The sequence below is a fragment of the Oryctolagus cuniculus genome, chromosome 5, assembly GCF_964237555.1.
Source record: "Oryctolagus cuniculus chromosome 5, mOryCun1.1, whole genome shotgun sequence".
In the NCBI taxonomy this organism is placed as follows: Eukaryota; Metazoa; Chordata; class Mammalia; order Lagomorpha; family Leporidae; genus Oryctolagus; species Oryctolagus cuniculus.
The window spans coordinates 142,999,891-143,071,979 of record NC_091436.1 but is presented as its reverse complement, the minus strand read 5'-3'; the positions used below and the strand labels follow the sequence as shown (position 1 = coordinate 143,071,979).

At 43.1% G+C, this 72,089-nt stretch overlaps 1 long non-coding RNA gene across 1 annotated transcript; it reads left to right on the top strand.

Moving 5' to 3' along the window:
• Positions 1 to 23,740: 23,740 nt before the first annotated feature.
• Positions 23,741 to 62,008, top strand: LOC138849694 (uncharacterized). The gene is made up of 2 exons (XR_011388743.1): positions 23,741 to 24,170; positions 61,626 to 62,008. It is a non-coding gene; the product is annotated as an uncharacterized lncRNA (long non-coding RNA).
• The last annotated feature ends 10,081 nt before the right edge of the window (positions 62,009 to 72,089 follow it).

Here is a 72,089-nt window from a genome sequence, read left to right as displayed (position 1 = left end):
GGTGAGAGAGAGCAAGAGAACAAACTTGCAGTCCAAGCCTTGTTATAATCAGCATTAATCCATTCATGAGGATGGAGCCCTTTTTTTTTTACTTTTTTTTTTTTTTTTTTTTGACAGGCAGAGTTAGACAGTGAGAGAGAGACAGAGAGAAAGGTCTTCCTTTTTCCGTTGGATCACCCCCTGAGTGGCTGCCACGGCCGGCGTGTTGCGGCCGGTGCGCTGCACCAATCCGAAGCCCAGGAGCCAGGTGCTTCCTCCTGGTCTCCCATGCGGGTATGGGGCCCAAGGACCTGGACCAGGGGTTGGAGCCCTTATAATCTAAACACCTCCCTTTAGGCCCCACCTCCCAGTGCTGTTGCCTCAGGAGTTACATTTCCAACACATGCTGTTCAGGGGACACATTCAAATAGCAGCAGTGGCCAAATGTCACATTGTTCTGGTTTCCTTGTAGGATTCAGCTTATTCTTTCCCGACCCACCTCCAGGGCCCCTGCTAGAGGCTGTGCTACCCGCTGTGTGCATCTCTCTCTTTGCACTTGCTGCTGGACAGCATGACTATTGGCCCCTGGCCTGGTTTCTTTCACTAAGTGTGAGCTCATAGAGGGGAAGGGACACAGTGGTATCCCAGCATCCAGCCAAATGTCTGGAGCTTAATAAGTGAGTGACTCAAGGATGAAAAAATACGTACCTATCAATTATCTAATATGCTCAGAAATTGCCCAGGCATTGGCAGGACCTTCAGCTCCTCTTCCTCCTCCCTCCTCCCTCCTCATGCCAACCATCTCCCACTTGTCTTATGCCTCTTTCCTGCGAACTCTGGAAGGTGTCCTCTAACATCACACATGGCGCAATTGCTCAGCAGAGCCCAGACTCTGCATCTTACTCAGCTCAGGGTTTCTCCATCAGAGGAAGAAGTCATTAGTTATTTCCTTTTGCTGAAATGTGTTTTAAAAGTTCTTTGAGACAAGCATTTTGCTCTTAGGTTTTGTTTCTGAAAAGCACAGAGAGAAGGATCTCCCCAAATATAAACAATAGCTGGGGCTGGGCAAGGCCTAAGAAAGGAACCAGGAACTTAATCTGGGTCTCCCACATGAGTGGCAAGAACCCAGATACTTGAGGCATCATCACTGCCTCCCAGGTTGCATATTAGCAGGAAGCTGGAATTGGAAGTGGAGCCAGGACTTGATGCTAGGCACTCTGACGTAGGACGGCAGGCATCCCAAGTAGCATCTTAACCACTGTGTCAAACACCCACCCCATGCCCTTGTTTCAATGTGTGATACACAATAGCTACTTGGAAAGTATGAAGAGACTTCAAAAAGTTCAGGGACAATGGAATTACAAGTTGTTCACTTTTGTGTAAAACATCTAAAAATCCACATTTTTTATAATATACATTTATCATGAACTTTTTGAAGACTCCTCTTATAATAAAACTATTGTAAAAAGATTTTCTTTCTTTCTGTCTTAGAGAGAGAGAGAGAGAGAGAGAGAGAGAGAGAAAGAAAGGTCTTCCATCTATTGGTTCACTTCCTAAATGGCTACAAAAGCCAGGGCTGTGGTGCTGAAGCCAGGAGCCAAGAACTCCATCCTCGTGTCCCACATGGGTAGCAGGAACCCAGGCGTTTGGGCCATCATCTGCTGCCTTTCCACGTGCAGCAGCCAGGACCCAACCCAGCATTCCAACACAGGAAGCTGGCATCGCAAGTGACCACGTAACCCACTGTGGCACAAAAATGGCCCCTGTAAAACTATTTTTTATCAGTGTTCTTTCATCCCACAGCAAAACCCTTCTCTCTCACAGATTGCCTCACAGCAAATTTGGAAAGTTTAGCCTTACGTGTCCTAACGAGTTGATGCCGGCATTTCCATAAAACAAATACACATGGTGTGAATCACCAATTCTGAGCCTAACCTCACAGACCAAGCACTGTACTGACCAAGAAGGGCAGAGAAGGACACCTCAGATGTGTCTAGGAGTGGCTGAGCTACTGGGCTTATGCATGACTCACACCCATTAGGATGTGTTTAGGAACTTTACCCCAAGATTGCCTTGTCTGCTGGTGTCCAGGCACCTTCTCTCAGGTGTTTGGCCAAACATGGATAGAGGTACTGCTGTGAGGGGATTTTGCCAATGTAATTAAGGTGCCAGATCCCTGGATCTCAAGATGGGAAGATTACCTTTGGTGAGGCTGACCTAAATAGGTGAACCCTTAAAAGAGACAAGACTGTTCTTAGCAAGATAGCTCAGCGTCCTGAGGGACATTCTCCTTTTTCTGACTGAAGATGGATGAGGCTGCAAGATAAGGCATGGAAGTGATCACTGGCTGCCATCAACCAGCAAACAGAGCCAAAGTCTTGTAATGGCAAGGAACTGCATTCTTCCAATAACCTGAACGACCTTCAGAACTGGATCCTTCCTTGGTCACCCCTTGGGATGAAACCACAGTCTGGCCAACACCTCAATTTCAGCCTTGTCAAACTCTGAATAGAGTACCCAGACAAGCTGTGGCCAACTTCCCACCCTCAGATCTGTGAATTAATAAGTGGGTGTTGTTTTAAGCTATGAAATGTGTAGTTGTTTGTTAGACAGCAATAAGAGGTGTAAGAGGTGAACACAGGTACTAACAGGTACTTACCCCTACCTTTACCCTAAAGGGTATAAGTCTAGCTACCCTAGCACAAATATGCCCCATATATTCCAACCTTGCCCCTTACCCCCACTGCTACTCTTGACCTCTCCAGAGAAGCTTCCAGAAGTACAATAACTTCAATTATAAAAGAAAGAAAAGACAGATATCAGGAAAAGGCCAGGTTGTTCTGTGATGGGCTGGGTCACCCTATATATCCTGCCTTGCCTGTGAGTGTGACTAGCAAATGCTTTTTGCAAACAACCCATTGTTTTTATGCCTCTCATCATCTAGCATGTAACCTCTCACCCTCACTCCAAGCCTGTCTGTACCCAGAGCCCTGAAATATCACAGATAGTGCCCACAGCCTTGTGACTCGTGCAGATCCCAAGCTGTCTGCTTCTTTTTCTTGGCTATAATCGATAGCCTGGCCTTGCTACAACACAAGATCAAGACAGGCCCAATTCTTCAAAGTCCTCTGCCTGCACGCCGATGGGGAGGGAGAGTCATTTATGGTCTCTGCAGCTGCACTCTCTGTAAATTGCAAGGCTGAATTTATAGGCTGAACCTTAGGCATAAAGATCAAGCTCAAGGCTGAAGAATTTCCCTGCAGGGGTGATTATAGGGGAACTGTGGGTGATGCCTTCTTTTTCGGTCTACTTAGCATTGAATGTGCTGTGTCTTGTGAATCCCTGAGGAAGCTGTCCCCCAGCACGCACTAGCTTAGTAAACTGAACACAGTTGTTCTGCTGATTTAAATTGTAGAATGGTTAACAAATCCAACAATAATGAATCATATCCATTTCATCCTGTCTTGTACAATTTCAGCTTGTCCTTGTCTGAGTCTGTGAGGTAGGGATGAGAACCTGAAACACAAAGGGAAACCTGCTTCTCCCACAGAGAGATCCTAGCCTGTTGGCTCAGGTTGTCTCCTACCTGGGTGCTCGGCCCCAGTACATTGCAGAGAGCAGAAAGGGACAGTGTTCTCTCCTGCACACTCTAACCCAGTGATAAGCCTCATTCACCTGCTTGTGAGAGCCTACACAGCCTACAAAGCAGCTACCAAAATTTGCTGCCCGGTACAATCAGCTGGGTATCTTTTTTAAAAAGATTTATTTATTTTATTTATTTACTTATTTTGACAGGCAGAGTGGACAGTGAGAGAGAGAGACAGAGAGAAAGGTCTTCCTTTGCCGTTGGTTCACCCTTCAATGGCCGCCGCGGCCGGCGCACCGTGCTGATCCGAAGGCAGGAGCCAGGTGCTTCTCCTGGTCTCCCATGGGGCGCAGGGCCCAAGTACTTGAGCCATCCTCCACTGCACTCCTGGGCCACAGCAGAGAGCTGGCCTGGAAGAGGGGCAACCGGGACAGAATCTGGCACCCCGACCGGGACTAGAACCCTGTGTGCCAGCGCTGCAGGTGGAGGATTAGCCTATTGAGCCGCGGCGCCAGCCAGATTTATTTATTTTAAAGTCAGTTACACAGAGAGAAGGAGAGGGAGAGAGGTCTTCCATCTGCTGGATATCCTTAAATAATAAAATGCCTGGCTTCCACCCCACATGTGGATTTAATTTGTGTTGGGTGTAACCTGGCTATGGAGAGCTTTAAAAGCTCTCTGGGAGGGGTGGGGTGGGGAGGAGAGGAGAGGAGAGGAGAGGAGAGGAGAGGAGAGGAGAGGAGAGGAGAGGAGAGGAGAGGAGAGGAGAGGAGAGGAGAGAGGCAGGAGGGTCAACCTAGGAATTGAGACTGCTTGGGATGCCCATACCCCCCTGTAGACTACCTGAGTTCAAGGCCAGACTCCACTATTGACTCCAGCTTCCTGCTAATGCACACCTGAGGAGGCAACAGGTGATGGTTCAAGTGGTTGGGTCCCTGCCACTCATTTGGGAGACCTAGATTGAATTTCTAGCTCCTGGCTTCAACATGGCTCAGAATTTAAAGTCTGCCTCCCAGGAGCAGGGGTCAAGGCCATCAGAGTTCTTTACTGAGCCACAGATCCGAAGGTCAACAGCAATGCTCCACATAGGGGATCCCCTCCTCTTTCTCAAAAGTTCCCTGAGCTCTGTCACCTACTCTTAGGCCTTTCATCAACCAGTATGCTGATAACCCAAACCTTTACCAACCCAGTAACTCCTGGGAGTACCAGAGGTACAGACTCAACCTCTACTCCACTGAGATACTAACGAACCTCAACTCTAACACCTCTACTAATGGAAAATCATCCTCTCCCTTCCTGGTGGCCCATCCTCTCAGCCCCCCATCTCTGCACCATCTCAGGTGTTCTATCAGTGAGTGCTCAGGCCCTCCACTAGATGGAGAGAAGTTTTTTCTTTTGCACTCACCAGAGGGCTTGACACAGGCAATATTGCCTGGGGCTGGGTGGCAAATCAGCCTAATCCTGGGGTTAAGTAGAGAGTCATTTTTTCCTACTCTAAGCTGTACCTTCAGTTGTTGTCTATCAGTAAGTATCAGTAAGAAAAGTAATGTTTTGGCCTCCATCTCTACTTTTTTTTTTTTTTTTTTTTTTTTTTTTTTTTTTTTACTGTTGTGTATTTGAATGGCAGAGTGGCAGTGAGACAGAGGGAGAAGGAGAGCTCTATCTGTTGGTTGAATCCCTAAATGACCACAACAGCCAAGGCTGAGCCAGGCTAAAGCCAGGAGCCTGGAACTCCCTCCACTCTGTTTTAGGATTTATTAAAAATACTCAGAAGACATAAACTTCAGAAGAGTCAAAGCTATGAATTTTCCCAGCTGTCCAGAATCTCTTGCAGGCAAAGCTTAGCCACTTAATGCTTGTGCATGGTTACCGCTTGACACTTCTGTCCCTCTAGCTAAGGGGCTGGATCAGAACTAAAATTACACTTTGACCCTAACTCTGAGGTGTGCATAGCCTGTTCAGTGCCCTGAACCATGAGCTTATCCAGATGGAGAAATATTTAAGAGCGGTTGCTTGACATCACTGTCTTTAATCTCCTGCCTTTCCTGCTGCTAATCCTCATTTATCATTAGAGCTCCATAAACATGAACTGGTTCATTGGCACATGCTAGTGAAAAGTAAATGTACTTCTGAGTTTGGCACATTATGGAATGGAGGTAATATTCTGTTTAATATATATTTAGGTTATAGGTTATGTAAAGGAAGTCTATAACACAGAAAGAGCTTTCTAGAAGTTTTAATTTATAGCATGAAAGATAAGAAGAAATGCCACAGATATTTTAAATAAAAATAAGGGAGAACAAATGCCTTGAGGTTATGGTAGAGCTGCTTTGATGATTCCAGCACTGGCTGTTTGCTCACAGCTGGGGAGAGTGAGTGTCCATCTACAGTGGACCTGGGAGCTCAGCAGTTAGGAAGATGGCCCAGAGGCCTGACTGTGCTGCATGACAAAGGATCAGTATCTCTTGTGCTGAGAAGGGTATGTTCATTTAAACTGTTCCCTGGGGCCTCTACAGGAGTAGTTTGTGAAAGGCCCCTTGCAGAGTTGAGCTTTTTCATCCCCAGTGCCGGAGTCTTCCCTGTCCATAGGTCCCCTGTATTTCTGCATGTCTGTTACACTCTTCTCTTTCTCTGAAATCAGGCCTTCTGCACAAAGTCACGTGTCCCCACCACACTTGCCCCCAGTCCCCTCCATTCCAGTGCTGAAGACCTACCCTACCCTGTATCCTAAAATGTGCCTATATTTGGAGACAGGGCCTTTAAAAAGGGAATTAAGTTAAGACCATTAGGATGGACTCCTAGCTTGATATGATTGGGGTCCTTAAAAGAAGGAGGCATGAGGGATGGATGTGCACAGAGAAAAGGGCAGGGGGGCACAGTAAGAAGGGGGCATCTGCAAGCCAAGGAGAAGGGCCTCAGGAGAAACCATGCCTGCCAACACCTTGACCTTGGACCAGGTCCATGAGGAAATAAATTTCTGTTATTGAGGCAACCAGTCTGGAGTATTTTGTAATAGCAGTCCAGGCAGGCTAGCCTAGCCCCCAACAGCTCTCCACAATGATTTTACAGGTTGCAGAAAGTGAAATTTTTTACTTCTGGTTCTTGAGATACGTTGGGATGATTGGCCTGGCTTAGAGTCAAGTCCACCCTCAAACCAAGGAGGACCCAGGACTGAAAATGCCTGCTGGCCTTTCACACCATAGTCCCCCTCTGTTCATTCCTGCTGATTTACTCAGGGCTCAATCAGAGACATGGGACCAGCATGATGGCCATATGTATATACACACGCACACACACAAATTGTCACAGGGATCTGAACTCACAATTGTAGGCATAGATTAAAACATCTTTCCAAGGCTTTTTCTCTGCATCTAATGCTAGAAGTTGAAAACTGCAAAGTGAGTGTTACAGACTGAATTTTGTGTCCCCTCCCAACAAATTCTGATATCGAAGCATATTCTTCAAAGTAATGGTATTCGGAGGTAGGGTACTTGGGGTGATTGGATTGCAAAGGGTGGAGCCCTCATGAATGGGATTGTTGTCTTTATGAGTAGAGATGCAAGAGAGATGACCTCTGTCCGCCACAAGAAAGCAACCATCTGTAAACCAAGAAGAGGGTCCTCACCAAGAGCCAAACCATGATAGCACCTTGACTTCAAAGTACCAGTCTCCAAAACCATGAGAGGTGAAGGTTTATTGTTTAAGACACCCAAGCTGACTGAGACAGGAGGTCAGCAAAGACAAGCCAGAACCCACAGGGCAATTGAACCCCATTCCCTCACTGCTTCCAGCTGTGAGGATGGAGTGTCCTGCAGGGATCAGATCATGGAGCTAAATACCCACCTGGCCCAAGGTTGAGACAAGCTGAGAGAGGAGTCAAGAGAAAGTAGAGGACCTGTAGGCCAGCTGCTATTCACACATCAGTGACTCAAACCAGCAGGTAAATGTTAACATGCACAGTTGCCACAGCCTCAACTTACTGAATGCAACAACCATGTGATTGCCTTCCAGCCTTGGGCATAATGTCTCCTGTGGCCCACCTTTGCTGGAATTATGCAGGGGAGGATGTTGTGGGAAGCATAGTTCAGCCTAGCCAAGGTAACGAATGTAGTGTATTCATGACATTTGTTTACAGCAGCTCCCATTGCAAGGCTGTGTGAGTCTTCACCAGAGGAGGTGGCCCCTGCCTGTCTCCCTTTTCCAAGTCCCTACTCTTCCCCTTTTTCCTCCTCTGCTCTTCTTTGTTTTCTGCAATATCCATGAAGGCAAAGGTACCAAATGGTTGGGAGTGTTTCAGAAATTGTTAAGATGAGGAAGGGCCCAGAGGGGCTTTGCAGACACCCAGCTGGGCTGTGTACACCATGTCTGCAGGGGGCAGGAAATCCAGGCTAGGAAACCCCAGCCCAGGCTGCCACAACTCCCTATAACAGCTGGAAATGGGCATGAACGGGTTTTTGGGTCTACCTAATGGGACCAGTGAGAATGAAGCAGATAACAATGATAATTTCACTTCATCGTATTTGGGAATCTCTCTACCTAGTATTGAGCAGTATTTTTAGAATTGGCTATTTTTTATTCCCCTCATTCCCAGAAGGGGACAAGGAGCTTATTGCAAATGAAATCCAAACAGATGGAGAGAAAGTATGGAACCATCCCTTAAAAAGAGCCCAAATCCAGGTCCTTCACACCAGATTCCATGGATATAAATCTCAATAATTCACAACCCCTCCTTGATTAAAAGCAAGACAGAGGAGACACATTTCCAACAGGAAGATTGGTCCTTAAGTAGAAATGCCTGTTTCCATGGTGACAGCCCATTAAGTTACAGTTTGGAACAGAGAACTGAAAAAAGTAGTTGACTAGACATTTAGAGTTTTAAATCCATATGATCAGTTGGAGGATTGGGGGGCTTCCAGAAGAGCTTCACATATTGGGAAAGATGAGTCATCAGTCATTTCAGAAGCACCATTCCTCACTTAGGGAGCTAGGGTTGCATCAGGCTTACCAGGAAGAATTGGGTAGATAGAAATAAGTTTATAATAATGACTCTGAATGCAGGAAGCAGAACTTTCCTTGCCAAAGGACCTCAAATTTCTCTGAAGCATGATTTAGGAACTAGCATTCAACATGTGCATTTTCCTCTCTTGGGGTCAGTTAAATTCCCTTTATATTAGTTCACAACCATGGTGGTAAATTAGAATAAACTGTAGAGCCATGTAAAAAAATACCAATAATGGGTGAGATTGTCCTACCTCCTGAGATTTTTCTTTAGTGTGGACTTGGGTCCAGGGGTTGGTATTTTTAAAAAGCTCTCCAGATGAGTCTAAGATGTACCCACAGTTGAGACCCAGACACTAGAACCTTTCTTCAATGTTGTGGATTGTCTTGATAAAAGGTGGGTCTTTACTGCCCATATTTGTATATTTTATTCTGGGACCTTCATTAAATTATCTCCCTTAATGTGTTATCATCCTTCTGGGGTAGATGTTATTATGATCTCCATTTGTGAAGCAAAAACTGAAGTGTACAAAGTTTACACATTTGCCCAAATTTGCAGAGCTAGAACACATGGAACTGGATTCAAATTCCAATCTGATTGGCCTCAAACCCATCCTCTTAACCCTCATTATACTGTAGCCTTCTCTGTCACTGGTAGCCTGTTGGCTACTGAGAAAATGCCCAATGGACTAATTCTCATCCCATTCACAGAAGAGGCAGAAGCAAGCACAGAAGACAAGTGCATCTCATTGGCAGGACTCCAGAAAGCAGATAAAATGTCCATAGAGTCTTAGCACTAGTGGAGACCTTCAAGGACATCTGAGGAAACTACGTCCTTTTATAGATAACTTTTCTGGGGTTCAGTTTTCTTATCTTCCAAATTAGCAACTGGGGAGACTTAAGAGCATCATCTCCTAACTCCAAGTAGAACTTTCCTTTGTACCCCTGAGGTTCCCATTTGTCACCTCAGAGAAGAAAGGGAGCAAGCAGCCCAGTAAAAATAATTCATGAGTGCTGTAAGGTGGGAGCACAGGAGAGGTGGGGCTTGTTTGTGGCTGGTGGGACTGGGGAAAACTCCATGACAGAGGCGACACTTGATTTGAGCTGAAATTAAGTAGGTTTCTGACTTTCTGAACTACAGGAACATTCACTGCAGAGGAGAATCTGCAGGAAAAGGCAAGCACATCTTATTGGCAGGACTCTAGAGTGATAAAATGTCCATAGAGGCACTACCTGGAGACTGACAACTGCAGACAGCAATGAAAGACTGTTGTCTCCAAAGGGCACAACTGCTGTCACCGTTGTGGTGCCATTAGCAGGGATGGGGAAAGAGAAAATCCCCGGACCTCTCTTCGCTCTCCTCTACTCAGCTCCCTTGAGTGACCCTCTCAGAAAGCTGCAGAGCAAGGCAGCAGAGGGGGTGCATTTCTTGATGGCTAGCCATGCCCGTTCCAAAGCAAGGCAGAGAAGGGCAGAGGATGGACAAATGCAGAGGAACAAGGACACCTGGAAAGCAAAAGGCCTTCCATGGCCTTGAGTCTGTCAGAACCACTGCTTCTCCCTGTGTGCCAGTGAGTGATGGGCCAAGATTCCTGGGAGGGAGGAGCTCCTGGCTGGTATAGCTTTGATGCTGCAACCTGTTAGCTTTTTTCACTCCAGTGTCTGATAACTAATGTCTCTGCCATCTTGAGTGTTTTGTTTTGTAAAATGTGTAATCAGATGAGCACCATTCTTCTGTGTGATAGCGAACCATACCCTTTTACACCTACATTTTCCATAATCTAACATGGGTTATGCCATCTGAGCAAGTATTTTTGTCTTCTCTTAGGTGTGAGATGTTGCCAGGTGAGTTGTTGGACTTACCAGGTACTAGAAGGTTTTTTTTTTTTTTTGTAAATTGATGATTTATAATGTAAGAGGATACTTCAAACACTTGTGAAAAATGGAATTTAAAAAGGTAAATTTATTTTGATGCAAATAATTTTGAAATCTTTGCATATTTTTTCATAATCCACATTTCCACAAACTTTTTGAAGTTCATGCATACTGTAATTATGAAACACAAAGCGATACGATAAGAATACAATGTGGAGGCCGGCGCCACAGTTCAGTAGACTGATCCTCCACCTTGCGGCGCCGGCACACTGGGTTCTAGTCCCGGTCAGGGTGCTGGATTCTGTCCCGGTTGCCCCTCTTCCAGGCCAGCTCTTTGCTGTGGCCAGGGAGTGCAGTGGAGGATGGCCCAAGTACTTGGGCCCTGCACCCCATGGGAGACCAGGACAAGCACCTGGTTCCTGCCTTCGGATCAGCGGCAGCGCGCCGGCCGCGGCGGCCATTGGAGGGTGAACCAACGGCAAAGGAAGACCTTTCTCTCTGTCTCTCTCTCTCACTATCCACTCTGCCTGTCAATAAAATAAAATAAAAAAAAAAGAATACAATGTGGAATCATGGAATCAAACCAATTAGAATATCTACTACCTTGAATACTTACCACTTTTTGTAGTGAGAACAGTTAAAATTAACTCTCTTAGCAATTTTTTTATGTAAAACACACTGTTAACTGTATTTTATGCTGTGCAGTAGATTTCTCCTCACGCCCTCAAAACATGTGTTCCTCCTACCTGAGGCTTTGCACCCCTTGACTCTCATCTCCCCATTCCTCCTACCTCCAGCCTCCAATAACCATCATTCTACTCTCTGCTTCTATTGTTTTGGATTCCATATGTAAATGAAAACATATGGTATTTGTCTTTCTGTGCCTGGCTTATTTCATTAGCATATGGTTCTCTAATTCCATCATGTTATTGTGAATGACAAAATTTCCTTCTTTTAAAAGATGGAATAGTATTCTGCTGTGTATATATACCACATTTTCTTTATCCATTTCTCTGTTCTTGGACACCTAGGTTGATTTCATAACTTGGCCACTGTGAGGAGTGCTACAATGAGCATAGGAGTGAAGGCAACTGTTCAACAAACTGATTTCCAATATTTTGGGTAAATACCTAGAAGCAGGTATTAGATTTTTAGAAGAGAACAGAAAAAAAAATCATTACATCACTGAGGCTTTTTGCCACACCAAATACCAGAAAATTCCATGTGTATCATTTTTGGAATGGGAGAAAGGAAAAGAAGGGACCAATTTGTGGCTAAAATGGAAGGTCACAAAAGATTATGCAAGACCCTTACAAATGAGACTATGTATGACAAAATGCAGGAAGATGTGAGATTTTTTGCACAGTAACAGAAGGCTGTGCCTTCCTTCCATGGCCTCACTCACCTCCTCTGCACCCTGGAGACTAGTATGTTCTTGAAGGCCTTTGACCCTCAGCAGGCCCTATTACAACATCTCCAGGCCTAACTCTTCACCCTAATTTGATGGGGTGCCCAAATTCTATCAAATCAGACTTGTATCATCAGTTTAGCAGTAGGTTTACTGAGGAGAAAAAGACACTACTATATAGTATGGACACATCAATTTTCAGAAACACTAGACTAGAAAAACAAATCTTCCATCAAACTTGAAGTTTTATAACATCCAGGGTGCCAGTTAGAATTTATTTCCTTGATTACAGTAATTCTTATGAAAGTGGCAATGGGTCTTAGTTCACCTGGGGGCAAATTTTTTCTTTTGAAACAGTAGCCTACTCTCTGATTTGTAGAGCAGAGAATATACATTGTTTTGATCCAGAAAAGCCATCTTCAGCCATTTAGCATCCTATTTCCAAATATGACTGCCTCCGAACTTTTGTCTCAAGCCCTCAGGGAGTTTCTCAGCATCACACTTTGCTTCCAAGAGCATCAGCTGAAGGCTAGTAGAAAGGGATGGCTATCAATCCCTCTTTCCAACACAGTATCAGTGCAATGGCTGCCAAACTGGCACAGACATTTAAATCCCGAAGCCAGAATTTAATGTACTGAGAGGCTAGGAACCTAATCCAATTCTGGCTTATGGGCGGTGGTCTAATGGGAGGTAACCCTCACCAGAGGGTTGCTGTGAAAGCCTGCAGTGATGCCAGCCTCCCTCGGTTTCCTGGCCTGCCTGTGATCCTGTCTCTGCACAGACTCATCAGACCCCAAACCAATGCGGCAGCTTGGTCTTGGACTTGAACCTCTAAAACTGTGAACTAAATAAACCTTTTATCTTTATAAAGTTAGAGAAGTATTTCATTAAGGTGATGAGAAATGGACTAATACAATCAGCGAGGCCTCTGAAAGTCACCCTAATTACAGGAACTACCCATGACTTTTGGCTAAGTGACATTGATGACAATGAAGTGGGATACATCCTTTCAACATAAAGGTAGACTCTGAAATATTGTAAAACAAGATGAAGGCCAACACGTGACCAACACTAAGAAGGAGAGAGGAGGACAAGGAATGGGGCTGTAGGGACTGAAGGTTCATGTGTTAAAATCCCAGTCTGCCCTGTGATTGGAACGTGGGCTTTGTAGAGGCGATTAGGTCATGAGGGTGGAGACCTCTTGAATAGGACTAGAATATGTATAAAAACAGGTCAGAGGATGAGCCAGAAGACAGTCTGCATCTCAGAGAAGCCCCTCACAGAACCTGATAGTGCTAGTGCCCTGAACTCCAACTTTCAGCCTTTCTCCCTAAGTCCCTTGGTTTGTGGTATTTTGTTACAGCAGCCTGAGTTAGGATAGGAATTTTCTTGATTAGGAAGACTAGGGAAGTCTTGAGCTGAAATCTAAAGAATAAGTAAGACTCAAACAGACGGGGTGGCCATTTTGCATAATGGTTAAGATGTGTGTTGAGACACCTGCATCCTGGATTGCAGTGCCTGTTTTGAGTCTTGGCTACTCTGTCTCTGTGTCAGCTTCCTGCTAATGTGCACCCCGGGAAGCAGTGGTTATGGCTCAAGTGGTTGGATCTCTGTTACCTATGTAGGAGAGCCTAGATTTGAGTTCCAAGTTCTTGGCTTCATCCTGGCCATTGTTGTGGACATTTGAGGGATAAACAAGTATATAAATATCTCTCTGTGTCTGTCTCTCCTTGTGTGTGTGTCTCTCTGCCTTTCAAGTAAAATGAAAATAAATGTTTTAAAAAGGAGAAGTTAACTAGACAAAGAAGGTAGGAGAAATATGTGCAAAAGGCCCTATGGTAGACAGGAACACAGAAGGTAAAAGACATCAAAAGTGGCTATTGTGGTGTGGTGTAGAGAGAGTGGGGGATGGGGAGTGTAGTGAAGGATGAGGCTAGCCCTCTGCAGAGCCAGTCCATGTAGCACGTAGCAGCCAAAGGTTAGAGCTTGTTTTATTTATTTAGGTCTGTCTGCTTGTTTGTTTTCTATTCTTCAAGCAGCAGGAAACTCCTGAAACTCCAGGCCATTAAGTTGGATGATGACATTTGCAGGCTTGCTTTTCAAGATGCTTTGGCTATAGTTTTGACAATGGTGTGTGGATACAAGACTGAGGTGTGTGAGAGAGACCATCGCAATGGCCCAAGTGAAAGTTCATGGTAGTTTAAGTCAGAATGGAAACAGGGCCAGACTTGAGAGATACATATTCAGAAGGAGACACCCTTGGGTGTGGTGACTGGTTAGAGCAGGAAGGCAGTTATGCTCACTGCTAGCTTGTGTAACTGATGGGCCCATTCACCAAGAAGGGAGACACTGGGAGAAAGGCAGGTTAGGGGCAGAAGATGAGTCATGTTGGACACATTGTGTTCAGGATGCTCTTGAGAGGTCCAAGCGGGGCTAACCAGGAGGAAGTGGGAAAACACATTAGTGGTGAGACCAGGATTGGAAATAGAAACCTGGGAGTTATATGCATGAAGTTAGTTAAAACTATGGGTATCAGTAGAGCACTTGTAGAGTTAGAAGAGAAAATGTGTTGATGGAGTTGAATAGTCCTAAAAAGGGGACTGTGTGGTTAGAGAGGTAGGAAGACAAAAAAGGGTCAGAGGGTGCTCCCAGAAACCTGGGCCCTTTCAGAAGGGGAGTGTGGGCCACAGGATCACCCGAGAGGCCAGGAAGGCCAAGACCCAGAAGCAGTGCTTTGAGCTGGTTGACACAGAAACCAGGGAGAACTTGAGGACAACTGGTAAAAAGATGCACAAGCACATTTCTCTGATTTAAAATTCTTTTTGGAGAAAAAAAAAATATATAGCCTGAAAACATTTCCATTTTTCCTGAATGCTGTCACAGGAAAAAAAAATCTGTGTTCCAGGGATCTAAAGTCATTCAGATTGGATACACAAAGGTACCTCCTCTACCTGGATGAGAGAAGAGTCAAATGGAGTCAGACTAGGGAAGAGAGAGGGTGCTATGGTACAGGCTGGCAGAGTCTGACTTCCTGCAGCTTCTGATCCTCTGTGTTAGTTTCTGGCAGTTACCCTAACAAATTACCATAACCTAGATGGCTTCAAACTGCATACATTTATTCTCTCACAGTTTGGAAGTATCCAAGTCTGAGGTCAGGGTGTCAAAAGGGCCATGCTCCCTTCAAAGGCTGTGGGAAACAATCCTTCCTTGCCTTTTCCAGGTTCTGGTAGCTCCCAGTAATCCTTGGCTTGTGGCCACATCACTCCAATCTCTGCCTCTGTTGTCACAGGGCCTTCTCCCCTGGGCCTTCTCCCCTTCTCTTCTATAAAATGGGCTCTTGTCTTGGGATTGGGGGCCCACCTGAATCCAGGATGACTTCACATAATTACATCAACAAAGACCTTTGCTCCAAATAAGGACACATTCATGGGTTTCTAGGGGCATATCTCTTCTTAAGGATTCATTTATTTGAGAAAGAGAGAGTGAGAGAGAGAGAGAGAGAGAGAGATCTTTCATCCACTGGTTGACTCCAAGATGGCTGCAGCAGCCAGAGCTGGGCTAGGCTGAAGCAAGGAGTCAGGAGCTTCATCCAGGTCTCCCATGTGAGTAGCAGGGTCCCAAACATTGGGCCATCTTCTGCTGCTTTTTCCAGGCCTTCAGCAGGGAGTTGAATCAGAAGTGGAGCAGTTGGGACATGAACCAGTGCCCATATGGGATGCCGGCATCACAGGTGGCAACTTTGCTTCCAGCCCCTGTATCTTGACCACCACCATTCAACTCCGCACACCTTCCCATGCCCCCCTCTTGGAGCATCACTTTGTCTTATTTGGAAATCTCTACCTGAAAACTGAAACTCTAAGAATCCTAGGTTTGTCCCTTAACACTCAACCCCAGCCCAACCCAACCAGGTCATAGGAGCCACTGGACTTGATATAAAGCAACGTATCCTCCTCCCGGTCAGCTGGTAAGGCACATGATTCTTTTCCTGGAGGAAAACAGGGGTCAAGACCCCGGTTCTCACTGCAACAAGGGACGTCTTTTTTCTTGGCTAGATGCACTTTCCACAGACACTGCTGAACTTGATCATGAAGGTCTAACACTGTTCTATGTTCAGGACTTCAGGTGTTTGAAGGTAAAATGACATTTCTATGGATGTGGGCTAGACAGTCATTTAATCCAAGTAGTTTTCCAAGTTAAAAGTCCATTTGCCCACCAGGGACTCTTAATTTTCCTGTATGAGCTACTGTATTAGTTCATTTTCTGGTGCTGTGACAAAATAAGCAAGGCAAGATAATGTATAAAGAAAAGAGATTTATTGGGGCTAGCACTGTGGCATAATAGGTTAAGCCTCTGTCTGTGGTGCCAGCATCCCTTATGGGGACTGGTTCAAGTCCTGGCTGCTCCACTTCCGCTCCAGCTCCCTGTTAATGGCCTGGAAAAGCAGTAGAAGATGGTCCAAGTTCTTGGGCTCCTGCACCCACATGAGAGACCAAGAGGAAGCCCCTGGCTCCTGACTTTGGATCAGCCTAAGTTCAGTTGTTGTGGCCATCTGGGGAGTGAACCAGCAGATGAAAGACCTCTCTCTCTCTCTCTCTCTGTAATTTTGCCTCCCAAATAAATAAATAAATCTTTATAACAAGAGATTTATTTAGCTTACAGTTTTAGAGGTGAGAAATCTAAGATCAATCCTCATGGCAGGTGGCATCAAGGCAGGAGAGCAGAAGAGAGAGGAGAGGGAGAAGGAGAGGGGCTGGGGGGAGGGAGAGAGGGAGGGAGGGAGGGAGAGAAGAGAGAGAGAGAGAGAGAGAGAGAGAGAGAGACAGAGACACCACACGTGGTGAGGCAGGAAGCCAGAGAGCAGGGGTCTTTTTAACAACCTCTCCTGAGAACTAACCAAGGTCCCACAAGAATGATCTTCCTCTCTTCTGAGGGCAATGCTGCCCTACTACTGAGTTCTATATCTTAATAGTCCTGCCCCTCTCTCATCGCCATGCCAAGGAAGAGGCTTCCAACATGTGACCTCATGGAAGATCAACTCACACCATAGCAGCAGACTGAGAATGAGAACTCAAGAAAACAGGCCAATAATCAGTGACTGTATCCAGGAACACAGACCCAGGAGGTTGTGTAAGGGGCCTGTGGCTGTGGGGAGAACAGGAGTAGAGAAGGACTCATGGTTGTCACCTTCCCTTCTGAGTATGGGAGCATCGTGCACATGGTCCAAAGTTGTTTTTGCATGCATAATTAAAGAGGCATTTTATGGGCTTCCTAACCTCAGAACTGTATCTTCTTTCTGAGATGATCAAGTACAGAAAGTGGCGCTTCATTTAGCTGCTACAGTAAAGTACTCTTTTAATAAGCAATAACTAGAATTCCCCCTCTGCCAAAGAGCTCATAGATCTCTGTGCATGCATTTGGCTTACGCTCATGAGACTGCAGAAGAGCACTGTCAGACTTCACCCACCGTACATTTGGGGAAACCAAGTCCCAGAGATGATAAATGAGGGCCGTGCCATGTTCTTGCCACCCACAAGGCAACTATCTGTTTGGACCATCGCAAAGACTCTGCAAATCTAAAGTGGTGCCCTGAGATCACTCTGTAGCAAAGAAAGGAATCAGAGGCAGGCCTCAATTTCTAGGGCTACATTTTATCTTGTAAATCAGTAGCTCCCAACCCCAGCAGTGGTAAATGGGCTTGTGAAATGCCTCCCTTTCCATCCTGCCTCAGACCCACTGTGTCACAATCTTTATGGGGTAGGGCCAGGGTAATGCTGAACCATACCCCCACCCACACACATACACCTTTCTGTTACTCAGTCACATGGGAGACTCACCCCTACCCTCTGCTTTGGGCCTCCTGGGAACTTGGTGTGGCTTCCTCTCTGCACACTGGTTCCCCGAGCTGGCAGTCATCATCCCCAGCTCTGTGAGGACATGTTTGGTCTTTGGTTTCCACAAGTTGGACCCATGTTGCCTCCTGGTGGATGAAATTATGCCAAAGAACCATCCTACTGTGGGCTTCCATAAGTCACAGAAATCTGCAGGCAAGCTGACCAAGTGCACTCTCTGTGTACCTGTCTGCAGTTGGTAGAGCAGCTAGGGGATGGAGTCAGATAGCCATGTGGCCCTGGGCAAGCCCATTCTCCTTCCCTGGACCCGAGTCTCAATTTCCTCATCTGTGGAAAGGACACGACTAGGGGGCTGGTGACATAGAAGGAGGGCTATCAAAAGAATCCAGTTAAATAGTGTCTGTCAGATGCCTGGCACGTACTTAGGTTCTCTTCTCTCCTCCCTGGAAGGTCCCCATTTCTGTTACATGAGTTCTGGGAGCCTCTGTTCCCTCTTCCTATAAGAACAAAAGCATGGCAAATCATTCTCTGTGTATATCTGTATGTGTGTGTGTCTTTGAGTTAGAATAATTATTTGATTTTCCTAGGTTGGCTTAACCTATAGTTCCTGGTTAAATAACAGCTCTGTAGCCACTCACCTGGTTCTTACCTAACAGAATTACTCAGCCGGGTTCTAGTCCCGGTCGGGGTGCCAGATTCTGTCCCGGTTGCCCCTCTTCCAGGCCAGCTCTCTGCTGTGGCCAGGGAGTGCAGTGGAGGATGGCCCAAGTGCTTGGGCCCTGCACCCCATGGGAGACCAGAAGAAGCACCTGGCTCCTGCCTTCGGATCAGCACGGTGCGCCGGCCGCAGCACGCCGGCCGCGGTGGCCATTGGAGGGTGAACCAACGGCAAAGGAAGACCTTTCTCTCTGTCTCTCTCTCACTGTCCACTCTGCCTGTCAAAAAAAAAAAAAAAAAAGAATTACTCAGGAGAGCAGTGGTTGGGTTGCAAGTCAACCCCACAACGAGGAACATCAGTCTAGAGCAGGGCTGCAATAAATTGCTCTTATTCATGAGGCCCTAAGCATTGCCTTCCCAACCAGTAATCATGAGGCTTCTCAGTGTATCCAGGTTTCAGCCCATCTGAGGGTCCTCTTATCCTAAAGCCCCAAAATATGTCTTACATACTCAGTAAATGTTTGTGTTTAAGATGGTCTACTGCAAAATACAATCTCCAAATTTGATATAACAGAGTAACAGGCAAAGGTTTGTTTTATTTGTATGGTTTAGAGAACTGAAGCTGTGTCTTCCTGGTTACAGAAATCTGGAGATCAATAAACTGTAGGGTAACCAACCATCCAGTTTGTCTGGTACTGGGCAAGTTGAAACAATTAGCAGGGAAGGCATGGGATGTGAAGATCTTTCCAATCCCTTCCGATAACACCAGCTGTTCATCCATCCCCAAACCACTATTAAAACTGGCCCAGGCGAGATCTCCTTGTGTTATGGAAAAGCTGGTGAGATGAATTTGAGATTTTATCCAGGAGTTGAGGAAAATGTACAGGATTGGACCCAATGTTAAGAAGAGAAGCAGTGAAGCTTTATTTGAATAGGAAACAGAAGAGCTCCCAGCAAAGGGAGGGGCTGGTGAAGAGAGAGCTGCTGAAACTTGCAGTCTAGGGGTGTTTGTGTGTCTGTAATGCATCATCTTCCAAAAGCAAATGTAGGAGTTATACATCAGCTATTGTGAAAGCAGTGGCAGTTCTTAATGGAATTTCTTCTAACTTGTTTTTGTTGAACCTTAGATCTTGCAATCCATTGGCAAATATTGTTACAACCTGACTTGCATATTGTTTTATTCAGTGTGTGTGTGTGTGCTGGCTGGGAACTGTGACATGGTGTTAGAAGTCTGAGCTGAGCGGCACCGTGGCTCACTTGGCTAATCCTCTGCCTGTGGTGCTAGCACCCCGGGTTCTAACCCTGGTTGGGGCGCTGGATTCTGTCCCGGTTGCTCCTCTTCCAGTCTACTCTCTGCTGTGGCCCGGGAAGGCAGTGGAGGATGGCCCAAGTGCTTAGGCCCTGCACCTGCATGGGAGACCAGGAGGAAGCACTTGGCTCCTGGCTTCGAATCGGTGCAGCGTACCGGCCATATCGGCCATTTGGGGGGTGAACCAATGGAAAAGAAAGGCCTTTCTCTCTCTCTCTCTCTCTCTCTCTCTCTCTCTCTTCCACTCTCCCACTCTCCCACTGTCTAACTCTGCCTGTCAAAAAAAAAAAAAAAAAAAAAAAAGTCTGAGTTGAGATGGAGTGAATCTGGCCAGCTTCGAGTCTCTGGCTCCCTCATTCGGCACTGCCTCAGGAAGAACTACACATGCTGTGCTGGCCTCATGAGTGAGGCTCCATCCAGGCTCTTTGAACACTGGTGAATACTGGCGGCTGGCAGACTGAGCAGCTGGGACTTCTCACTCTGGAATCACAGGGCTGTGCTCAGAATGGTCCTTCAGTCAGACGTGATGCACAGGGTCAGGCCTGTGGTAGCCAGAGAAGGGGAAACCAATAGCCTCTGCTGCTTTCTAGCAGCCTGACCTTACTAAGTCCTCTCTGAGTTTCAGTCTCCTTACCACTTTGGCAAAACTATCTTCTTCAAAGATCAGTGTCAGAGTCCTGGAAGCCACAGGCATGTACTTCCCCAAACTCACTGAAGTCAAGACAGTTCTTCTCTTCAATCTTTATGCCCATAATGAGGCATATATTTGGAAATGTGTGATAACATCAGTAAAATATGCCAGTGTGAGCTGAGATTCCAGTTCTCACTGTTGGTACAAAACAGCAGAGCTGGAGAAAAATTTTAAATATTCTCTTTTCCAGAACGATTATCACTAATGATCCATGATCCTGTGAGTTATACAAAATCCAGATTCTCCAATAGAGCCATTGCATAGGTAAAGAAACTGAGGCCCAGAGTGGATGCATAGATGACATGCCTGCTATCTGAAATCCAGTCTAAAACTCCAGGCTTCTAACCTGCAATGTTCTGATGCAATTGTTCCCCCATCACATTGTCTCCCAACCCTTCCTCAGAGATTTGGTCTCTGATGCAGTAAGCTGGGAAAGCAACTGCCTTGAGAAGAGACTAGCACGTGGCTGATGTTGGTTGAGAGGGTGTGAGAGCTGGTTTTGCCAGAAGGAAGAGAAAATATGAACACCTTGAGCAGGCCAGTGCGGGAGAGGCAAGATTCACTAACCAGAAAGAAGATAGCTAACTTTCCCCAATTAGCTGGATTCAGGCTGACCCCACCCAAGAGACCGTGCTTGATTGCTTGATGAGACTGAGTCATGGTAGACATTTTATTTTTTTAAAGAAGCAAAATTCTATCTAAGAAACAAGGATCCCTGACCTAGAAATGTGAAAACAGTAGTCCCCTAATAAAATGAGGTGCCGGCGCCGGCTTTTCCAGGCTATCACATGAGCATCTTTGGTATCTAGGGCATGCTGTAGACTAATAGTAGACTCACCCTGTTTCATTACAGCTGAAATTGGGCAGCAGTTTTGCTTACACCTCAGGGCCACCTCTGTAATTTGGGCTTAGGCCTTACCATGGCTCTCCCCTCAATAAGTCACACTAGTAATGGGAAAACACTTTGTACACTGGGGAGGAACTGAATGTGTAATTGAAAAGCTGTACCCAATTTGCTCAGCCCCAGAATCTGACAGTTCGAAAGGTAAAATGTGCTTCTTGCTAAAGATGGATTGTGAACTGGATTAGAAAATCATGACTGTGATTGCTGTGGCAATGTGGTAGCTCAGGAGTACCCTTGACAGCTGCAATGGAACCCATCATTTTGGCTAACAGGGGACTGTGTCACCATTCCAAGTGATTTTAACTGCATTTCTCCCTCTAACCTGTAGATAAGAAGCAGGATTCAGAGTTGATTCCCTTTATATAAATCCATGAAGAAAAATGAGGCTGTTTATCAGGTTCTTGGGAAACTGAAGATTTGGCTAGATTTAGTAAGACCCTGTGACAAATACAAAGTATTTCCAAGAATAATAGAAGAAATAGACAATGTAGTATTCTAAAAGTATGTTCAGTTATGCATTAGGTTAAAATGGAAAATAAATTATAGGTGGAATTGTACATAACAATAAAAGATTTCTGAGCTTCCACCCCTACCCACTTATTAAGAGTCATATTCAAGAGGTCACAACTTTGTTAAAGCAAAAGACACTGATGATCTTTGGTGTCAAAATGGGTTTGATATGTGTTAGTAAAATAATAATATTAATAATAGCTAACATAAATGCTTATCATGTACCAAGGACAAAGCTAATCACTTCTATACATCTCATAGAGGGCACAAAAACAAGCATTCAAGGGGCTGGCATTGTGATGTAGCAATTAAGGCCACTGCCTATGTTGCCAGCATCCCATATGGGTTCTGGTTCCAGTCCTGGATGTTCCACTTCTGATCCAACTCACTGAAAATGGCCTGGGAAAAGCAGCGGAAGGTGGTCCAAGTGCTTGGGCCCCTGCCACCAATATGGGAGACCTGGAGGAATTCCTGTCTTCTGGCTTCTGCCTGGCCCAGTCATGACTGTTTAGGCCATCTGGGGAGAAACCAGAGGATGGAAAGTCTATCTCTGTCTCTCCCTCTCTCTGTAACTCTGATGTTCAAATAAATAAATAAACCTTAAAAAAAGCATTCCATATATGATAGGTATTGTCTGAGTTATCACATATCACTATTACAATCCTATAAGTTATGTGCCCCTTATTGTGACCATTCTGCAATGAGGAAACAGGTCCCAATACATTAGATAATTTATTCAAGTTTCCTCAGCTGCATACCCTAATGTAGGATAGGACATCAACTCACTTTTTTTTTTAAGATTTATGTATGTTTCTGTTTGGGGAAGGGGGAGAGAGAGAAGAGAGAGAGATCTCCCATCCTCTGGTTCACTCCCCAGATGGCTGCAAAGAGCTTAGGCTAGGCTAGACTGAAACCAGGAGCAGGGACTCCATCCACGTCTCCCATGTGAGTGGCAGAGGACCACACATTTGGACCATTTTCTACTGCTTTTCCAGGCTCAATTGTAGGACGCTGGATCAGAAACAGAGCAACTGAGACTCAAACTGGTGTTCTGATAAGGATTGCCAACATCTCAAATGGTGGCTTAGCCTCTGCACTACAGTGCTATCCCCTCAACTCATTTCTCTGTGATCTGGGAGCACATACTTTGTGCGCAGATACTCTCATGCCTCCTTGTTATCCATGTTGCCCTTTTCATGTTGATGTCATCTATGTGGCAAAACCAATTGTCCAATTGAATGCTAGCATTATAAGTAAGAGTATAGGCTTTGGGCCCAACTCTGCTCCTGAACAACTGTGTGGCCATCTCTAAGTTCCTTAATCTCTCCATGCCTGAGTTTCCTTACCCGTGAAATGAGGATAACACCTCCCTCATAGAGTGACTGAAAGAAAAATAATGACACTCAATAAATTTGCTGTTAATGTTGCCTGTTATTAGTTCTAAATGCACCTGCTATCTCAGATGTAAATAGCCTCTCTGTGACATAATTGCCTAGTGTTTGATAAAAGTCATAGTTATGCCGGAAGGACATGTTTTGAATTTGGAGAATTGCCATCCTCCTGGCTAGCAGCTATCAATTCTGGAAGACTGAGCATGCCCAGCCTGTGAGAGCCTTAAGACACAGAACAGAGCCATGGTATCAAGCACTCTTTGCCTCTGGGATTTGCAGACACTGAGGAGCATGTGTGAAGGGGACTTAAATGGCCAGAGTCTCATTTACACTGAGCATGTGTGAAGCTGTCAGTTCAGCCACAAGCTCAAATCTGCTGCTTTCAGAATCACCAGCACAGTTGCTGCTAGTTAGCGAGGAGGTTGGAGAGGTGAGAAACAAGCCGGGCAGGCTTTCCTTCCAGAAAGTGTTAACCCCGCATCTGTCATTCCATCATAGCTTCATCTCTCTACCTCTCAAAGGCCCTGTCTGCTGAAGAATCCACTGAAAGGATTTAAATACCCCTGGATGGTCCAAGCCTCAAGTGGTCAGGATGATTGGCCACTTTGATCACCTGACATCTTTGGCAAGGACATGGATGAAAAGTAAAACACTTCCAGGGATTGGACCCAACAGGGTGAGAGAGCAAGTGTTAAGAATTGAGTAGGATTTGTCTCCCCAAAACCCCTGCAGCTGTTTAAACTCTGGTTTCTTTATGTTAATTGCTGATTCATTAAGGAGGAGGGGGTTGATGTAACGATGGCCTCTGAGAGGTGGGGCTGGTCTTTAGGTTACTGGGTTGCACCCTCCGAGGGTGGTTCTCAAAAGAGGTTTTGATGGTTTGAGTTCAAGTTCTGCCTTGCTGTGCGCACTCTCTCTTTCAAGCTCACCATGCGATCACAGTGTCTGTACCTGCTGTAACCACTCTCCACCAGTTCCCAAATGATGAGGCCATGGATCCTGCAACCTCCACTGTAAGTCGAAATAAACTTTCTCTCTCCCCAAGATGCTCCTCTTGGGTATTTTATTAAAATAACGAAAAGCAAACTGATATAGCAGGCAAGGAAACCAACCTAGAGGCACTGCTCTTACCCACAGCCCTGGGCATTAACACTTTGGCTTGCCTATAAGAAAGCGTTCATAAAATTGAGTTGATTTTCTGTGTCTTTGTCTGCAATTCTGTACTGAAAAATTCAGCAACCAGTAACTCCCAGTCTCCACATGTCCACACTGAGAATTCCAGGAAGTCTCAGTCTTTCCAGAACAAATGAAGGCCTGATTATTAAATTATGTTTATCATTCAACCATCAGTAGTTCACACACTTAAGTCTAACTAAAAATCAGCTACTCTGCTTAGTGATTGTAACAAAGGAGGTAATTGTTCAGTAATTCTAAACACTTAACCTCCATGTTAAGCAGGAAATACACTCTGCTTTCTCTCGGTTTATTTATTTAATGATTGAAAGCCATAGTCACAGAGAGAGAGAGAGAGACCTTCCATCTGTTGTTTTACTTCCTAAATGCCTGCAACAGCTGGGGCTGGACTAGGCCAAAGCCAGGTACCCCAGCTGGGTCTCCCACATGGGTATCAAGAACCCCAGTGCTTGGATCACCATCTGCTGCTCCCCAGGTACATTAGCAGGGAGCTGGACTGGAAGTAGACACAGGACTTGAACTAGGCACTCTGAGAAGGGATGTGGATGTTCCAAGTGGTGGCTTTACCCACTGCACCACAAGGCCTGTCCCAGGGGGCTTTCTGTTTACTTTTTAAATTTTTATTTATTTATTTTGAAAGTCAGAGCTACTTTGAGAGAGAGAGATGGAGAGAGAGGGGGATCTTCCATCTACTAGTTCACTCCTCTGATGGCCACAATAGCAAAAGCTGAGCCAGGAGCTTTGTCAGGGTCTCCCATGTGGGTGGCAAGGGTCCAAACACTTGGGATGTCTTCTGTGGCTTTTCTCAGGCCACTAGCAGGGAGCTGAATCAGCAGCCAAGGCATGAACCAGTGCCCTTATGGGATGCCAGCATTGCAGGTGGTGACTTTACCCACTACACCGCAACACCAGCCCTTGCTTTCTCTTTAAATGCAAGTTTCTCTCAGGCAGGTTTAACTTGTCTTTGTGTTGATGAAGGTGTCTTCAATAGCTTAGAAGCTGCTGTCCTTGCACGGCTGTTAAGGTGAAGAAGCCAGAGGGGCTTAAAGTCAGATCTCACAACCATAGAAGAAATGCTCAAGTTCACTTAGTTTGAATGGAAAAGTTTTCTTATCCAACAAAGAGACATTCGAGATTCATACTTAAATATTATTTTTAAAAATACTCTTCTGGGGCTGGTGCTGTAGCTCAGTGGGTTAAAGCCCTGGCCTGAAGCACCAGCATCCCATATGGGCACCATATGGGATGTTCTAGTTCAGTTCTAGTTCCGGCTGCTCTTCTCTGATCCAGCTCTCTGCTATGGCCTGGGAAAGCAGTAGAAGATGCCCCAAGCCCCTGGGGCCCTGCACCCGCAGACCCGGAAGAAGCTCCTGGTAACTGGCTTTGGATCGGCACAGCTCCGGCTGTTGCAGCCATCTAGGGAGTGAACCAGCAGATGAAAGACTGCACTCTCTGGCTCTACCTCTCTCTGTAACTCTGTTTTTCAAACAAATAAAATAAATCTTTAAAAAATACTCTTTTATCTTTGAGTGTCTTGTATTTGCTTTCTTCCCCCTCAGAATATGTTTACTCATTTTAAAATTTCAAGTGTTGTTAATTAGTTCTCACATGAAGATTGTTGCCTTTTGGATTTTGATTGGGATTTTTATTTATTGAGGAAGATGCTTATTACTAAATTGTTATGCTGAAGTGTTCCTACATCCTTGCTCAGTCTCCTACCCTGGGAAACCACATGTGGGTTTTTGAGGCCTACCTTTCATGTTCCATTTTCTAGTTAAGCAAATCCAATGATAATAATGCATAACAACATTGGTCACAGACAAGAACCCACCTCATCATTCATTCATTCTTTCTTTTTAAAGACTTATTTAAAATGCAGACCATCAGAGAAAAATCTGTCTGCTGGTTCACTCCCCAAATGGCTTCAATAGCTAGGTCTGGGCCAGGCTGAATCCAGGAGCCAGGAACTCCATCAGGGTCTCCCACTTGGGTGACAGGGCCCCAAGAATTTGTGCCATCATCTGCTACCGTCATGGGAACATTAGAGGGGAAGTGGATTGGGAGTAGGGCAGCTAGGACTTGAACTCACACTCTAATGTGGGATGCTGGTGTCACAATAGGAGGCTTAATCTGCTGAACCACAACACTGGCCTACATGATTCCTTCTTTCCTCCCATATTCTAACCCAGAATTCAGGAACAATTAGTCTAGATCAAGGATTCAGCCTTTGACAAAGTCTTAAGAGCTCTGTCCTTTTCTCTCCTTTGGGAATTCCCAACACACAGAGCACAGGTGGATGGAACTGAGACCTGGCTCAGCAGACCCTTATGCAGCCAGAAATGCCCTCTCCTAGCTAGAAAGGAAGCATGCTTTTGGAAACAAGGTTTGGCTAGGAACCTTGGCTCCACCCTTATTAGTTGATGGAACTTGGGACTATTCTCTAGCTTCCTGAGCCTCTCTTTCCCCATCTTTAGCAGCATGGATTAAAATAAGTAAATCACCAATTGGTACTGAGAATTGACCAAGACCACATTTGAAAAGTGAATGGCAATGGAGGTTGGCGCTGTGGTGCAGTGGATTAACGCCCTTGCCTGAAGTGCCGGCATCCCGTACAGGTGCCCATTCTAGTCCTGGCTGTTCCTCTTCCCATCCAGCTCTCTGCTATGGCCTGGGAAAGCAGTAGAACATGGCCCAGGTACTTGGGCCCCTGCACCTGTGTGGGAGACATGGAAGAAACTCCTGGATCCTGGCTTCAAATCGGCACAACTCTGGCCGTTGCGGCCATCTGAGGAGTGAGCCATTGGATGGAAGACCTTTCTCTCTCTCTCTGCCTCTCCTTCTCTCTGTGTAACTCTGACTTTCAAATAAATAAATAAATTTTTATTTTTTTTAAAAAAGTGAATGGCAAAAGAGATTTAACCCACGTTAATTTCCTGCCTCTGATCTGGTGATGGATTATAAGTTTCTAACTCCCTCTATAAACCTCTCCTTTTCAGAACATCATCATTTTGTCCTTGACAGCTGTCCTCACGGGATTTATGATTTATAAAGATTTAGGGAATAATGCTAATTTAAAAGTCCTTGTAGCTGGGGCCAGCACTGTGGTGTAGTGGGTAAAGCTGCTACCTGCAGTGCTGGTATCCCATGTGGGCGCCGGTTTGAGTCCCGGCTGCCCTACTTCCAATTCAGCTCTCTGCTATGGCCTGGGAAAGCAGAAGAAGATGGGCCAAGTCCTTGGGCCCCTGCACCCACATGGGAGACCCAGAGAAAGCTCCTGGCTCCTGGCTTCGGTCAGCACAGCTCCAGCCATTGTTGCTGATGGAAGACCTCTCTCTCTCTCTCTCTCTCTCACACACTCTCTCTCACTCTCTGCCTCTCCTTCTCTCTTTGTGTAAACCTGACTTTCAAATAAATAAATAAATATTTAAAGAAATTTAAATAAAGTCCCTGTAGCTGGGGCAGACACATGGTGCAGCAATTAAGTAGTCACTTAGGACACCTGCGTACTCCATCAGACCGCCTGGTTTGAGTCCCAGCTACTCTGCTTCTGGTCCAGTTTCTGGTGATGTGCACTCTGGGAGGCAGCACGTAGTGGCTAAAGTACTGGATCCCTGCCACTCATGTGGGAGACTCCAACCGAGTTGTAGGTTCCTGGCTTTTTCCTCACACAGCCTAACTGCTGAGGGCATTTCAAAAGTGAACCAGTGGATGAAAGACCTTTCTCTTGATCTTTCTCTTGTTCTCTCTGTCTCTCTGCCTTTCAAATACTAAATATTTTTAAATGTTTTATATAATTTTTATAATTTTAAGTATAAATAAATTTTAAATTTCTTTGTTACTGCTAGCAAGACTTAAGCAACAAATAGAGAAAAGTAAGTAAGATGAATAATGGGTTCAGTGGGGGTGCTGCACAAAGATATGCCCAAGCCATAAATCCCAGAACCTACATATGTGTTCTTACTTAGAAAAATAAAGTCTTTGCAGATACAATGAAGTTAGGGATCTTGAGAGAAAGAGGTCATCCTGGATGCTCCAGGTGGGCCCTACATACACTTGGAGTTAGGCAGAGAGAAATCACACAGGCAGGAGAGGGGAGGCAATGTAGCCACAGAGGCAGAAACTGGAGTGTTGTGGCCACAAGGCAAAGAATGCTGACAGTCATCAGAAACGGGAGGCAAAGGGCACATCAGCTGCCTGGGCCCCCAGAAAGTACAGCTCTGCTGCATTACAAACTGCTGGCCTCCCAACTGTCAGAGCAGATTTCTGTCACTTTAAGCCACCAAATTTGGGATACTTTGCCACAGCAGCCACAGGAAACTAATACAATGCCACTGTTATTACTAATAAATATAGGTTAGTGTTATTTCAGTCAAACCTTTATTTCTTCATCTGTGCTATAGAGAAGCAATAGAAGTCCCTACTATGGCATTTTTCCCCAACTAGAACCCTTCCAAAACCAGTAGCAGCTGCAATGGAGGTCAAGGGTAAACGGAAGAGTTCCCTGACACTGAAGTCATATGACTGATCATTCTGCTTTACATCACCCAAAGTGCCCCATGACTGCTATGGAGAAACTACAGTGAGAGAAGGGTTTATGTGTGCACTTGTCTGTCAGTGTTGACAATGCCCGTGAAATCAGAGTCCGCTACCTTGGACCTTCTCACCAGAGAGGGGCTTTGCATCCTCAACTTGCAAGCACTCCAAGTTCACCAAACAGGGATTATGAAGCTATCTTGTGATTCTATCACCTGCATGTGAACATGCAAAGGTGATAACCTCCAGCAGTAGTAAAACATTAGCTCAATTCTCTGACCTCTGAAAAAAAAATCCATTTATCACCATTTGGCATCTTTGGGTTTGACTCATTTGGGATATTGTTTTCTTTTTATGAGTACACAATGAGCTAAGGTTCTCTCAAGGGTATAGCTGTGTGCTTAGGAAGGCAAGTTTATAAGATTTTCTTATCTCTAACCACTGAAAATTAGTTTTCTCCTAGAAAAACAATTTCTCTTTTTCCTAGGGGTGTAGTACAACTGGAAGCTCAGAGCACATCAAGAACAAAATATCAAAAGTGATTTTGAAGGTGGTTTGGAACTTTGAGCAGAGACAGGGTGCCCCTTCTTCCTGTGCTGTTAGTAAGACTGGAATGGAGGTTGGGGGCAGGGGGTTGTCTTACAACCCACTTCAATCAGGTTAATGGGCTTTCCAATCATCAGTAGGGAAGGGCAGGTAGAACCCAGCATCTTTTAAGTGATGCTACCAGATCCTTGGCTTGTTTTACAATTCCTTTAGTAAGTACGTGAATTTAACTTCAGTCGATCTTTCCACTTTTTTTCATAGCTTCCGCTTATTTGGTACATTTGATTGCTCTCTTCCAAAAGAAGTGGGAAAGTATCAGTTAGAAAGCATTTTTGGGGCTGGTGCTGTGGGGTAGTGGATAGAGCTGCTGCTTGCAGTGCCGGCATCCCATTTGGGTGCCAGTTCTAGTCCTGGCTGCTCTTCATCCAATCCATCTCTCTGCTATGGTCTGGGAAAGCAGTGGAAGATGGCCCAAGTCTTTGGGCCCCTGCACCCACATGGGAAGACCTGGAAGAAGCTCCTGGCTCCTGGCTTTGGATCAGCACAGCTCCGGCCGTTACAGCCCACTTGGGGAGTGAACCAGTGGATGGAAGACCTTGCTTTCTCTCTGCCTCTCCTTCTCTGTGTAACTCTGACTTTCAAATAAACAAATAAATCTTAAAAAAATTGAGAGCATTTTCACCTATTTTTGACTCTATTTCTTTAGGAGAAAGTTTTATTAGGCATTTCCTGCTTCTATATACAAGCTATCCCTGGAAACTAAGCGGTTTCTTATGGATCAGTACTAATTTCTCAGCCACATGTACTTTGTTTCCAGCACAGAATAGATGCTCCATAAATATTAACTGACTCCTAAATGAATATATGAATATACATGGTAAGCATCATAACTTTAAAAAGCATCAAATGAGTAAACCATAAATAAAGAATATGTCTTTAATAGACAGCATGAAAAGGATGGAGTTGACAAAGGCAGAGCTGCACTGATCAATATTTAACCACCTCTGCTCTATGTCAAGTACTGTTTAGCACTGCGAATGAATGCAGTGAACAAGACAAAGTCCCTCCTCTCATGCGACAGCCATTCTAGCTGGGGAAATAAACAAGGATAAAGACAATGTTACAGGTTCTACTTGAGATGAATATAGACATTCACCCAAAACCAAACATACGTGTTGGTTGACTTTCAGGTTGACTGATTCTGGTCCTTCTTGAACCCTTACTTTACATTCCCAAATTTTTTTTTAACTTTTATTTAGTAAATATAAATTTCCAAAGTACAGTTTATGGATTACAATGGCCCCCCCCCCATAACTTCCCTTCTACCCGCAACCCTCCCATCTCCCGCTCCCTCTCCCATCCCATTCACATCAAGATTCATTTTCAATTATCTTTATATATAGAAGATCAATTTAGTATATATTAAGTAAAGATTTCATCAGTTTGCACCCACACAGAACTTAAAGTATAAAATACTGTTTCAGGGCCGGCGCCATGGCTCACTAGGCTAATCCTCCGCCTTGCGGTGCTGGCACACCGGGTTCTAGTCCCTGTTGGGGCACCAAATTCTGTCCTGGTTGCCCCTCTTCCAGGCCAGCTCTCTGCTGTGGCCAGGGAGTGCAGTGGAGGATGGCCCAAGTGCTTGGGCCCTGCACCCCATGGGAGACCAGGAGAAGCACCTGGCTCCTGCCATCGGATCAGTGCAGTGTGCCGGCCACAGCACGCTGGCCGCGGCGGCCATTGGAGGGTGAACCAACGGTAAAGGAAGACCTTTCTCTCTGTCTCTCTGTTTCTCTCACTGTCCACTCTGCCTGTCCAAAAAAAAAAAAAAAATACTGTTTCGTGACTTGATCAGCTTTTGTCCTGACGGTTGATGTACAATGTAATACTTTATCCATTTTAGTATTTTTTTGTTCCAGTACCATTGGTTGAACTCTGTAATTAACACACAATAATTCTTAGGTATTTAAATTTTAACTGAAAAGTGATCCTGTTAGGAATTTGGAAAACATTATGCTGAGTGAAATAAGCCAATCCCAAAGGGACAAATACCACTTGTTCTCCTTGATAGGTGACAACTAACTGATCACCAAAAAGGCAACCTGTTAAAGTGAAATGAACACTATGAGAAACGATGACTTGATCAGCCCTTGCCCTGACTGTTGATCATAATGATAGGACTAAGAACCAAAGGGATCACATAAGCAAGAATAGTGTCTGCAAATACTAGCTGATAGAATAAAAAAGGGAGAGAATGATCCAACATGGGAAATGAGATACACAGCAGACCCATAGAATGGCAGATGTCCTAAACAGCACTCTGGCCTCAGAATCAGCCCTTAAGGCATGCGGATCCAGCTGAAAAGCCCATGAGAGTATTTCAGGCATGGAAAGCCAAGACACTCCGGGGAAAAAAAAACCTAAATGAAAGATCTCTGTGAGTGAGATCCCAGTGGAAAGAACGGGTCATCAAAGAAGGAGGTACCTTTCTCTGAAGGGAGGAGAGAACTTCCACTTTGACCATGGCCTTGTCTAAATATGATCAGAATCAGTGAACTCAGGGGGCTTCCATAGCCTTGGCAGCTCATGACAAGAGCCTAGGGTGATTACTGATGCCATAAACAAGAGTGCCAATTTGTTAAGTCAACAACAGGAGTCACTGTGCACTTACTCCTCATGTAGGATCTTTGTCCTTAGTGTGCTGTACATTGAGATTTAATGCTATAACTAGTACTCAAGCAATATTTTTCACTTTATGTTTCTGTGTGGGAGCAAACTGTTGAAATCTTTACTTAATGTATGCTAAACTGATCTTCTGTATATAAAGAGAATCGAAAATGAATCTTGATGTGAAGGGAAGAGGAGAGGGAGTGGGAAAGGGGAGGGTTGCGGGTGGGAGGGACGTTATTGGGGGGAAGCCATTGTAATCCATAAGCTGTACTTTGGAAATTTATATTCATTAAATAAAAGTTAAAAAAATACTGTTTCAGTACTAGTTATAGCATTAGTTCACATTGAACAACACATTAAGGACAGAGATCCTACATGAGGAGTAAGTGCACAGTGACTCCTGTTGTTGACTTAACAAATTGACACTCTTGTTTATGGCATCAGTAATCTCCCTAGGCTCTAGTCATGAGTTGCCAAGGCTATGGAAACCTTTTGAGTTTGCCAGCTTCGATCTTATTTAGACAAGGTCATAGTCAAAGTGGAAGTTCTCTCCTCCCTTCAGAGAAAGGTACCTCCTTCTTTAAATGATTTTTAAAAATTTATTCGAAAGGCAGAGTTACATAGGCAGAGAAAGGGAGAGGTTTTCCATCCACTGGGTCCCTGCTCAAATGGCCAAAACAGCTGGAGATATGCTGATCTGAAGCCAGGAGCCTGGAACTTCTTCCAGGCCTCCCACATGGGTGCAGGGGCCCAAGGACTTGGTCCATCTTTTGCTGCTTTTAGGTGCATTTGCAGGGAGTTGATTGAATGTGGAGCAGTGTAGCATATTTTAAATGGAAGAGACCCACATTTTCAAGTTTATGTTCAAAGTCACCATTTTTTTGAGGATGTTTCCAGATTTTCAATTTCTCTCTTTGCAAATAAACTGATCTTCAAAATTTCATGAGTTATTAAAAAACAGTATTTTTTTAAAGCAAGTCGGTAATATTTTAATTGTCAACAAGCATCCAGCACCATTTAAACAGTACAGGAAGCAACATGGATTTCTGGGTACTTGTCTCAATGTAAGTCATCATCCCCAGGATCCTCTCAGCTGTAGTTCATACATCCCAGTGACACTCTCAAATGAAACCAGCATAACATATAGTCTATATCACAGCCAGAAGCAGTTTCCAAAAGTCTAACCCAGGAAGATGGAAGCAGTTCAGACTAGGATGGCCAAAGTGAAATTGGCAAGAAGTAGTAAGATTTCTGGTATCTTTTATGGAGCCAATAGGATGCGCTGATTTTTGCAAGCAGCATATTAGGAAATGAGAGGAGCCTCCAAGACTTAGGGACCAAGAAACTGTAACGTGAAGTTACCATTTACTAAGATTTCGTTTCATTTCACTTCTCGGCAGTGCAGAGAGAGTAGGCTGAGGAAAGCAGATGTTCTAGACTCAAGTTCTGAGGATGCTGTTTGAGATTTCTGTGATTCAAGGAGTATACTACAAAAGCTCATGGGAAAATGGAATTAAGAGATGAGTTTAGGGGTGAGGACTTGGCTTAATGGTTAAAACTCCTGCATCCCACATCAGAGTGCCAGTGTCTGATACCCAGCTCTAGCTCCTGACTCCAGCTTCCTGCTAATGCAGAATCTGGAAGGCTCAAATTGCAGGGTTCCTGCTACATACACAGGAGACTTGGAGCGAATTCTCAACTCCGGCTTCATCCCTGGGCCCGGGCCCAGCCACTGTAGGCATTTAGGGAACAAACAAGCTGATTGGAGCTGTGTGAGTACAGAGCTCTCAGTCTCACACACACATACACACATACACACACACACACACACATGTTTATGTATTTGTGTATACACACACATATATGTTATTTTGGTATAAAAACTTGAAATCTGTACAAAAAATGATCTTCAAAAAGTTCATAGACAATGTATATTCTAAAAAACTGTTCATGAATTTTTAAATGACTTTTACGTGATTTTCTTTTCTTTTTTAAAGAGATTTATTTATTTATTTGAAAGGCAGAGTTATAGAGAGGCAGGGGCAAAGAGAGAGAGAGAGAGCAAGGTCTTCCATCCACTGATTCACTACCCAAATGGCCACAATAGCCAGAGTTGGGCTGATCTGAAGCTAGGAGCCAGAAGCTTCTTCTGGGTCTCCCATGTGGGTGCAGGGGCCTAAGTGCTTGAGCCATCTTCTACTGCTTTCCCAGGCCATAGCAGAGTTGGATCAGAAGTAGAGCAGCCAGAACTTGAACCAGTGCCCATATGGGATGCCGGCACTGCAGCTGTTGGCTTTACCCGCTACGCCGCAGCACTGGCCCCTATACATGAATGTTTTAAAAAATGGCATGCACTGGGGCTGGTGCTGCGGCAAAGTGGGTAAAGCCACCGCCTGTAGTACCGGCAACCCATATGGGTACCTGTTCAAGACTCAGCTGCTCCACTTCCAATCCAGCTCTCTGCTATGGCCTGGGAAATCAGTAGAAGATGGCACAAGTGCTTGGGTCCCTGCACCCGCGTGGGAGACCCAGAAGAAACTCCAGGCTCCTGGCTTCAGATTGCCGTAGATCTGGCTGTTGTGGCCAACCGGGGAGTGAACTACCAGATGGAAAAGCTCTCTCTCTCTGCCTCTCCTTCTCTCTGTGTAACTCTGACTTTCAAATAAAAAGTAAGTAAATCTTTAAAATGATTCATGCACTAAAATAAATTTATCTGTTACTTTCATTTCTTGCTGAACTTTCAAAAAATTAATGACCTATATCCAAGAGGAGCTCCAATAGACAGATTTTGCCAGGGCAGAAGGAGGGCTAGTATCACAAGTAAGAAAGTTCCATGCTCAAGGGATTTGGAAATGATGGATAAAACATGACACACTGCTTTACTCTAGAACTTCTTAACATTTTTAGCTCAAATACACTTTGTGAACATTCAAAAGAAGGATTCAAGTTTTACTAAACTTATTTATAACACACTTATTTTGGGGAACTTCCAGTTACACTATTATACAAGACATGCTGTAGACAATACAATTGAAAACCATTAATATTAACTGTACTCTTTAAGTTTTATTTATTTTTTGTTTTGTTAAAAGATAAAATTGGAGAGAGGTATCCTCCATCTGTTGATTAACTCCCCAAATGCCTGCAACAGCTGGAGCTGGGCCAAGCCAAGCCAGGAGCCCTGAACTCCATCTTAGTCTCCCACCTGGGTAGTATTCAAATCATCACTTGCTGCTTCCCAGGGTGCACATAAGCAGGAAGCTGGATTGAAAGAGGGGCCAGGACTTGAACTTCTGCATTCCAATATGTGCTGCAAGCATCCCAAGAGCAGTATAACTGCTCACAGCACCTGTTCCTAATTCTAGTTTTTAAACAGATTTCATCACCTTGAAACAGGACAGCACACAAAGCCATATGATTTGGAACTTATGTTCTTCAATCACTACTTAATTACTTTTGTAATACTTAGCAATTCTTGTGAATTAATAGAGCCCTGTTTTAGTTTGGGAAGTATATTCTTAACAGTTTGGTTGCAAGAATCAGACCCTAGTGTTAAAAGAGTCAGCTCATCCCTTGAGTGTACTAATAAAGTCAAGTTTCTGAAGCTACAGAACAGGGAGTCAGCATTGTGGTATAGCATGTAAAGCTGCCACCTGTGACACTAGCATCCCATATGGGCACTAATTCATGTCTCTGGTGGTTTCACTTCTGATCAAGCTCCCTGCTAATGGGCATGGGAAAGCAGCAGCAGATGGCCCAAGTGCTTGGGCCCCTGCACACATGTGGGAGACCTGGAAGAAGCCCCTGGTTTTGGTCTGGCCTGGCCCTAAACCAGAAAATGGAATATTTTTTTTCTCTCTCTCCCTCTCTTTGTACTCTGCTTTTATAAATAAAATAAATTAAAAAAATAAGAATTAAAAATAAAGCACAGGGTAAAAGGCTTAACCCCATGAAGCTCATGTAGAAATATTGTTGTTCTTCACCACAATCTCGCATATGAATCTTTGTTAATTTTAGCTTAGGACCTCTTTTCCTACCACTATCACAGTACTGTTCTCTGATGATTTCATGTTTTCCCAGAACTTAAGCCACATACACATCAATGACTCCCAAATCCGTATCTCCAGCTTGGCTTTCTCCTGAAATCTAGGATGGCGTTTTCTACTTTTATCACCAATTGCATTGCAGTGTCCTAGAAACATCTCAAACTCAGTTTTCCAAACTAAAATCAACCTTCCCCTCAAGATCTGTTCTTCTTCCTGAAAAGTTTATTTCACTTTATTCCACCATTGTGCTTCTGTTGCCCTAAACATAAATCTAGAATCATCCTCCACTCCTTGCCTCCCTTTCCTTCACCCCTGCCATCACTACTTTCTCAGTACCTTCCCATCTTCCTCTTCTTGTTCCAGGGCTATGGCCTTGGTTCGGGATCTCATCTTCTACCTGAATGACTTCATTCACTTTCTTATGGTCTTGCTACCTGCCTTCTGCATGGGGCCACCAGCAACCCGTGTCCCTTGCTGTGGTCAGAACTACCATATCAAGTGGAAAACTGGTCAAGTAACTCCCCCGACTGAAGATCACCACTAGTCTCATCAGCACCACAATAAAGCCTGTGTACCTTAGAGTAGCTTCCAGGCCAACCCATCTTCCCGGCCTCACTGCCCATCATGGCCCCAAGACACAGAGGACAACTATTTCTGTGCACAACTTGAACTTTCAAACCTACCTGTCCTCATACTTCCTAGAGTCTCTGCTGCGAATACAACCCCCTTCACCCCATTGAGTTTAAGTCCTTAAACGCTTTAAGAAGTCTCATAAAACCTTGTATGATATTGTTTATATTTTGGTAAGCACTTAAATCCACTAAATCAGCACAGCACACTTCTCTGATGGTTTGAACATACCTCCCAAAGTTCATGTATTGTAAACTTAATCCCCAGTGCAACACTGTTTGAAGAGAGGGTATCATAAGTGGTGATTGGGTCATGCGAGCAATTGTTGTTTCTACAGGAGTAAATAACTCATGGATAGATTTCTTGCCAGCTTATTGTAAAGGAAACCTTTGTAATCTTCCTGATCCCTTAAGCAGTCAGATCTCCTTTCCTCCAGAAATCTATAACCTTCAGAGGTAACCCAGGTTTTCCTAGAGACATGAAGGAAGACTGGATCATTAGAGAAAGGGCCTCTTGTTCTCAGTGCTGGGCATTCGGGGTCACAGGGGATGAGCATAGGGAGCTGTTTAAAACTAAGCCAGAACATAATGGCACTGATGACTGTGATTCTTAGCCATGTTCCAATCCAAAGAACCAAACCCATAGAAGACTAAAGAATGCAGACTGAGGCTAGAATTTGCTTCACAGAGCTCTTAGAGACCAAGGTGTGTTATTGCCCCATCTGCAGCTGAAGTTGATGAGTCCCATTCTAGAGCTCAGCTGTCGCCCCATGCTTGCTTCTTTCTGGGTCTATCCACATCTGTGGCTTCCACCAGCTGCCAGTTCTGTCTCACATTCACACTCTCAAAAACAGAGATTCTGATTGTTAGGCTAACTCAAAGGACCTGGAATGGCCTTTAAAATGCTTCTTTTGGGGGTGGTGCTGTAGGAAAACAGGTTGGGTCACTGCCTGCAAAAATGACATCCCATATGGGCACCAGTTTGAGTCTCAGCCACTATACTTCCAATCCAGCTCCCTGGTGATGTGCCTGGGAGGGCAGCAGAGGATGGCCCAAATGCCACACACATGGAAGACCCAGAGCAAGCTTCCATCTCCCGGCTTCCATCTGGCCAAGCCCTGGCTGTTGTGGCCATTTGGGAAGTATACCAACAGATGGAAGATTTCTCTCTCTCTATTTCTCCCCAACCTCTCTCTCCTTGTGTAGCCTGACTTTCAAATAAAAAAATAAATCATAGGTTTAACAATATGCTTTTTTTATATCAGGTTCTCTCACCTTGAGCACATAGTTACAGTCCTACAAGTTATGTGCTGGAGATCACAGTCCTCAGCAGTGGCTGGAGCCATGACAACTATTACAATGGCTTGTTAAGTTCAAATACCTTCCTTTTGTCTGTAAAAATCCCTGATGTGTCCACAACATATCCCCAAGCAGTTCTCAGCTTTTTTATTTTGGAGCATTTACTCTTTCCTTGTCTTTTTTTTTTTTTCTTTTTTTTGACAGGCAGAGTTAGACAATGAGAGAGAGAGACAGAGAGAAAGGTTTTCCTTCCGTTGGTTCATCCCCCGAATGGCTGCCACGGCCGTCACTGTGCCGATCCAAAGTCAGGAGACAGGTGCTTTCTCCTGGTCTCCCATGCAGGTGCAGGGTCCAAGCACTTGAGCCATCCTCCACTGCACTCCCGGGACACAGCAGAGAGCTAGACTGGAAGAGGAGCAACCGGGACAGAATCTGGTGCCCCAACCGGGACAAGAACCCGGGGTGCCGGCGCTGCAGGCAGAGGATTAGCCAAGAGAGCCGTGGTGCCAGACTTTCCCTGTCATTTAAATGCTTGTTCTATGGTTCCCTGGCCACTGTACAGATAGATGCTGCTTCTCTTATGCAGATGGTCTTTCTGTGTCTCCTGCCTTGACCATCCTGGCCATGGCTCCTGGATAGGCACCCCCTAACCTCGCTGGTGTTTGCTCAGCTCAAAACTATGCTTTGTGTGAGAATGCAATGTTCTTTTGTGACTCATATTAATTCTTGTTAGGCTACAAAAGGGAGTTTCAAGTAGCATCTCTTGAGATTCAGGTCTTTCCTTTAACTTGCTTCCTTATAGCTCACCCTCTCTAGAGGAAGCTGACAAATTCAGGAGGTGAGACCAAAAGACAGTTTGACCACTGCCTTCTAAATCCTCTCTGCTTGCCAGTCCCTAGCCAGTATCCCAAAATTGTACATTTTTAACTCTCCCTATTCAGTGTCCCTCAAGGACACCACCTAGTGAGTGAAATTGTTTTTGAGTCTTACTGTGAGGCCCCGGCCTCAGTCCAATTCCTCCAGGAAGTCACTGTTTATTCTATCCAGAACTCATGCAAAACTTTAAACCCCAAAGTCACAAGTTAACGACACTAAGAGGGTAGAAACTTAATCCAATATGGTGTTTAGGGGCTGAGTCTAGGACATTGGGAGTATGCCCTCAGAATGCATTTCTTGAGAGGGTTGCTTATAAAGGCCTATTTGGACCCAGCCACTCTCTGCTTTCTGGCTCAGCCTATGATCTGTCCCCTGCTCAGGCTCCAACTATTGCCACCTGCCACCCTTACCAGACACTAAACCAATGTGACCATCTGGTCTTCAGCTTGAACCTCCAAAACTGTGAGTTAAATAGACCTCTTCTCTTTATCACATTAATTTCCTCAGGTATTTCATTACAGTTGCAAAAATATGACTGATATACTGCTGGAAGCTCATCAAATTCCAACAGCCCATGATAATAGAGTCTTACGGCTCACCTATCACTGCCTTCCCATGTGACCCTGAATGGATGGAGGTTTAGACCCTAGTAGATCCTCTATTGCTCCAGGAATCTGCAACCCTGGGTATGATTATAATTATACAGCATGCTTTATAAATATGTAGCATATATTACACTGCAATTATTTGAGCAGGAGGAAAACCAATTGTTTATTGTGTAACTAGTATGACCCAGGTTTTCTATTAGATGCTTATATATGTGATATTATTTCATCTATATGCTCATTCTTTGACAGGAGTATAATTATCTTCAGTTTATGAATAAGGGAATAACTCCGAGAATTTATGTGCCCTGTCCCAAGCACACACATGGCTAACGGGAGCCAGGGCAGGAAGTGACACGCAGTTGACACAATGTTGGTATTGTCTCCCCCTCCCCATGACACCTTGTGTTTATTTACACATACACCTCCCCCACTGACTGAAAGCTCCTCCTTGGAATGACTGTCTGCAATTTGTCGCTGTATCCCCATTGCTTCTGTCATACTCTAGGTAGGGGTGCAAAGAACATTTCTCCATGAAAGAAAAAAGGGAGGGAGAGAGAAAGGCCCTGGATTTTGCCTTGCTCTTAGAAAGTGGTTAATAAATGTTTATGAATGAATACCAAGGTTTTAGAGAGGCCCTGGAGGCCTTTCACTGAGGCTGTTGAGCAACCTCATTGGCAGCACTCCTTTCCTCGGCCCCCTCCAGGCAGGCTGGTGAAGCTGAGCAAGAAGGATGTGGCTGGAGCTCATGTAATTTCAAATGAATCCATTACAATCCCTGTGCTGCTGGAAACTGGGACATAGAATTAAAGTGCCCTTTATAATTTATACGGAAATGCAAATGGGCTATGGAAAGTGAACACCTGCTTTATATTCTGATGCATTGTCCTCTGGCCACAGAATTGGTTATCAGATGAACAGAGCTCCAACTGATTTAGGAGCAATTCTGAACCCCAGTTCGAGATGCAGCTGAGCCGACCTGTCAGGTTCTCCTCGTCTCTCAATTTTATGATCCTGCCATTTGGATAGCAAGAGATAGAAAAGAAGGGGCAAGCATCTAGGGAGAGCAGCTGTTGAGGAAGGCTAAGGTGCCTGTTTCATGGCGGTCCTGGATCTTGTCACTGAGACCCTTTAATAAACCACTACATATCAAAGTGTTGATGTTTCCAGAGCCGCTGTGCATAAGAGGAAGGGTCAAGTGGAAAAGGATGAGGTCCAAGTTCATGGAGCTCTGCTCGCTTTACCTTTCACAGAGATTAAAGGGATATCCCAGGGATTGCTGCTTGGGATAAAAGTGAAGAGAGAGATAATACATTTTGAATTTACACTATTGTTTCATCTTTGAGAAGAAATCAGAAGGGTCAAAAAGTTACACTTCCAAGGCGATTTTCCATCTCGTGAGTCCTCACAGGTTTTTGCATCATAGGGTTTTAGGGCTAGAAGAGATCTAAAGTGCATCTTCCTTGATTTGTAGATCAGGGAGCTGGAACCCATGGGTGGAAGGACTGGAAGAAGCTTGCACTGGTGAGAGGCAGAGCCCTGGCTATGTCCGGGGCAGAGCATGAGACTCCTGAAGTACTCAGTTCTCTAATCCTAGTCTATTGCTATTTTTTACCAGCAACTCAGGATTCAGCATCCTTCTCTAGACAATAAAGTTAACAACTTCTTTTCTTGATAGACTTGTTTTATTATTTTAAAGATTTATTTTATTTATTTGAAAGACAGAGTTACAGAGAGAGGTAGAGACAAAGAGAGAGAGGTTTTCCATCTGCTGGTTCACTCCCCAGATGACTGCAATGGCCAGAGTTGCGCCGATCTGAAGCCAGGAGCCAGCAGCTTCTTCCAGGTCTCCCATGCTGGTGCAGGGACCCAAGGGCCTGGGCCATCTTCTGTTGCTTTCCCAGGACATAGCAGAGAGCTGGATTGGAAAAGGAGCAGCTGGGACTAGAACCGGCGCCCATATGGGATGCCGGCGCTTCAGGCCAGGGCTTTAATCCACTGCGCCGCAGCCCTGGCCCCGATACACTTGTTTTAAAAATTAGATGAGATAATAGATGGGAGGGTAATATGTTTTACAAACTGTAAGCCCTGTGAAATACTATAAAACCTCTATGCAATCATAAGGATCATTTACAATGTTGACATTAAAAAGTTATGGCTACTTCATCATCAGTGTGAATAATAACAGGTTTCCATTCTTCAGAGCCAACTTTGAACTACATGTTTCTTTATCAATCCTCTAAGAGAAGTTCTTCCAAGTTTTCTTTATAAGTTCTTTTTTCTCATTATGAAAAGTATTATATGCTCATTTTAGATCATTTCAAAATACCAAGGCATAAAGAAAAAAATGTCACCCGTAGTCCCAAAGCTCAAAGATAATCACCATTAATCTTTTGATATATTTTCTTCTAGTTTTTCCCATACCAATTTTAGCAGAGTTATGATCACATTGAATTGAATATTCTATTTCCCATTTTTTCCATTTAACATTATAACATACATTTTCCCATGTTACCAAAAATTTCTTTTAAATGCCTTCATGATTCCATTATGTTTTCTTATGGATATATCACACAATATATAATAAAAGAGACTTCTTTTTTTTATTTTTTTTATTTTTTAAACTTTTATTTAATGCATATAATTTTCCAAAGTACGACTTATGGATTACAATGGCTTCCCCCCCATACCGTCCCTCCCACCCACAACCCTCCCCTTTCCCACTCCCTCTCCCCTTCCATTCACATCAAGATTCATTTTCGATTATCTTAATATACAGAAGATCAGCTTAGTATACATTAAGTATGGATTTCAACAGTTTGCTCCCACACAGAAACATAAAGTGAAAAATAATAGATGATTTTTTTTTAAATGATGATGAAATCAGAGCAGACCTATTGTCATGTTTAATCCCAGTGAGAGTCAAGTTGGGAATTGATAATTTCTTTTCTTTTCTTTTCTTTTCTTTTTTTTTTTTTACAGAGGATCAGTTTAGTATGCATTAAGTAAGGATTTCAACAGTTTGCACCCCCATAGAAACACAAAGTGAAATATATTATTTGAGTACTCGTTATAGCATTAAATCTCAATGTACAGCACATTAAGGATAGAGATCCTACATGAGGAGTAAGTGCACAGTGACTCCTGTTGTTGACTTTACCAATTGACACTCCTGTCTATGGCATCAGTAATCTCCCTATGCTCCAGTCATGAGTTTCCAAGGCTATGGAAGCCCTCTGAGTTCTCCGACTCTTATCTTGTTTAGACAAGGTCATAGTCAAAGTGGAGGTTCTCTCCTCCCTTCAGAGAAAGGTACCTCCTTCTTTGAAGACCTGTTCTTTCCACTGGGATCTCACTCGCAGAGATCTTTTGCCAGAGAGTCTTGGCTTTCCATGCCTGAAATACTCTCATGAGCTTTTCAGCCAGCTCCGAATGCCTTTAGGGCTGATTCTGAGGCCAGAGTGCTATTTAGGACATCTGCCATTCTATGAGTCTGCTGAGTATCTCACTTCCCATGTTGGATCACTCTCCCCTTTATTTACTCCATCAGTTAGCGTTAGCAGGTACTAGACTTGTCTATGTGCTCCCTTTGACTCCCAGTCCCTTCACCATGACCAACTGTGAACTGAAACTGATCACCTAGAACAGTGAGATGGCATTGGTACATGCCACCTCGATGGGATTGAATTGGAATCCCCTGGTATGCTTCCAACTCCACCACTTGGGGCAAGTCAGAGACTTCTTATCAGTTTAGGCTGTTTTCTTTTTTAAAATATTATATATTTAAATTTTTTTTATTTATTTGACAGAGTTATAGACAGTGAGAGAGATACAGAGAGAAAGGTCTTCCTTCTGTTGATTCACCCCAAAAATGACTGCTACGGCTGGAACTGTGCCGATCCGAAGCTAGGAGCCAGGTGCTTCTTCTTGGTCTCCCATGCGGGTGCAGGGGCCCAAGGACCTGGGCCATCCTCCACTGCCCTCCCGGGCCATAGCAGAGAGCTGGACTGGAAGAGGAGCAGCTGGCACTAGAACTTGGTGCCCATATGGGATGCTGGCCCCACAGGTGGAGGATTAACCAAGTGAGCCACAGTGCCGGCATCTAAAATATTATATTTAATGCAACAATTAATTGTGGATAAAGCTTTTCTGTTTCTCAACTTATGAACAATATATTAGATACTTTACTAGAAACAGGAATCCTAAGGATATGAAATTTTCAAGGTCTTAATTTTTTAATATTCATTCATTATTTATTTGAAAGGCAGAGTGACTGAGAGACAGGGAGAGACAAAGAATAAAGAAATATTCTATCCACCTGTTTACTCTCCCAAATGCCTGCACTAACAGACCTGGGCTAGGCTGAAACTAGGAGCCAAGAATTCTACCCAGGTCTTCCACTGGGCAGCAAAGTCCCAAGAACTTGAGCTATCATCTGCTGCCTCCCAGGATGCATTAGCAGACTAGCCGGGACCTGAACCTGCTGTACCACAATACGTGTCCCAGTGTTTTAGTTTGTTGGAATGCTTTCAAGAAGATTTTAACAACCCACAACTAGTTTGGCAATGGTGCATTAGTTTCTTACAGGTACTGTAACAAATCACCACAATCTGGATGGCTTAAAACAACAAAACATTACCCTCTCTAGAGACTAGACACCCCAGATCGAGTTATCAGCATGGCCATACACCCTCTGGATGCTCTAGGGAACGTCTTTGCTTGCCTTTTCTGGCTTCTAGTGGTTGCCAGTGTTCTTTAATGTTCCTTGGTTTGTGGCAGCATGACTCCAGTCTCTGACTCTGTCTTTCCTGGCCATCTTCTCAATGAATCTGTCTTCAAATCTTTCTGTCCTCAGATTTAGGGCCTAATTCAATCATATTGTGACTTGATTACATCTGAATATTAATCAGCTTTTCATTACTACAATGAAGTACCTGAGACAAGTAGCTTTATAAAGAGAAAAGGCTTATGTTGCCCACAATTTTGGAGGTTCAAGTCCAAGATCAGGTGACCTCATTGATAGGGCATCTAATGAGGGTGGTAGATGGCAAAGGGGCAGCTCTTGTGAGGGAGCCAGGAAACAGAGAGTTTCTGGGTCCATATTCAGGCACTTAGATCAACCATCTCAGAACCACTTCACAAGGCATATTCTGAGTGACCTAAGGACCTCCCATTGGCACCATTTGCAAACCAAGCCTTTATTGCATGGGCCTCCAAACTACATCTACACCATGGCAATCTGCAAAGGCCCTGTATTAGTCCATCTTTTGTGACTATAACAAAACACCTGAGGCAGGCTAACTTCATAAACCAAAGATGTTTATTTGGCTCACAGTATTAGAAGCTAAAAGTCCAAGACTGGGGTGCCCCCTTGGTTTGGTCCCTGGTAAGGGCTTAATGGTAACATGGCAGAGGCACATGTGAGAGGAAGAAATCCCATCTTGAGACAAGAATTCAGGGAGGGACTGGGATCCTAAAATCCCTTCCAAAAGTTCATCCCCAATGACCAAGCCACCAATGCATGAATCTTTGAGGGGTCAAACCACATCCAAACAATAGCAAATGCTATTTACATAAGTAAGATCATATTCATCAGAACAGGAGTTAGAAGTTCAACATACATTTTTAGGGGCACAATTCAATCCACAACAAGTGACATATGAGAGTTCCCATCCCATCATGTGGTTCCCAGAAACATCATTTTGTATTTTAATTGCTTTGCCTACATCTTCAAAATAGGTAATGGGGAGTGGGATATTTGCCTAGTAGTTAGGACATCCATTAAGGTGCTCGGTAAGGTAAGGTATTTACCTCAGTATGCCTGGGTTCAATATCTGGCTCTGATCCCTGGCTCCAGCCTCCTGGTAATGCACACCCAGGGAGGCAGCAGTGATGGCCCAAGTAATTGAGCTGCTGTTACTCATGTGGGACAACTGGATAGTCTTTGTGACTCCCCTGGCTTTGGCCCAACCCATTCCTGGCCACTGTGGACATTTGGGTAATAAACCAGTGGATGGGCATCCTTGCTTGTTCGCTCTTTCTTTCACTCTTTCTCTTTCACCCTCTTTCTTTGTCTTGCTGCCTCTCAACTAACTAAATTAAACAAAAAAAAAAAGATAATAGATTTCCTTTAAGATCCTTGTTAATGTTGAACATGTGAAATGATTAGACATTTTTTGCTTAACGTAGCAGTCCTTTTTACATAACCAGGCTTGATATTTATTTATGTTAATTTTGCAAGAGCATTGATCTGCATCTGACACGTACCTGTGTGCCGTCTCTTCTGTGGGTTCTGGTCCCCACCCTCCCAATACCCTGGGGAGGAACTTCCATCAGGAGCCATCCCAAAACAGGAAAAGCTCACAAGCTTGAGTGTGAGATAAAACTGGGTTTGGATCCCAAACCTGCCACTAGCACCGTGCCACCCTGAGCCATGTAGTTAATCTAGTTCTAAGCTTTCCCATGAAAACATGTCTGTCAAGGATTATTTACCCTTCATTCATGTTAGCTATGGTTTTTCGTGGTTATTAATGTTGTCACCATTGATATAGTTATCACCTTGATGCTGGTCCTCCCCAGTTTCCATGTAATTAGGCTCTGTTCCTTTGACTGGGCATACCAAGTCTGGGCATTTTTCATAAGATTCAAATATTTTCTATCTGGTCTCTGAGTCTACAATCTGGTCATTTATTGCCTAATGTTTCTAATATGCACCTTGCATGTTTGGAGTCTTACCCAGATGTATTTAGGTCACTTCAGAACCTTGCTATCTGCTGCCAGATGCTCTCCTCACATCAGTAGGCATTCTTTCTGTGCTATAGAACTGAGCCCAGGCATCTTAATTTCTTCCTATGTTTAACCAATACTGTAGACCTGCTTGGTGCTTCCAAAATGTGCTTTGTATATGAGATGTCCTACCCATTCTTATGTCAGCTATTACATAGTGTATTCCTTTAACTACCCTTCTCTTCTATCAGAATGGTGCTTTGTGGGGCTGGCATTGTGTTGTAGCTGTTAAGACCCAACATGTGACACTGATATCCCACATGAGTCTTGGCTTGGGTCCCTTTCACCCATGGGGAGACCTGAATGGAGTTCCAGGCTCCTGGCTTCTGTCTGGCCCAGCCCCAGCTGTTGCAGACATTTGGAGGGTGAACTAGCTGATAGAAGATATCTGTCTCTCTGTCTCTCCTTCTGTGTAACTCTGACTTTCAAGTAAGTAAATCTTAAAAGAAAATTAGCATGTTACTTTGTGATTTTCTAACACTTGATGATGTATGGACATAACCAGGCCATCTCCTCTCACTCAGTCTGTCCAGTTTTGTCTCTTCTCAAGTTCTAGATTCAACAGTTAACTTCACCAGACTCATTCACATTCTCAGCTTTGAAGGAATCTTCAGTACCACACACCATGAATCCTAAAATAAAAAAAAAGGGACACACAACCCCTGGCTTGGCAATTTTCCATTCCTGTGTGTTTTATACCCAACAGGATAAATCCTAGGGAGTGGAAAAGGAAGAAAGAGAATAATCAATGCTAAAGTAGTCTGTGCTAAGGTACAGATTCTTTCCCAATTCTAATCAGATGGCAAATTATTTATTCCGCTTAAGAAGGGAATTATTAAATCTAACTATACATATTTTATCCTGTGTGTTTATGTTACTTTAGGGTGCCTGCTTGGAGCAACTGCAGTTGAATCCATTAAAGATGAATTTCATCTCTTCTTACTGTCAGAGCCATCTGCTTGACCTCCCTTCGTACATATTCATGGTGTCATCAACAGTGAGGCCATGCTTCTCAAGATAGCAGGCTCAGAGCAATGAGGCCAGCGTGACCTGGAAGTGCATGCTAAAATGTCACTTTAAGTGATGATGTGTTCCACACACACAACACTTAGCCCTAGGGCTCAGAAAGAGACTCTTTGCCCTGTAGCATGACAGCTAAGTTCTCCTGAATGTAGCCACACATCTCTGGCAAGCACACACCAGTGTCTCCCCTCATGTCTTTTCCAGGGTCTCATAAGAACCAAAACTCTTAATTCAAGTAAACAGTTGTGGAATTTCCATGAATGGTTTAAAAAGCACAGACTGTGGTTATGATGAAGGCAAACCTCTAGAGAAAGGTAAGAAAAAATGTGGTGGCACACTGGGTTCCATCCAGTTCTACAGCTGGATGAGTGTAACTCATTTCTAAGATTCATAATGATCAAAACTATTATTTTTCTCTTTCACTCACACACACACACACTTATTGAAAACTCCAAGTGTGACATTCCCCATACTCAAATATACAGATTAGCAATGGCACTGTCCAAGGGCTTGACCTCATCTTCATTTATCAGGTTGAGTAGTGATGCAGCACTAGACATGGAGAACTTTTTACTCTGGGCTCTTGAAGTTGCATGATCTTTAATTATGAGGGAGACTCAGGATCTTTAAACTATTGAGGCAACCACTATGTCGGGGTTAGCATCCAGGTTAGTACTGAGTTCAAGCTCAAGTTAAGGAAACAACTCCAGGATAGAATTCTAGAAAACCATGAGATTGGCTGCTATTGGTGTTGCTTAGCTTAAAGAATAGGATTTCAGGCAGGGCTGGCATTGCTGTGTAGCATGTTAAGCCACTGCCTGTGATGACAGCATCCCATATAAATGCTGGTTTACGTCCCGGCTGCTTCACTTCCAATCCAGCTCCCTGCTAATGCGCCTGGGAAGGCAGTAGAGGATGACCCAAGTGCTTGGGCCCCTGCATCCATGTAGAAGACATAAATGAAGCTACCAGCCCTGGCCACTGCAGCCCTTTGGGGAATGAACCAACTGATGAAAGATCTCTTTTTCCCTGAGTCTCTCCTTCTCTCTCTGTAACTCTAGCTATAAAATAAAACGAGTAAATCCTTTTAAAAAAGACTTTATTAATTTGAGAGGTAGAGTAACAGACACACACAGAGAGAGAAACAAGATAAAAGTCTTCCATTTGTTTCACATACCAAATGGCCACAATGGCAGGAGCTGAGCCAATCTGAAGCCTGGAGGCAGGAGCTTCTTCTGGGTCTCACACAAAGCAGAGGCCCAAGCCCTTAGACAACCTTTTACTGCTTTCCCAGGCCATAGCAGAGACCTGGATCAAAAGAGGAGCAGCTGGGACTCATTCCAGCGCCCAAATGGGATGCTGATGCTGCAGGTAGAGGCTTAGCACCGGCCCCAACAAATCTTTTAAAATAAATAAACAAAGAATAGGATCTCACAGGAAATCAGATGTCATGAGAGGTATAAAACTGTCATGATGAAGGAAATGACAAACAGTTGAAGGAAGGTAAAGCATATGGGAGCCAAATTAGAAATCAAATCAAACCGAGGTTAACAGCTAAGGCTGGATCATTGAAAGAATATTTTCTTCTATTGCTCTAAAGAAGATGAGCTTGTGCTAAAATACCAGCAGTCAAGAAAACTCTCATGCATAGCAGCTATTGAGCTACTTGACATATCTGCTACTGTCATGAAGGGTTGGGAACAACGGGAATGAGTGAAGGATGATGGTTTTTCACTCTTCGGAGGGGAAGAACCTCAGGCCTTAGCTGCCCCGCAAAGTCGGTCTGTAATTTGTTTTTAGAGACAGCTTGAGGCTGGGAATTAGGACTCTGACTCAGGGATCCAACCTCACTTCAAAGGGTATTGCATTCCCTTCGTGGCAGTGAGGGCCTCAGAAGTCAGTCACCCTTCACACCCCGTCTTGGAGTAGGCTGTCTGGCACTAATCCAGGGAGCCCTCACTGGCCTTTTGTCTCTGTCAAATGCTGGAATGTGGCTCCTCTGAGCAGCAGGGGGAGGGCCCGTTGTCATTCATTGCAAAGTGGGAAAAATTATTTTCTCATGCTCCCGGGCCTCTTAGCAAGGGTGACAAAATGAAACCTGAGTTTCACTGTGCTTCTGAATAGATAAAAGCTTATGTTTCCTAATTAAATTTTTTCCTGCATCATATTCTCCATACCAGGAATCAAGACCTATTTTAAGCTCCCATTTCCTTGAAACCAATGTCCATTCCTTCATTCTCAAGCATGTTCCTTATGTCACAGAATTGTTCCCAGGGTTTATCTTTATTGTGCATTGACTTAGCTATATGAACATGTATAGAATTCAAAAATTTTTGCACAGCAAAAAAAAAAAAAAAAAAAAAAGGGTAAATAAGCTTACCTTTTAATTCTACTTTCTAGAAATATTTGAAGTATGCGCATACTGTACACAAGAATCTACAGAGCATGTGGGCCTAACATTCAGCACATATACATTCATTTGAACTTTTAGACAACATTTCTCTAACTCCCTCTCACAGCTCTGTGGGTTACAGTTTCAGAAACACACAACTGACACCGTCAAAAGCTCATACTCAAACAGAAGTTGAGAGTAGTAAAGTTTAAGTCAGGAAGATTGGCTTCCAGATATGTGATTTCATTCTAGGAATCCTGAAAGCTTATAAGAATCTTGCTTAAAAGGACTCAAATTCCTATTGTCCTTTACAATACTCCATTTTTTAATATTTTTTTTTATTTGAAAGGCAGAGTAACAGAGAGAAAGAAGGAGAGGCCGAAAGAGGAAGATCTTCCATTCGGTTTTTCACAAAAGGTCAGGGCTAGCCAGGCCAAAGCCAGGAGCCTGGAACTCCCCCATGGTGGTAGGTACCCAAGTAACTGGGCCATCTTCTCATGCCTTCCCAGGCACATTAGCAGGGAGCTGGATTTGAAGCAGAGAAGTCTGGACTAGAATCCTGGGATCTGCACTCATAGGCAAATTGGTATTGCAGGTAGCAGCTTAACCCACTGCACCACAATGCCAGCCCCTAAAATATCAGACAGAGGAGAGGCAGAGAGAGAGAGAGAGGGAGAGAGAGAGAAAGAGAGAGAGGTCTTCCATCTGATGGTTCACTCCCCAGTTGGCTGCAATGGCCAAAGCTGCGCCGAGCTGAAGCCAGGAGCTTCTTCCAGGTCTCCCACGCAGATGCAGGGCCAAAGAACTTGGGCCATCTTTTACTGCTGTCTCAGGCCATAGCAGAGAGCTGGATGGGAAGTAGAGCAGCTGGGTCTCGAACCGGCGCCCATATGGATGTTGGCGCTTCAGGCCAGGGCGTTAACCTGTTGTGCCACAGTGCTGGACCCCCTAAAATATTTCATGATATAAAAATAAAATAAAGATTCCTACAGCATTCATAAGGAATAAAAAAGGGAGAATGTGGCTCAAAGAACAAAAATCTCTTCACATGATGGTTAGATAACAGTTTCTCATTCTTAGAGTTTTGAGAGGAAAATATTCTAACCCAAGAATTCTAAACTCATTCAAACTGTGTGTACAAAGGGTTTCTAGACTGAGCAAATAAAAGCAGACATGACATCTACTTACATTTGAATTTCAGAAAAAATAATTACTCTGTTTTAATATAAATATGTTCCAAATATTGCCTGGGTCATACTTATACTAAAACTTTTTCATTGTTTATCTGAAATTCACTGGGTATCGTATTTTATCTGGCAACTCTATTGTAATGACAGCAGAAAAATAATCAGTGTCCAGCTATTAAAGAGTTAAGTTTTCCCACCCCTGTATTTTTTTTCCAAAACCATTATTTGGAAATATTCACAAAGTAAAGAACTCAAAAATTTGAAGAAGAAAGGCATGGCTTAAGGAACTAATGACTAGTAGTGAGCACTAATTTTAAAAAGTTAAGTAAATATTGTTAAAATTTTAGGAGCAGCTAAAAAATAAAAAATAGAAAATAATTATTAAAGAGTGATCCAACATGGGAAGTGAGATACTCAGCAGACTCATAGAATGGCAGATGTCCTAAATAGCACTCTGGCCTCAGAATCAGCCCTAAAGGCATTCCGATCTGGCTGAAAAGCCCATGAGAGTATTTCAGGCATGGAAAGCCAAGACACTCTGGCAAAAGATCTCTGTGAGTGAGATCTCAGTGGAAAGAACAGGTCTTCAAAGAAGGAGGTACCTTTCTCTGAAGGGAGGAGAGAACCTCCACTTTGACTATGACCTTGTCTAAACAAGATAAGAGTCGGAGAACTCAGAGGGCTTCCATAGCCTTGGAAACTCATGACTGGAGCATAGGGAGATTACTGATGCCATAGACAGGAGTGTCAATTGGTAAAGTCAACAACAGGAGTCACTGTGCACTTACTCCTCATGTAGGATCTCTGTCCTTAATGTGCTGTGCATTGAGATTTAATGCTATAACGAGTACTCAAATAATATATTTCACTTTGTGTTTCTATGGGGGTGCAAACTGTTGAAATCTTTACTTAATGCATACTAAACTGATCCTCTGTAAAAAAAAAAAAAAAAAAAAAAAAAAAAAAAAAAAAAAAGAAAGAAAGAAAAGAAAAGAAACTATCAACTCCCAACTTGACTCTCACTGGGATTAAACATGACAATAGGTCTGATCTGATTTCATCATCATTAAAAAAAAAAATCATCTATTATTTTTCACTTTATGTTTCTGTGTGGGAGCAAACTGTTGAAATCCTTACTTAATGTATACTAAGCTGATCTTCTGTATATTAAGATAATCGAAAATGAATCTTGATGTGAATGGAAGGGGAGAGGGAGTGGGAAAGGGGAGGGTTGTGGGTGGGAGGGACGGTATGGGGGGGAAGCCATAGTAATCCATTATTCGTACTTTGGAAACGTATATTCATTAAATAAAAGTTAAAAAAAAAAAAAAAGCTAATACACATGCTAATAACTTGGAGTCTGGATGCTTTGATCATGTTAGTGAGAAGTACATCTGATCATGGCTGAGGACTAACTGTCAGCATATTAGTGCATGTTTCACCCAGGATAGCAAGGTTAGAAAAAGGAATGCTAAGATACTTCTCTGTTTTATAGAATGCTCCTGTGTGTATGGCATCATATGAACATGATCATATGTGGTTCTCACACAGTCCTGGGAGAGGTGAAGGAGTCAGTATGGCAAGCAAGCAAATTTCTCACCTGGACAGTTGGGAAGACCAGGCTGACTGAGCTTTCCTTAAAGGATTGCCTTACATTTGTACACTAAACCACCCATGACTTCTGTCTCTGAGTGCAGCACGTTGTCCCAGTGGGTCTGTCCAGCTCTCACTTCCATTGTGTTATCTAAGAGATCAGAGATGCCTACTGCCACTCAATATTTGTTGAAATTGACATTTTTTTTTTCTGATATTCAAGGGTTTACTGGATGCCATGGACACAATCACATTCTGAGGCATATAGATATTATATAAAACCTGACCTAGGTTTAAAATCTCCTTAGAGAGGAAACCAATACATATGGAAGAACATTAAGACTTCAGAAAGCCTGTGTTTCTGGGTCAAAACTGTATTACAAAATGGTACTAACAGAATGATTCTTATTTTTAAAATCTACATATTTTTAGTTACGCTTAGAGGAAAAATAACCTGGGAAGTTGGGATACCCAGAGAGTTTCCTTTTTTGCCTTATAACTTTTTGTATTTTCAACTTTAGAAAGCAAGAAAAATATTTTCTTATCTCCAGGAAGACATTTCCCAGAGCACAACTTGGTTTGCTGAGAGGGCGGTACAGATGCAGAGGCTAGAAAGGTGTGAATTTGAGACCAGCAGGTGGGAGGGAGAATCAGATGAACTGCTGGCCTGGGGCAAGGCACCATTTTTGCCTCCCATTGGACAGCTATGTAATTGATTTGGGCCTTAGTTTCCTCACTGTAAACTATGCTTACAACCTCAATGTGTTGTGTAAGAATGAAGTATAATACCTTTAACAAAGCATTCAGCACAGTGCCTAGCACGTCAAAAACACTGAATAAAGTGAGTGTTATTATTACTATTCATGGTAACTAAAGCTAGATGAAGGACCACATTATAGACAGTCTTGAAAACCATGCAGAAGGGGTGGGTGTGGTGGTACAGGTTAAGCTGCCTCTTGGGACATCCACATTGCATATTGGAGTGCTGATTTGAGTCCTGGCTACTCTCATTTCTCATCCAGTTTCCTACTAATGCACACCCTGGAAGGCAGCACATGATGGCTCAAGTATTGGGTCTTTGCCACCAATTTGGGAGACCTAGATGGAGTTCCTGGTCCTGGCTTCTGCATGGCCTAGCCCTGGCTGTTGTGGGCATTTGGGAAGTGACCCAGCAGATGGAAGATTGATCTCCGTGTGTGTGTGTGTGTGTGTGTGTGTGTGTATGTGTGTTTCCCTGTCACTCTACCATTCAAATATATATGTGTATATATATATATATGGTATTTTTTCTTTAAAGATTTATTCATTTGAAAGGCAGAGAGAGAGAGAATCTTCCATCTGCTGATTCACTCCCCAAATGGCCACAATAGCTGGGCTGAATGAGCTGGACTCATCCAAAGCCAGAAGCCGAAAGCTTCTTCTGAGTCTCTCACATGGGTGCAGGGGCCCAAGTACTTGGGTCATCTTCCACTGCTTTCCCAAACACACCAACAGGGAGCAGGATCTGAAGTAGAGCAACCGGGACTTGAACAGGTGCCCGTATGGGATGCTGGCACTGCAGGTGGAGGCTTTACCTGCTATGCCACAGAGCCAACCAACAACATAAATCATTTTTAAGAAAGAGAAAGGAAGAAAGGGAGGGAGGAAGAAAACCATGAGAGGCATTCAGGGCAATTTGTTGTATGTTGTAGGTTGGAAAGGAGAGAACTAGGCTGGGAGAAGTCCATGGGGAGACTGATAGGATTCCACTGAGGGGTGCTATATTAGTTCCCTGGGGCTGCAGTAACAAATCACACAAAGTGGGTAGCTTAAAACCACACAAGTGTATTCTCTCCCAGTGCTGGGAGCAGTTGACAGGGCCACACTCCTTCCTAGGCTACAGTGGAGAATCTGTCACTTACTTCTTTCGGTCCCTGGTGGATCTGGTATTCCTCCAGTTGTGGCTACATCGCTCTGAGTCTCAAAGCCTTCATCCTCAAATCTCTGTCCATCTTCATTTCACCTTCCTCTGCCTCCATCAGATTGCTTTCAGAGCCCACCCAGATAATCCCACACCATCTCACCATCTCAAGAACCTTAACTCATCACTTCTTTGGCCAATCAAAGTAATATTCACAAGTATTTACTTTATTAAAGTAATATTAAATTACTTTGGCCAATTAAAGTAATATTCACAAGTATTTTGCTTTATAAGATGAAGCTACCCCAAGCCTGGATGTTTTCTTGAGGACATTTTTCAGCCTAGATAGAGGCTAGATAGAGCATCTAACAGTCCTGGAGTTCCAGTCAGCGCAGTATTAACCCTGGGTATGCTGGGTCCAAGACAAGAGGCCAAGGGCTGATGTGGAGTGGGAGGAAACATTCATAAATAACCATTTGCCAAAAGGGATTTGTTTACCAGCACAACCTCGCTGACTGTAAGCCCTGACTGTGGGATGGTAAAGGAGAGAAAAAGGCAGCTTTTAGAGGCCAAACTGATGGGCTTGCTTATGAAAGAGTCCCAGAGATCCTGGTTACAGACAGAACTGTTACCCGTGAGGAAGACGTTGAGGCTTGTTTTCCAATTAATCAAAAATTGAAGTTCGGCAGGGTGTTTCCAGAAGATTCTTTGTCCCAGGCCCCGATACTGCTGGATCAGTGCAGGGCCCTGTCTGGCAGATGCTAATGAATTCACTTCTCAGTCTTAGACTGGGTGAGCACTCTGGTGCGAAGCTGCCAGCAATTACAATGTGTCAGAACAGATTGTTTACCAAGCTCCCGCAAACAGCACTAAACCCAGGGGACTGTTATAAATGAGGAGAAAACAGGTTCTTTCAAGACAGTCAGTGCCCTAGCCACAGACTACTAACAGAAGGCTGCTTCTCAGTACCTCCAGAGCTGATTAGGAAGTGGATGGAACCTAATTAGCAAGTGAGGTTTACTGATCTGTAAACTAGCAAAAGGAATGCTCTCAGGGGGATCTGATCAGGAAGAACTGTTGTTCCCCTTGTGTGACATAAAAAGAAAGGAAGACAGTTTGCCTGTGAAAATTTTCCTATAGGCAGGTAGACTGGGAGAAATTATTTCTTGACTATCCCTTTCAAACATTTATTAGATGTCAGTGAAGGCTGCATTGATCTGGCAAATCAGCCCCTAGTATTTTTAGTTTAAAAAAACAATATGAATGCTCATTAAAAGTGCATAATTTAGGGGCCTGTGCTGTGGCGTAGCTGGTAAAGTCGCCACCTACAGTGCCAGCATCCAATTTGGGCTCCGGTTGTTCCACTTCCAATCCAGCTCTCTGCTATGCCCTGGGAAAGCAGTGCAAGAAGGCCCAAGTCCTTGGGCTCCTGCCCCCACTTGTGAGACCTGGAAGAAGGTCCTGGCTATCCAGCCATTGTGGCCATCTGGAGAGTGAACCAGTGGGTGGAAGAGCTGTCTCTCTCTCTCCCTCTCTCTCCCCCTCTCCCTCTGCCTCAGCCTCTCTATAACTCTGCCTTTCAAATAATATAAATAAATATTTAAAAAAATGTATAATTCTAAAAAGTGCATAATTTAACACCAAGGGCAGGAAATTGAGCACTAAGGTCAGAAAGGTAACTTACACTCCATTCTTGGCAGGGGAGTAGTCATAATGGGGGCCCTATGTTTGATCACAGCACGCGAACACCATGCTGATCAGACTTGTATCCTGCAGATACGAAGCAGCTGCTGAGTCTGCCACTACTCTGCCATCCCCTAGACCTCCCTGCAGTTTCTCTGACCTCTGCATCATGTGTATGCTTGTTGAGCAACATGTGATAGGGCCTTGGCTTTTGAGGATACCCTCTCTCCAGGGTCAGAGGACAAACCAAGGATATGGCCTGGAGGGGTGCTCCCCTGCTCTCATGACTGCCTGCTCATTGACTTCAGGCACCAGCTTTAGCACAGGAGAGAGCCTTGTGGAGGCTTTGGCCAGCGCCCATAATTGTGTTGCTAATGAATGATATACACATTAAGAAAAACTGAGACCAGTTCAGTTTAACAAAGTTTATCTGGACAAGAAAAAGGATGTAGAAGCAGGTATCATTGTGGAGGGAAAGTGATTCAGAATATCCCACCCTATCATAGGTAGAGGTTTTATTTCTAGACAGAGATAAGGAAGTGACAGACAGAAACAACCAGAGGTTGACTGCAGTAGGCATTTACTTGTATAAGGACATGGCCTGATCAGTTGGCAGCCTGTGATTGGCTGAAGATCGAATGCTGTCTCTGGCTGAGACTCAATAGCTTGGTAACTCTTAGGCTACATTGTGTTTATGTCAGGCTAGTGTTGTTCCATATACATGGAGGCTGTTTTGGACCAAAATTTATCGTGCAAGTGTGGACGTTAGTGTAGGCCAAATTTATCTCAGTATTAAAAACTATGTCTTCTTCTCTGGTTGAACTTGAATACGCTCATTGTGTGTCCTCTTCCCTGTTCTCTTCAGGACATTGGTACCTGTAAGGAACTGGAACAGGCATTATGGCTTTACAAAGAGCATAAAAGGCCAACCCTTTGCTACTTTAGGTTAGATCTGGGCTGACAACATAAAGCAAAGGGAAAACACATTGTGAGCACATGTGTGCGTTCTCAGCCCACCCAGCAATGGGGAAAGGTAGAATTATCATGCTCTGTGTCCAAATAACAATGGTAGGAAAGAGACCCTTCCCGCCCCTATTTCCTCTCCCATCCCATGAAAGTCAAGGAGGGAGAACATGATTTTACCAAACTCCACAGCAAGGATGACAAATAAATAGTGTAACTCTCAAGGCACCCATGGGAGACATCGCCAATAAATCAGAGCACCTTTTCTACTGAATCCAAACTTGGCTCCACATAAATTTGCTCCAGAAGTCCAGGGACTAGAATTTGTGATTTTGTTCAAATTTTTTTGTTTTTGTTTTAAACTAAATTATATCTGGTTTTGTGCCATCTACCTTGTTAGCTAAAAGGATGTCAAAAAGCAATTATTTTTTTTAAACTTTTATTTAATGAATATAAATTTCCAAAGTACAGCTTATGGATTACAATGGCTTCCCCCCCATAACTTCCCTCCCACCCACAACCCTCCCCTTTCCCACTCCCTCTCCCCTTCCATTCACATGAAGATTCACTTTCAATTCTCTTTATATACAGAAGATCAGTTTAGCATATATTAGGTAAAGATTTCAACAGTTTGCACCCATATATAAACACAAAGTGAAAAATACTGTTTGAGTACTAGTTATAGCATTAAATCACAATGTACAGCACATTAAGGACAGAGATCCTACATGAGGAGTAAGTGCACAGTGACTCCTGTTGTTGACTTAACAAATTGACACTCTTGTTTATGGCATCAGTAATCACCCTAGGCTCTTGTCATGAGTTGCCAAGGCTATGGAAGCCCCCTGAGTTCACCGACTCTGATCATATTTAGACAAGGCCATGGTCAAAGTGGAGGTTCTCTCCTCCCTTCAGAGAAAGGTACCTCCTTCTTTGATGACCTGTTCTTTCCACTGGGATCTCACTCGCAGAGATATTTCATTTAGGGTTTTTTTTTTTTTTTTTTTTTTTTTTTTTTTTTTTTTTTGCCAGAGTGTCTTGGATTTCCATGCCTGAAATACTCTCATGGGCTTTTCAGCCAGATCCGACTGCCTTTAGGGCTGATTCTGAGGCCAGTGTGCTGTTTGGACAGCTGCCATTCTATGAGTCTGCTGTGTATCTTGCTTCCCATGTTGGATCATTCTCTCCCTTTTTTATTCTATCAGTTAGTATTTGCAGACATTAGTCTTGTTTATGTGATCCCTTTGGCTCTTAGTCCTATCATTATGATCAATTGTGAACAGAAATTGATCACTTGGACTAGTGAGATGGCATTGGTACATGCCACCTTGATGGGATTGAATTGGAATCCCCTGGTATGTTTCTAACTCTACCATTTGGGGCAAGTCAGAAAAAGCAATTCTTACTAGGATGCCTATTGCCACCACTACCACCTCCCCAGGCATAGAACAGGAATCTGGGGGTTTCCTAGGTGGTAGAGCCAAGCCATTATTCCAGTTTGATTGCTATCACTTCCCTTTCTCCTTTTATTTTCCAGTGCCAGTATTGAGCTGCATCCTTTGTGGTCTGTCAGGCACAGCTGCCACAGAGAGTGGCAGCCTGCCATCAGCACTTCAGTCTGCCTTAACCTGGGCAACAAGGCTCTAAAGCCAATACGACCAATACAAAATCCAGGGTGGGCAGGTACTATGTCATCAGAGGTCCAGACACCTTGAAGGGTACATGGAACAAGTACCATATTTGTTTACAGAACCTTCTATTGTCCAAATCTCAGAGAATCCAGCTCTCTGGGTTGGGCTACTTCCCAGGGAATCCAAACCATTCTTTACCCCATGTGAATTTCATCTATCCAAAATAACAGCCTATTCATTCCACCTGGATTTAGAAAAATCCCAACAGGTTTATATCTTCTGCTCCCTTCATGATAAGTGTGTAATGTTTATATATCTATAAATCTATAAATTAATATCTATGAATTAAAAATCAGATAACTTTGGGGAGGGCCAAAATGTGGGTTTCAGGGGTTTGGCAATATTTTATTTCTGAGTGATCTGAGTGATAATTTTACAAATGAGTTCATTTTCTGACAGTTCATTGAGGCACACATGTATGATTTATATGCTTCCTTCTGTGTATTTTATACATTTATATATGTATTTTTGTTTCGGGAAAACCTGATATATGAGAACCTGCCAAAGGCACTAGGTCTTGAAAAACCAAATAAAGAGACAGAAAGATCCTAGATTATACAGAGTGTAATTTGCTGGAGAGATTTATGGTCAGAAACATTCGTCTTGGGCAGCCACAAGATGGATGGGTCTTGGCAGCTTAAGGCAGTAGGTAGGGTTTATATGCTAAGCTAGAAAAAGGTAGTCAATGGCCAACAAAGGTGTACCTAGACTTTCTCAGGAAATACTAATAAATCAGGCTTCGGTTAAGGGATGTTCTAGGTGTTAGGGTCTAGTGTAAAATGCTTAGTAGACTACCTTAGTAACTTTGTTTATCCTGTAGTATTGGGATGATGAATGCCAGGGTCACCTAGTGGTCAAGATTGTGGTTATGACCAAGCTGTCCACAGTCTTGTCAAACTGGAACCCTACAGTTCTCTTCAGTTTTAGAAACTTTAAGAAAACCCAAATGATAACAAAAAGGTATACCATTAAAAAGAAAAAAGCCAGCTCCCTTTCTCACACTTACGTCCCACCTTTGACTTCTTCTCCCACTTTGGCTAGGAGTTCCAATGCCTGGTGAACTTTAGTGGTCCTTAGTGCTGCTCCCCTGCTCCTCACACTCTGGATACATGACCTCATGGCATTTTCTGGCCCTTTTGTGGCAGGACAGTATTGTGTGACCATCTGCAGCCTGAGTTATAAACAGAAATCATGTATGTCACTTCTGGCCAGAGCACTGGTTTGTCTGCATGAGCTATTCCGAACTTCTCTTGTCCTCCTGCCTCAATGATAAGCAGTTTTTCAGTTGGTGTTCTCTGTCATTCTTGGTGATAGAGGAAAGATGACACAGAGCCAACTCATAGTAGGCACAGGCGAGAAATAAGCATTTGATGTTAGAAGCCATTGAGATTTGGGAATTGTTTGTTCCTGCATTGATTCATATTAAGACCTCCTGGGGTGTGTGTGTGTGTGTGTGTGTGTGTGTGTTTGCATGTTTATGAAGAGTAGACCAAGACACAGAAAAAGAAATATGGAAGGAAAGGAGCATGATTAAAATATCTGCTTCAACTAGGATGTTTCTGGCTCCACATATAGAAACCCAAACTGAAAATTGCTTGTACAATAAGAACACTGCCTTATGTAAGAGAGGTATAGTGACTCCAGAATGAGTTAATTCAACTGATTAATTTTATCAAGATCCATACTCTCCACTCTGCCATCCTTGGATTGTTGGCTACAGTCCTTTTGGTACATATCAGCAACAGTAGTCTCAGGTAGTATGTGCTTTCACTCTTCCCTCTCTCCCTCCCTCTCCCTCTCTGCCTCCCTCTCCCTGTTCCTATTCACCTTTCTCTTTCTTGTTCTTTCATGTACGATCAAAAATATCCAGAGACAAGAGACTATTCAGCAAAATGTTGGAAGTGACAAAGAAACTAAATGAAGCATAGTCAGCATATTATGATCACTTTAGCAATTCTGTGATGGTATTTAAAATCCTTTTTAAAGGTCAGGCATGTCTGTTATTAGGACTTGCAGTGCAGTGCCAAGTGTTACTTTGTTGACAGACGCATAATCAAATGGGAATAAGGAACAGTGATAGAAGGATATTCACAATTCCTAGTGCCTTGGTCTTGCCTGGTGCTGAGCTTGTATCACTTGTATCACATGAGCTTTTCCTCTCCTTCTTATAAAGGGGTCAACAATTGTAACTTCCCCATAGATCTGCTGCGAATTAAGTGAATTAATACACAGAAAGTGCTTGAAAAGTCCCTGGCACCCAGTAAATGCTGCAGAGCCACTAGCTATTATCATTATAATGGGGGTTTGGGGGGGAATTAAATATGTTAATACATGTAAAGGACTTAGAATAATGCCTGTAATGTAGTAAGCTTTCAATAAATCTTTCCTACTACTATTATTATAGCTATAAATAAGAAGATTGAAGAAGCTAAAGAAGGTAAAAATCTATATATGGGGTTAATCCTTTAAAAATGAATTAGTGCGAAGCATCCTTGTCATCTGAAATATTGTGATTAATAATAAGTTTTCATTAAACATCTTTCTATTTGCTGTAGAATAACTGATCAATAAGAAGCCTTCAGATCAGCTATGCTCTATAAAGCTTTCTAAGACATCTAAATTGTACAAATCAACTTTTTTTGTTAAGCTGGGCAACAAGAGCAAAAATCAACTCTTTAAAAAACCTCCTACAAAAGACAAAGCTGCCTAAGAAATGTGTAATTTGATGCTTATTGCCATTAGCATATTTCTATTGATAAAATTTGTAATGCTGAATGTTTGTATGCTTTATGTGTTCTTTATGTCTATAATTCATTCATTAACTTTCATAATCTTATACTTTAAAAATACAGACCTTGGGAGCAGCACTGTGGCGCAGCAGGTGAAAGCCCGGGTCTGCAGCACCAGCATCCCATATCGGTACCAGTTTGAGTCTCAGCTGCTCCACTTCCAATCCAGCTCCCTGATAATGCGCCTGGGAAAGCAACAGAGGATGGACCAAGTCCTTGGGCCTCGGCACTCATGTGGGAGACCTGAAAGAAGCTCCTGGCTCCTGGCTTCAGATCTGCTCAGCTCTGGCCTGGCTCTTGGCTTCAGATCTGCTCGGCTCTGGCCATTGGGGCCATTTGGGAGAGTGAAGCAAATAGAAGACCTCTCTCTTTCTCTCTCTCTCCCCCTCTTTCTGTAACTCTCAAATAGAAAAAATAAAATAAAATAATACATATCTTAGAATAATGCCATATGGTTGAACATTTAGCCTATAGTTTGGGGATTGCTTTACAAATTACTTAATGCCAAAGCCTGATATCTGTTGATATCTGTTACATAGGCCCTGTGGCACAGAAAAAACTGAGGGAAACAAGGAAATGAGAATTTATTAGGAGCTACTGTGTGTTTTATCTACAATGGTAGTTTGTACATTATTTTATGTAATCCATATGACAACTTTGCTTTGTGGAATTCTCTTCTTTGTCTTTCCAGGTCAGGGCACTTTAGAAGTTACAGGAATAAAGAGAGCAGTATCCAAGAATTAGACCATGGAGGACAAAAATCAGAGAATAAACAGGGTAATCCCAGGTGACCTGAAGGATGAATTTTGTGCTCTCCTGCCTTTTAAGGGACCACCAGTCCCTGCTGTCCTTGATGAGGTAGACAAATAGAAAATAGAATTTCACAACTCCACACTTTATAAGGCAATGTCTAAAATGCACCCACGGGAATAAATATGGCTATTCTGGTTTCAAATATGATTCTTAGTGAACATATAATACATGATCACTAGTATGATTTGCAAGTGTAAGTGCATAGAGGAGTTGGATCTGATTAATCAGAATTTGTCAAGTAAGTATTATGAACCAAGTGAAGTACCTTAAGATAGTAGATTATCATCTGGTAAATAAACTAGTGAAGGAAAATCCACCACCACTTTCTTAGTACCTCCATATGCCAGCCTTTGGCAGCTGGGCTTGGTCAGGGAGACTCATTGATTCACAGAGCTGAGAAGTAGGGAGGGGTGGTAAGCCAGCAACCACGAAGAACTGGGCTCTATTGCTAGGGAGGGCTGAGACTTTTGTCGACTCTTCATTGTTGTGCTTTTCTTTTTTTTAAGATTTATTTTATTTTATTTGAAAGACAGAGTTACAGAGAGAGGTAGAGACACAGAGAGAGGTCCTCCATCCGCTGGTTCACTCCCTAGATGGCTGCAACGGCTAGAGCTGAGCCAGTCCGAAGCAAGGAGCCAGGAGCCTTCTCCATGTCTCCCACATGGGTGCAGGGGCCCAAGGACTTGGACCATCTTCTTCTGCTATCCCAGGCCACAGCAGAGAGCTAGATCGGAAGAGGAGCAGCCGAGACTAGAACTGGCACACATACGGGATGCCAGTGCCTCAGGCCAGGGTTTAAGCCGCTGCGCATAGTGCCATCCCCTTTTGTTGTTCTTTTCTAAACATTTTATTTTGAAATAATCTTAGCCTTAAAGTTGTAAAAATGGTGTAGAACTCTTATGTATGCTTGACCCAGCTTCCTCATGTAAACAAGTCACAAAACTGTAGTACAGTGATCACCACCATGAATTTAACATTGGTACACTACTGTTTACTACACAGCAGATCTTATTCCAATTTTACAATCCTGTCTCTCTCTAGCATCCAGTCCAGGATTCCACTGGCATTTTGTTATTATGACTGCTCAACATCTGCCAGTCTGGGACAAGTCTTCACTCCTTTCCTACCCTTGAAGACCTTGACACCTGATGTATATCCATCTGTGTTTGCCTGATGTTTTCTCATGAGTGAACACCATGAAAGTGATATTTCGGTCCTTCTCAGTGCTTTCTATCAGGGATTTAATAAGTTCAGTGACATTACAGGTGATAGATACTGATCACTTGCGTGACATGTACTTGGTTTAGGTTTCTCCATGTAAAGTTACCATTTTCCTCCTTGATAATTGATAAATATTTTGGGGGAGATAACTTTGAGACTAAACTAATATTCTGTTTCTCTTCAACTTTTGCCCACTAATTTTGGCATCCATCCATGGATCTTATCTCCAGTAATTATTACTACTTTGTTCCCCAAATGGAAATTTTCATTTCTCAGTCCTATATGAATTAATTAAAATTCTTCTGCAGAGGGGCCGGCGCTGTGGCACAGAGGGTTAACGCCCTGGTGTGAAGTGCCGGCATCCCATATGGGTGCCGGTTCAAGTCCCGGCTGCTCCTCTTCTGATCTAGCTCTCTGCTATGGCCTGGGAAAGCAGTAGAAGATGGCACAAGTCCTTGGGCCCCTGCACTCATGTGGGAGACCCGGAGGAGACTCCTGGTTCCTGGCTTTGGATCGGCACAGCTCCGGCCATTGCAGTCATCTGGGGAGTGAATCAGCAAATGGAAGACCCCTCTCTCTCTCTCTCTCTCTCTCTCTCTCTTTCTGCCTCTCTCTTTGTGTAACTCTGATTTTCAAATAAATAAATATCTTTTTTTTTTAAATTCTTCTGTAGAGAAAAGCTGCCCACCCCCTTTTTACTTCTTTATTCAATTACTTATGCTAGTGTGAACTCATGAATGCATGTCTTATCTATGGGTTATAATTGAATATTATCATCACTTGTTGTTTACATTGTTTTGGCTTTGGCACCTGGGAGCTCCTCAGGTTGAGTCCTGTGGCCTTTTTATGTCCTCCAGACTCTTTCAAGGACTTTCCTTCTTTCTGGCATCGCACGCTTTTCTTGTAATTCCCTGCTGCAGCCTGGAACCAACCTCTTGTCCAAGAAGTATGGACATGTTATTTTGAAGTTCCTCAAAGGCCCCTATGTTAAAGGTTTGCCCTCAGGGTGGTGCTACCCAGAGGTGGTGGAGTCCTTAGTAGGCGGGCCTAGTGGGAACTCCTTAGGTCTTGGAGGGTGTACCCTGTGCAGGTGGTTCTCAGAAGAGAGTTGTTACAAAAGCCCCACCCCCTCTCTCTGTTCCTATCTTGAGATGTGACCACTCTGATGCAGCTCCCACTATTGCCATCCATGGCTCTCATCTGAGACCAGACCAATGGGGCCACCTGATCTTGGTCTTGAATCTTCAAAACTGTGAGCTGAATAAACCTTTTCTCTCAATAGAGTTAGTTGCCTCAAGTATTTTTTTTTTTGCAGTGATACAAAATTGACTAATAACCTGGTTCCTTTTGTTGAAGAATGGTATTTTAAAAAACCAAGATCTTTGTGCTCCTTGGTGTCAATGCCCTCAGCAGACAGAGTTAGGGAATGTGTATGTCTATTCACATATGCACACGCACAGCTTATGCAGACACACACACGATGTTCACTTTAATATCTACTGAGCTCTGTGTGTGCATACATATAATTGAAGATGCCTGTTTGCCTGGACTGAGAGGGCTCCCAGCACAGCAGACTTTCTGTTTAAAACTGGAAAAGTCAGGAATAGTGCTATGGTGTGGTGAGCATAGCTGCCGCCATGGTGCGTAAGGACACCGGTTCGAGTCGCGGCTGTTCCACTGCTGATCCGGCTCCCTGCTAGTGGTCTGGAAAAGCAGCAGAAGATGGTTCAGGTGCTTGAGTTCCTGCACTCACATGGGTGACCCAAAGGAAGTTCCTGGCTCCTGGCTTCGGCTCAGCCCAGCTCTGGCTGTTGTGGCCATTTGGGGAGCAAACCACTGGATGGGGAAGTAAACCAGTGGAGTGAAGATCTCTCTCTCTCTCTTTCTCTCTCTCTCTGTAACTCTGTCTTTGAAATAAATAAATAAATAAATCTTTTAAAGAAAAATCTGGACAAGTCCCAGGGAAAATATGACCAATTGATCACTCTACTTATTTATCCAAACTACATGGAGAGTTGTTAATCCATTGTTTTGTGGAAAATAGATTTCCCAACCCGAATATAGTATTTGTCTATAGTTCTCACCACCCCCAAATCCTTTTTTTTCTTAAGCTTTATACACTTAAGTAACCATTCATGATATTATTCTCAAAAGTTTCTTAGACTGATTCTTTTCTCCCCTCAACTTCTTCAGTATGTTTATGTCATGTTTCTGTAACATGATTAAGTTCATTAGGTAGAAAGAGGAGGATAGTAGCCATCTGAGAGATTTCTTGGTTTGTGATTTGGATGTCTTTGGAGATGGAATTGGGTGCTTTTTTATTGCTTATTTTCAATTTGGGGGTCCCACCCTACCTCCTGCGTACTCACCCTAATGGACTTCACTTACTTCTGTTTTTTTTGGTATTGAATATCGCTGTTATTTCCAGCAGTCAGAACTTTACAAAAAGATGCATTCAGAAAGCACCACATCTCCTCATCCCTATTATCCCAGTCCCACCAGGAAACAAAACCATTTTAGTTTCTGGTCTATCCTTCTTGTATTTCTTTTATACTAATAAGGAAATATATATGTATCTTTTTACATCCCTTTCTTTTTTTAATTTTTTTTTTTTTATTTTTGACAGGCAGAGTGGACAGTGAGAAAGAGAGACAGGGAAAAAGTTCTTCCTTTACCATTGGTTCACCCTCCAATGGCCGCCACGGCCGGTGCGCTGTGGCTGGCGCACCGCGCTGATCTGAAGGCAGGAGCCAGGTGCTTCTCCTGGTCTCCCATGGGGTGCAGGGCCCAAGCACTTGGGCCATCCTCCACTGCACTCCCGGGCCACAGCAGAGAGCTGGACTGGAAGAGGGGCAACCGGACAGAACCCAGCGCCCCAACTGGGACTAGAACCTGATGTGCCAGTGCCACAGGAGGATTAGCCTATTGAACCACGGCACCGGCCCCCTTTCTTTTTTTAAGTGAAAATTAACTTACTGTAGGTATTCTTTTTCATTTCTTTTTTTTTTTCCATTTAACAGTATATCCTGGAAGCTACTCTAATTCAGTTCATATAGATCTTCCACAATCTTTGAGCTGCTTTGTATGTGTGAATGGAAGTGAATATACCACACAATCAATCTGCAGGCTGTTTCCAATATTTTGTAACTACAAACAAAACTGAATATAGTATATACTTACATATTTTCTTATTTTTAAAAGAATTTTTGGTTATTAATTGGAAAGGCAGAGTTATAGATGGGAGGAGAAAAAGTGGGGGAGAGATATGGGGAGAGGGAGTGAAAGATTATCTTCCATCTGCTGGTTTGCTCCCCAAATGACACAACAGCCAGGACTAGGCCAGGCTAAAGTCAGGAACCCAGAACTCCATCTGTCTCCCACATGGGTGGCAATGAGTGGCCCAAGCATTTTAGCCACCATCTGCTGCATCCCAGGACACATTAGCAGGAAGCTGAATCATAAATAGGACAGTCGGGACTAAAATCAGCCCTCAATATGGGATGCTGACATCACAAGTGGTGGCTTAACCCACTGCATCACAACCCTGGCCCCATATTTTCATACTTTATGTGTATTTCTTGGAATTGTGATTGTTGGGTCAAAAGGTAAATGCACATGTTGTTGTTAGGTGTTGGGACAATGACCTTGAAGTCAAGTTAACCAACATTTGAATACATACTCAGCTACTTCCAGAAATCTGGCTAATCTCTAAATCCAGTTTCATCCATCACAGTATTACTGTTCAAAGTGTGGCCTAAATACCAACAGTACCACCATCCCCTGGGAACTTGTTAGAAATACATAATCTTGGGCTCTTCTATGGTTCTATGGAATCAGAATCTACATTTTTAATGAGATCTCCAGATCTGAGATGCTCAAATCTAGGATTTGGTTAGCAGCAGTAGCTACTGCTTTAGAATCTGGCTTTAGAATCTGGCTTTAGAATCTGGATCTATACACCTGGGACAAGAAAAAGAGAGTAAGGCCTAAATCCAACCAGGACAATCTTTCAAGAAAAAAACTAGCCACCCCAACCATAACCACACCTGTCTCTCACCTTCTGCTACTTGCTTTTTCCAAGTATTTGTAACTTAAGAAAATCAGTTCATGTGAGAGGTAGAAGGAACCTCACGGCAGGAGAATGTTTATGCTTCTGTGGTTGAAACATTAAAACTTAAAGAGACTATGTATTACAGCAAATAGTATGTTGAGCTTGACATTGTGGTTTGTTTCATCAAGGTACACAGTTGAGAGACTATTTTTCTTTAGATTTCTGTGCAATTTTTGCACCCTGAGGAAAGCCTTTGGTCCATTAATTGCAACTAAATCACCTGGGGGTTTTACAAACACACTACTGCCAGCTCCCACCTCAAACCAATTAGACAGTCTCCAGGGTGGATTCAAGACATGAAGATGCCTTATATTCCAGTGCATCTCAGGGGATTCTAAATTTAGTCCCCTGCTTTGGAATACACAAAGATCATTCCCCTTTTTTCAATTATAACCTTTTTAAAGGAAAAAATGTTATTCTTCACCACAGTAATTAGTATAAAATAATTATTATTCAATGCCATTTAAGACTTTACAGAAATTTTACCTGGTCTACTTTGAAAAATTCACAATTAAATAATTTATAACATGGAAATATAGGAAAGACATTTTATGACATTTAAAATTCTAAAGACTCGTATTTTAATATATAAGGAGTTCTTATAAATAACTGAGGATAAAGATGAAAAAAATGGGCTAAAATTGAGAACAAACAACTCATAAAGGGAATGAAAAATAGCCTTTTTATCAATCAAAAGTGAACTTAAAAATATATATTGAGGACCATTTTCTACTATCAAAATAGGAAAAACATAAAGTAAGCAATATTTATGAGAATTCAGAGAAACTGATCATGATAATGGGAATATAAGTTGGGGCAACTTTTCTATAACACAGGCTGGTCTGCTTACCAACACCTTAAATGTCTATGATCTTTGATCTAGCAATTCTGTTTTTAGAAATTGCTTTTGGAAAAATTAAAGATGTGCTCAAATACTTAAGGTCAAATACTTAAGGTTATTTTTAATAAAGAAAAATTTGCTAAATGAAAATATCCAACAATAATAAGTGGTTACCTGGATAGCTCCAAACTATAAAACTACTTGAAGAGATGTTGCAGAAGTCTGTCTGATAGGGAAAAAGTCGTGATGCATGATTTCAAGAATACGATGTGGTACCTATGATGTGGTCTCACTACTGGGGCACATAAAGAAAAAGAATGGAAAGGATATAGGAACCAACAGATTTGGAGGGGGAGGACTACATCTTCTATATTTCTTGTCTGGTTTTGCTGATTTTTCTCCAATTTGTTAAAAAAATGTGTATGACACTTGTTAAATGGTTAAAGCAGACTTTATTCAATGAGACTACTGCTATGAGGTTTTTTTATTGTAAAGATTTATTTATTTGTTTGAAAGGCAGAGAGAGAGAGAGAGAGAGAGAGAGATCTTCCATACGCTGGTTCACTCCCCAGATGACTGCAGTGGCTGTACCCAGATATTAGAGGAAACCACAGGAACTGAGGGTTCCATAAGCACTGGTAGAATGTGCAAGATGGAATCTACCAGAGTGTGCTACAATTTTCTATCGAGATTTTTTTTTCTACAATCCCCACTCCCATTGTTTTGACTCTTGTTTACAAAATAAGCATGATCTCGTTGGGTTTGGCCTGACTACTTACATAAACGCAACAAAAATAGTAACTAACCACACAGGCCTTTTTGAGTTTGCTCTGCTGGAACTTAAGGGCTTTGCTGGAACTTAAGTCAGCTATTAGAAGACTCTCAAAGGCAGGAAGTCAAGCCAAGAAATTGCTGTCAGATTTTGCCTGTGAGAACTACACATTTGGTTGGATTTCTATCTTCTTCAGGTCCCCAGGTATCTTAAGGTCCTTGCGTTTATCAGGAAATGACATTCTTCACTCACCTGTAAGGGCTGAGAACACTGTTGGCCAGTTTTTTCATTATGGCTCCATAAGCACTGAGTCTGTAAAGTCAACCTTAGTTCCTTAAATCAGATTATACACACACCATTCTTTGACATGGCAGTTCAATCTAAGCCTTGGCTTCAAATTATGTTCTGTTATACTGAGAACATAAATTCTTTTTGAATTTAGGTAAATAATTATATTGCCATGAACATGGAATAATAATACAATAGCTCTGAATTCTGGAGGAATCAAATAGAGAGACAAAAAAAAATGATCCATTTCTGTTTAAAACAATGTAATCTACTAAATGATGTGAGTATAAATATCTTAAAGGAAAAGGGGGAAAAGTTTCTTTATATCCAGGAAATATAACATTAAAGAATCAACAATGTCCCAGAACAATTATCATAAAAATGATAATCATTCTTCATGACTTCATTCAGGTTGCATATACATCATATTTACTTTGCTTGATTGTGGGCTAGCAGTTTAAGTCATCAACTTCCCCTCTAGAGTTCAGGAAATCATTTGGCCAGTTAGAAGAGCTCAGTGCTGCTCAATGCCAGTGTCAAGCATTCTGGCCTGGATCTGACTGCAGGCACTTCCAGAGAAATGCTCTCTATGAAGACAAAAAACTGAAAGTGGCTATGGTTAAAGATACAATGAGAGTTTACTATAAAAATTATGCAATTCACAAGGGAACTTTGTTATTGGCATGTAGCATTTAAAAAGCTTTATTTATTTTATATGGACGAGAGAAAGGGAAGAAGGGAGATAGAAAGAGAGAGATCTTCCATCCACTGGTTCACTTCCCAAATGCCAAATACAGGAGCTAGGGACTAAATCTGAATCCCTCACCTGAGTGGTAGGCATTCAATCACTTGAGCCATCACCTGCTGTCTCCCAGGATGTGCATTAGCAGAAAGCTAGAATCAGGAGCAGGACTGGAACTTGAACCTGGGGATTCCCATATAGGATGTGGGCATCCCAAGAAGTATCTGAATCTGTACAACAAATGCCTGCCCCCAAAACTTTAAATAGCAACTAGAATTATGACTGATTGCATTATACCAAGACCTATGATAGACAGTGAGGAAACTGAACTTCATATAATTTCTGAAATTCTTATATACATAATATTTACCCATACAGATAATAACCTCTGGAAGACGTAGCATCTTTTCTTATTTGACAAGACTTTTCATGCATTTGAGCAAATCAGATAAATCAAATTAGTTTTAATATTCCTTTTTACAAGACGAAAGAGCAAATCCTTTGAAATTTTGTAGGAGCCCTCTGGGAAATCTCTAGTTCAATTCAAGGACAAGATTTCATTTAGGATTTGATTTAGTTAAGGCAGAACTCTAAGAAATGGGAAAACCTTAGCTCTTGAAAGTGAAAAGATTCTCTGCTCTTAAGTTGTCAAAGAATGATAAAGGTTAGCAAAAGTCACAGGGAAATTATTCTGATAAGACACAAAATGTTGGTGTCCCAGGCAGATTACTTAAAAGGTTTCATAAAAATTACAATCTCTTATTAACGGCAGACCCATAATCTAAGAAAACCTTTTCATTTTTAACACAGAGAAAACTAAATTCTAGTTTTATACCAGTGTACTTTTGATACTGAAGTTCTTTTTTGAAATGAATAAATCCATTCAAATCAATGTTGCTCTTGTGTTCAAAATTATTTATTAATAATTTTTTTCCTAAAAGAAAGGGGGAAAAGGCATGGAGTTAAAGTCAAAGGAAATACAAGACATGTACCAATGCCATCTCACTAGTCCAAGTGATCAATTTCAGTTCACAGTTGATCATACTGATAGGTTAAGAGTCAAAGGGATCACACAAACAAGACAATTAGTGTCTGCTAATACTAACTGATAGGATAAAAAAGGGAGAGAATGATCCAACATGGGAAGCGGAATACACAGCAGACTCATAGAATGCAGATGTCCTATACAGCACTCTGGCCTCAGAATCAGCCCTTAAGGCAGTCTGATCTGGCTGAAGAACGCATGAGAGTATTTTAGGCATGGAAAACAGAAACTCTGGCAAAAACAAAACAAAACAAAACAAAACCTAAATGAAAGATCTCTGCAAGTGACATCCCAGTAGAAAGAATGGGGCCATCAAAGAAGGAGGTACCTTTCTCTGAAGGGAGAACTTCCACTTTGACTATGACCTTGTCTGAATAAGATCAAAGTCATCGAACTTAAAATGCTTCCATAGCTTTGGCAACTCATGACTAGAGCCTAGGGAGATTACTGATGCCATAAACAAGAGTGTCAAATTGTTAAATCAACAACAGGAGTCACTGTGTACTTACTCCTCATGAGGGATCTCTGTCCTTAATGTGTTGTCCAATGTGAATTAATGCTATAACTAGTCCTGAAACAGTATTTTACACTTTGTGTTCTGTGTGGGTGCAAACTGATGAAATCTTTACTTAATATATACTAAATCAATCTTCTGTATAAAAAGATAATTGAAAATGAATCTTGATGTGAATGG